This window comes from Gadus morhua, chromosome 3, assembly GCF_902167405.1.
Source record: "Gadus morhua chromosome 3, gadMor3.0, whole genome shotgun sequence".
Lineage (NCBI taxonomy): Eukaryota > Metazoa > Chordata > Actinopteri > Gadiformes > Gadidae > Gadus > Gadus morhua.
In genome coordinates, this window is record NC_044050.1 from 727,221 (window position 1) to 799,309 (window position 72,089).

At 43.1% G+C, this 72,089-nt stretch overlaps 1 protein-coding gene and 1 long non-coding RNA gene across 2 annotated transcripts; one reads left to right on the plus strand and one right to left on the minus strand.

Moving 5' to 3' along the window:
• Nucleotides 1–7,700: 7,700 nt before the first annotated feature.
• On the minus strand, nt 7,701–57,027 carry LOC115540844 (voltage-dependent calcium channel gamma-1 subunit). Its single transcript, XM_030352431.1, has 4 exons — nt 56,445–57,027; nt 10,989–11,063; nt 8,672–8,821; nt 7,701–8,449 (listed from the first exon to the last, which is right to left on the minus strand). The coding sequence occupies exons 1-4, from the start codon at nt 56,680–56,682 to the stop codon at nt 8,217–8,219; spliced, it is 696 nt and encodes a 231-aa protein (XP_030208291.1). The 5' UTR covers nt 56,683–57,027; the 3' UTR covers nt 7,701–8,216.
• Nucleotides 29,915–31,028, plus strand: LOC115540845 (uncharacterized). The gene is made up of 3 exons (XR_003976227.1): nt 29,915–30,249; nt 30,358–30,460; nt 30,579–31,028. It is a non-coding gene; the product is annotated as an uncharacterized LOC115540845 (long non-coding RNA).
• Nucleotides 57,028–72,089: the final 15,062 nt, after the last annotated feature.

Consider the following 72,089-nt stretch of genomic DNA (forward strand, 5'->3'; position numbering starts at 1 on the left):
CTACAGGGCGGTAGTCATTCAAGCAGGTTACTGATGTTTTCTTTGGTATGGGGATGATGGTGGCCTGCTTGAAGCAGGTGGGGACTTCAGGCAGATGCAGTGATAAGTTGAATATGGAGGTGAATACCTCCGCAAGCTGGTCAGCGCACCCCCTGAGGACGCGGCCTGGGACTCCATCGGGCCCCGATGACTTCCGGGGGTTCACCCTTTGGAGCTCTCGCCTCACGTCAGCCACGGTCAGGGACAGAGTGTAGTCGTCCTGGTCCTCGGCTAGTCTTGCTGAAGGAAGGGGGTTGGTTGCCTCAAACCTTCCGCAAAGGTGTTGAGGTCGTCAGGGAGAGAGGCGGCAGGCTGATCATCACTGCTATTTCTCCCTTTATAGCCAGTGATGTGTCGCAGGACACCCCACAGGCGTCGGGGGTCAGCTGAGGTAGGTGGACTCCAGCTTGTCCCTGTATTCTCTCTTTGCATCTCTGATGGCCGTCCGCAGGTCACATCTGGACTTCCCCACAGCCTCCTGGTCACCAGAGTTAAAGGCAGAGGACCGTGCTTTGAGCTTAGCACGGACATTACCATTTACCCAGGGCTTTTGGTTTGGGAAGGTCTTAACACTGACCCTAGGTACGACATTATCAATGCATTTGGAGATGTATGAGGAGACAGAGTCTGTGTATTCATTGATGTCCCCATCAGCTGCAACAAAGAACATCTGCCAGTCTGTTGTGTCAAAGCAGTCCTGCAGAGTGCTAATGGCTTCAGCACTCCAGCGTTGAACTGCCCTAGAAACCGTTTTTCCCTGTTTTAGGCGCTGTCTGTAGGTAGGGATAAGCATAATGGAGGTGTGATCCGATTTTCCGAAAGCGGGGCGGGGGAGGGCTTTGTAACACTTTCGAATCTGTGAGTAGCAATGGTCAAGAATCTGATCACCCCGGGTAGGAAAGTTTATGTGTTGATAGTACTTCGGTAAAACTTTCTTCATATTGGTCCTATTGAAGTCTCCAACAACAATAGAAACCGCCTCAGGGTGAGCATCCTCAAGTCCATTAATTACTCCGTAAAGTTCCTCTAACGCGCACGTTTTGTCCGCCTGCGGTGGAATGTACACTGCTGTGACAATAACGGAGCTGAATTCCCGTGGGAGGTAGAAGGGGCAAACTTTAATCGATAACAGCTCCAGGTCTGGTGAGCAGTGTGCTGAAAGTGCAGCAACATCCGAGCCCCAGCGAGAGTTAACCATCAAGCATACCCCTCCTCCCCTTCTTTTACCTGACTCGGAAGTCCTGTCCTGCCGGTAGATGGAGAAGCCGGTCGGAGTGACGGCAGAGTCAGGCACCATAGGATCCAGCCAGGTATCGGTAAACGCCAGTACACAACAGTTTGCAATGTCCCGCTGGGAGTCAATCCGTGCGTGTAGCTCGTCCAGTTTATTGTCCCAAGATTGCACATTCGCTAGTAGAATGCTTGGAAGCGGTGGGTTGCAGTATCTCGTCCGAGATCTGCACAGGATGCCGGCTCGCTTGCCTCTCTTCTTTCTCTTCCGTCGGCGTATTGGTAGGCATACCGGCGGTAAGACAAGGGAGTCACAGCAAGCACTCGGGTAAGTTGAGAAAAACTCTGTTTTAAGTGCCAGTCGATCATACTGAATGAGCGACAGTGCAGTACGTACAAAAAAACTAACAATAAAAACAACTATAAACATAAAGCTGCGTAGTGCATGCGGAGCCATTGTCAGTGCGACCATCCTCTCGGCGCACCACATACGGGTTGAAAAGTTGTATCTGCGAGTTGCGCGCGCAGGCACGCGAGCGCCCCGCAGGCCGCTGGTAGGTGCAAATGCCAGGGCCTCCTTGACAGCGGTCATTGTTTGCACACACAGCCATGATCACCGGTGTTATACATTATCCCTTACATATTAACTTGAGCATCTATAGTTTTTTGGTTTTTTTAGAGACAGAGATGGAGTCATAACTCGAACCCTGCCATAAATTGACTCATTTTATAATGTCATAAAATGCTCACACATTAGCTTCTTTCAGAAACATGTTTAAGTCCTGATATTCTCATGCTATTCTCCTGATGGGCCGTTTGTGTGAACAACATATCCTATCATTTTTTACCCTGAAAATCTCCTTGGTAGTATTTTCTCCGTAGGAAATCTAAATGACCTTATATGTGAATGAGGTGTAGAAAGTTGGTATTTCTCACAACTTGAATGGGCGTATTGATGACGCTTCTGCATGTCATTGAGAGGCCCCCTAAATGATGATCAGCCTGTTGCTTTTTGTTCGCCGAATGGTTAAAAAATATTTAAATGTTGGTACTGTTGTTAAGAGTCATTCGTGATGAACGCTAAAAGATAGGTCTTATCATAACACTAAAAGAACACATCATTCAATAAATTACAATGCATGAGTTCACAGCTGCATAACTATATAGAAAATGTTTTTTAATTATTGTCACGTGAAATCAAGCAAAAAACAATGCTTTCTTTCTCCGGTAACGTCGTTGTTTCTTCTATTTGTCTCTAACTCATGCTCCAATCTTTCATCGATCAATGTCCGGATTTTGTGGATGCCACGGAATATATGATGCATAATTTTAGCAACATTTAAGATGATCGCGATGAGTTGTGCCTGTTCTGCCTCCATTTTGTCTGTGTGCAAATGTAAATGTAAATGGACTGCATTTTTATAGCGCTTTTTCTAACCATTGGCCACCCAAAGCGCTATACAATATTGCCTCACATTCACCATTCACGCACACATTCACACACCGACGGCGGAGTCAACCATGCAAGGCGACAGCCAGCTTGTCGGGAGCTAACAGTCAGGGTTAGCTGCCTTGCTCAAGGACACCTCGACACTCGCTAGGAGGAGCCGGGGATCGAACCAACAACCACCAGCCAACCCGGACATGTGCGTTTCCATCTAAAAGGTGATGCAAATCTTAAGAAAGTTCGCTAAAGAGTTATTCGAATTAGGTGCGTTTCCATCAAGTGGTTGGAGCGGGTAACTACCCTAGTTCTGCCTGGAGGTGGCGATGCAGGCAAAAAAGATATGCCGATACATGGCTGTAATAAATGGTTGAAGTAGAAAAGCTGTATCGTTGTTTGAGAGCTTTCCACTTACTCCTCAACACATTCCAGGGCTTGTCGTATACTTTTAGTAACATCATCTCTCTTAGGTCCTGATAAATAGTGGAATTACGTTGTGGTTTTCCATCTAAAATAGCTGTTAGGTTCTTTTCTTGGATGAGAGCAAGGAATAGCTTAATCTCTTCGTCGGTCCACACATATCTAGTATTTACATTGGCCATCTGTTCGATGTACGTAATTAAAGGATATATTTAAAGGACATACAAACGGTTAAAAATACGTAGTTTCTCGAACTCGTATCGTTGTTTGAGAGCACGATAGGGTGACGACGTTACACGTTGATGTCGGCAGGGTTGCTATGGCCGGTCGTTATGCGGAAATCGGAAAGACTGATATATATATTAACTAGATACCTCGTCCGCGCTGCTGGCCAATGGAGTCGAACGTCACCACTGGTGGCCATCTTACCACAGTAAGCTGCTCAGCCATAACATTAGGCTGCATCCGAATACTCATACTTGCATACTATATAGTATGCATTTTGTAGTATGCGAAAAATATAGCGCGTCCGAATACTCAGTACGCATTCTGTAGTACGGAAGACGTTTCCGAATGCGTACTACCGCCAAAGTAAACCACGGACCTCACTACGCTATCCCACAATGCAACGGGGGAGTCTGGTAACAAACGAAGAAGAGATGGCTGACCCGACACCACCAACAGCGGCTTTTTATTTGTGTGTGTGTGTTCAATAAAAAAGGAAAAATTTACTTCAATCGTCTTTTTCACGGAGTAACAAATAACTAAATGTATTTTTCCAAAAAAATGACTTACCAAATGTCCACATATATACATCATAACCTGCCGGTAAGTCGCTCTACGAGATGACCGACGACGACGCCTTCTAGCAGCGATATCCATTTCAAGAGCCATTCGCGTAGAAAGAGAATTTTTTTATTTAATAGCAACGATAACAAGACGGAAAATAGGTACATTTTGCCGCCATCTGGGGGGAGATACGTCATCTCCAAACATCCGGTGGAGTTTCGGCGGTGTTCGGAAGCGTTCGGAGGCGTTCTACGCATAGCTGTAGACCGTACTACACAGTCAAGTGTAGTATGGTCAAGTAGTAGACACTGGACAGAAATAGTATGTACTAAGTATTCGGATGCAGCCATTGTGTTGGTAGTGGTACATGTACTTTTTTAATAACCATAACTTGCTCAATTTTCAAACGGTTTGGTTTGTTATAATCGTCAGATTAATATCATAACCACGTTAATAACGTTTGTAATAAACCAAACCGTTTGTAAATCGTTTGAAAATTGAGCAAGTTATGGTTATTTAAAAAGTACATGTACCACTACCAACACAATGTTATGGGTGAGTAGCTTACTGTGGTAAGATGGCCGCCTATGGTGACGTTCTAGACGCCGCCGTAGGGCATCTAGTTAATATATATATCTATGGTCAGTCCTGTGTGTTCAAAGTTCGCTCCGTCACAGCTGTTTCGAAAAGTGTGTTTCCATCTCCCATTTTCTGAATTGACTCTTTCCCATTCCTCAAAAACCCCGTCAAGTGGGCGGATAACCTTTCTTGCGAATTAGAGGAATTTAATGCAAATTTTTGGTATTTTTGGTGTTTCCATCACTGTTTACTGATTCGATACTTCAAAGTTCGCATAAAATCAGGGGGATGGAAACGCACCTAGTGACAGCAGCCGCACTTATACAGCCTCTTGCGAATTTAGACCCTACGTCATATCCCGCTCCCTGCAAGCCCACCCCCCTAAGGTGCCATGCCGTAATTCCGACGCCTCATTGTTCCGACGTCTCAATGGTCCGAAATATTTCCCATTAGATCGACATGCCACTATGCCGACGGTTCAATGTTCCGAAAACGGATCCCATTGGTCCGAAGGTCCATTTGTCAGACTTTTCAAAAAGGAGGCGCATTAGGCAGACGTTTCAATTCATATTATCTTTAGTAGCTTTAGGGCCTATATGTGTTGTTTACTGTGTTTGCAGTGGGCTTTTAGCCTAAATAATTTCGCTGGTATTGATTTAGTCAAACTTATACCTCATACCGTGTACATAGTAAAGTGTGTGTGTGTGTGTGTGTGTGTGTGTGTGTGTGTGTGTGTGTGTGTGTGTGTGTGTGTGTGTGTGTGTGTGTGTGTGTGTGTGTGTGTGTGTGTGTGTGTTCGTGCCCGTGTTGAGAATTAGACCTACGCTCTCTGTCCATGGGGCTGAAACACCGTGTCGAAATGAAGTGAAGCGTTGTCACTTTGCTCTCCAATATTCATCGTGAACGTGATATGTAGGAGACTGAGTGGCAGAGAGAGAGCGAGAGCGCGAGCGAGGTATAAAACTCTTTATATGTAGGCCTATTCGGCATATTGAACCGTCGGCCTAATGCGCCTCCTTTTTGAAAAGTCGGACAAACGGACCTTCGGACCAATGGGTTCCGTTTTCGGAACATTGAACCGTCGGCATAGTGGCATGTCGATCTAATGGGAAATATTTCGGACCATTGAGACGTCGGAAAAATGATGTGTCGGAATTACGGGCAGGCCCCCCCCCCCCCTAAATCCTCCGTTGATTCTACTGATGTCTAAACGATGTCCGCATATCAATTATTAAGTGTGAATCACCCTCAGGGTCGAATCTCCTGATATACAAATATGGCAAAAATGTGGACATGTGTGAAAACATTAGAAAATGAATATGAATATGAATAATATAATATTGCTTAATAAAGTAAGCAGAAAATTATTATGCTTGCTACATTACTCAATAGGTGAACCAAAATGTCATTATATTATGCGCTCAGAAATGTTTTACATTATCGAATGGGGTTTCCATATTATAGCTATGGGTTTAATTACAACTAGAAGTTGAGCGGGTGCAATGCGCACGGGGAAACTATAGTTATGATAATAATATGGTGGTTCCAATGGGACTGTGCTGTAATGATTCAGCCTCCCAAGTCATCCATCCAGCAGAACCGTCACATTGAACCGTTCAAAGCCAAGGGATCACAACCAATCCTCACTTCATGTCAGCTAAGAGGGTGATGAGCAGGTTTTAACAACTATTTGGTGTTTATAGGCCGAGAGTTAACAGGAGTAGCCTCTGAATGAAAGACATTAATGTATTGTCTCAAACTCACCTTGTGTCACTCACTGTTTCACTTTTAGTTTATATCTCACATTGTGTCACACTCGCTATTCCCTTTAAGTTTCTAACTCACCTTGTATAACTCACGTTTTCACTTTTAGTTTCTCACTCACCTTGTATCACTCACTTTTTCCATTTTAGTTTCTACCTCGGTCTGGTCGTTATTTTATTTTTTGTCATTGTGTAGCAGCCAATGGCGGGTGAGCCCCCCTCCACACACATGAACCAAAACACCTACACAACAAATTATTCACATTTAATATTTCATGTAAGATATTTTATAAGAAATGCATGATGTGATAGTTGTAAATGTTATGTGGTCATTGAAGTCACCAAAATCTTTAATTGTCATTAAAGGCAAACATTTCAAGAGAAATAAGTGTGTTTCAAATAAGATACTGAACACAATTGATGTGTTGTGATACAAAAGCAACCAAATTAACTGTAGTAGAAGAAAACGACTTATGTACAAAGATATGATACAAAACGCTGTACATAAAAATATGACATTAAGTCTGTCGCTATTATCATCAAATCTCTGAGTATGTTTTTAGTTTATATTAAACGTTGAGCAAGATGCTCAGCATTGCGTGATCTGTTGTGCCAGCATTTAACTGACGGTAGTTTCTTAGACGTGACTTTTAATCCATATCTCACTTTGTTTCTGATAAAGCAAATCTCATGAGGAGATAAAAATACTTTTAAGGTTGCTACATTTATGTGTGTGTGTATATACATATATACACACAAAAAAAATCCCTCACATTTCAAACCTTAAAAAAAACAACACTATAGCCAAGGCCAAGGCTTAAGATAGGCCCCTGGGAGACTTAGGCCTTGAGACCAGTTATCTAGCCAAGCGGCGAGCTGGAATCCCGATCTTATTATACATTCCACACCGATGGACCTGCAGTCGGTTGCACCAGCAGAACGTAAAGCCGATCATAAGTTCGGGTGTAAAGTCCGCCTTAACCCTACGCTCGACGTAGCTAGTGTCAAACTAAAGGTGTTCTAAATGTTGGTTGCACCACCATAACTTAAGTTGTAACGTTACTAGTAGTGCATAAATTGTACCAGTGTCGCTTTTAATGACGTTTAGATAATTTCAAGCCAATCATTGACAGCTAACAATGTAAACAGGAAATACCGGCAAGTTTCCACCTTATCTGAGTGAAGACGCGTTAGCACCCAAATGAGAGGGCAAACAAATGAGGTTTCAGTCATTTATTCTCTAAAATTTGCTTGGACGGTATAGGCGTGAGGTTAAGCTATTTGATGGCGGATTTTATAATAAATAAATAAATATAATATTCCGCCCGGCAAAACCGAAATCGTGCATATAATTCAACATCATCATAATAAAGAAATGGATCGATACGGTCACGGACAATCCGTTCCCGGCGCAAACCGCGTTGAAACTCCTCTTCCCATTGCTCAAAACGAATAGCCATCTTTACCCTGCCTTAGTGTTGAAATCTTTTTACGTTTTTTTCTTTTAACGGTTCTATATCGTTAGTATGGAACTTACACCAGCTAGAGGGGAGGTGTAAAAGATAAGTTATAACTTAGTGTTACGTTGAAACTATCTGCTTGGTGCAACTGATATTTTTTTAGTAGAGTGTAAAGTCGAACGTTTGGGTGATTTACGTTCAACGTAGCCTAAGTGGGACCTTACGTTCTGCTGGTGCAACCAGCTGCAGGTCTCTGGAGGAACAGCTTTACAAACACAGGACAAGATGAGGGTACACATGACATCACCGCACCCTTTTCACCAACCAATCGGGTTGGTTTATGCTTTTAAAAAATTACTGACTGGGTGTCATTCATATCCATTCCCCTCTAGTCCATGTCCTGCTGAGACAGGGGCTTTGTGGTGCAAGGAGCTCTGCAGCCGTCAGGCCGTCTCATCACCGCCCCCCCTCGGCTTATCCTCTCCCCCAGCCTCACTCCATCTGCTCGGGCTCGGCGTCCATGCAGGTCTCCCAGGGGTTGCGGGGCATCTGGGGCATGGAGAGGAGTAGGAGGGCCAGGCCGGAGAGGAAGAGGAGGACGAAGGCGGAGCAGGCACAGGCGAAGGACCAGGCGTAGCTGTACTCGATCCAGATGGTGTCCTCGCTCTCGATCATGCGCTTCACTGACTGGCGCATCACCTCCACGGAGATGAACGCACACAGGCCTGCATGACAGGGAGGAGCTTCTTAAGGACCACGGAACAATAGCAGGCCTCACGGACACACACGTTAGCGATGCTTTTTTGGTAACGTATTCAGGGCAAAGACCCTGGAGGCCTCCCAGCGAGCTCTGAGCCACGGAGGCATCAATAGGTGAGGACCATCCCCTCGGCGGTCAGCGCACCCCAGACATTTTGGCCTCAAACGTCACTTTGCACTTTTCCTACCTGCAAATGCGTAGAACATGCCAGCAGGTTTGAGGAGGTAGTCGCGTCCCTTCCCGCCTTTTCCGGTGCAGGAGGTGATCAAACATAAGGTGCCCAGGATCATGAAGGCCAGGCTGAAGATGGAGATGGCCGCTGCTGAGATGTTGTATTCTGTCAAAAAGGAAGAGGTAGAAGAAGGGAGAGATCCAGAGGGAAACAGGCATGAGAATGAGGCAGGGACCTGTAACCCACCAAGCTGTGGAAGTGGAACATTCATGCTGTTAAAATATGGACTTAATGTGAACTGTGTTGGATCAAAGTCTGATGTATGAACATGCATCTTTAATCAAATTATCTGAGAGTTCCGCAACATCATCCAAACCTCAGATTCCACTAAAGGGTCGGCCTATAAGACACAGTAAGAGAGGGAGATAAAGCATGTGTCCGAATAGAGTTGCCTCATCACATGGTTTACAAATGGTTACCAGGGCTATGAAGGAGTGTGTCAGATAGGGAGCTAGGCCTGTGATCTGCCTCTTGTTTGCCGATGGATCCATGCTCAGGGGAGAGCCTTTCTTCTGGGGAAGCCTTCATCTATCGCTGGCAGGGGAGCAATGGGATGAAACCACCTGCCGCCACTGCGTGTCGGAGCATCTGTGCGTGTGTGTGTGTGACAGGGCATGGGCTCCTAATCAAAATGCTCTTCCTCTCCTATCGGGGGTAGGCGTACTGTGATAGAACCCTACAACCCTAAAGGCTTCATTCACCATCTACAGGTATACAATATAAATAATTAAGTATAGACGATGAACTCCTTGGATCATGTGGACATCCACACAACCTGTCCTCCACCTAAATGACAGAATAGGTTACAGAGGTCAGGGGTCAGAGACCCCTCCTCTCCTTTGCAGTGGCTATTTTTTTCTATATATATTTTTTATTTTGGAGTTAAAGGTGATGCCGTGACACTAGAATAAAAAAGTGTTTTAGCAAAATAAACGTCACCTCCTACAACCTCAAATCCATCAATGCAACCAACTATAGGCTACTGGTTATTTTATATAGCCTACAGTATAGCTATATCTAACGCTTTTATCTTCATGTTAGCGGTCAATAGGTTTTGCGTTCCAGTTTGCGTAATCGAGAACCCCCCACACACGAGAACGCCCATTTCTATCTGCTGTGGGATGATATTGCCTATGGCCCAAAGCGCCCCTATGGCCCTTAGTGCCCTATGTCCCTATCGCCCTTAAATAGCACCCCTATGGCCCCCAATGCCTCTGTGGCCCCTAGCGCTCCTATTGCCTCTAGCGCCTGGTCCAATCAGCAGCGACATGTCTTGTGTCAAAGCAACATCTATGACATTAGTATTATTCTCAGTGGAAAATGCAACATTTTAAGATAGTTTCAGCATTAAAATGCGCTTTGATTAAATTCTGGGATAAATGTCAGTGAAGTTAAATTATATATTATACGGTTGATGTAGTGTTCAGTGCTGTTTTATGTAACTGATCCAAAACTAATAAATAATTTTGATTCGAGTGACGGACGAGGCCGACGAGTTTCCTTGTTGCACAACGGAAGTTTTTGTTAGCTTTGCTTCCACCAAAATATATAAATTCCAACGGTTCCTTTCATTCATCGATTTTGATGAACAAGATAACATGATCCATAAATAACGCTTTTAGACGTTATTCCTTCAGCAAAAGCTTTAGAGAAACGTTTTTTCTCTAGTCTAGATTTTTGTGATGCAACCCACAAAAGGTCATGGCCGCTTCACTTGCGCCCTAAAATCGTAAGCGATTTTCGGGCGTAAAACTTTCTTAAATCTAAGAGGCTAACGAGATGATGAACATGGACATGAAAAACACCATAGACATACAATAAGTGACACTAACTGTATGTGGAGGCACAGAATGACTTGGAGTGAGACACTGAGACACTATTATAATAATTTGGGGGCTTTAGCCCTACAAGACGTGATTCACAATGGGTCAGGCTTAACCCTGACCCCAGACTAAGACCTGCGACATCCAGTAAATAGGCCTAAAACATTGTCGGTTTCAAGTTCCCCATTTCCGTAGGGATAGAGAGAGAAACTTGTGCCTTAAGGTGCGTGAAGGCAGAAGGCCCGTGAACACGTTTTTAATGTGTTTTTTATCAGCGCTGTGCGGATGCACGTCTGCAGAGGCATCTTTTCTTTATTTGCTTCCATCTGTTCTGTTTGAAACCAAATGGCTCGGGTTCAATAGAGAGGAGCGGGCTGCTGTTTGGAGGTCTGTGTGAGCACTCCAGTTTGCATGTAATCAAACTGCCGTAGGTGAACCAGGTTACTCACCCTTTTGAGTCTTATATTCAAAGATTTCCGCATCTTCCCCTGGCGTGAAGTGTTTGAAGTACGTACAGTTTTCCTCTGTTACAAGAAAAAAGAGAATTAGTTCAAAGTAGATTGGTGAACGTCTGTTTAACATATCTTAGTATGCTAATGTAGGGGTAACAAGCAGAAGACCAGAAGACCATAACACAAACCACCAACGAACATTGAATGAAGAATGAAGGAGCATGCAGAAGGCTCTGCTTTCTGTCATAGTGCAGAGTGCTAACAGCTCACACCACATGTCTGTGCCAGTCGGTCCTCACCCACGCCCCCATCTTGAAATAGATGACTGAATAGTAGCAATGTAAGATTCACCTCATGTCCCTTGAAGATAGAATGGACCAAACATATTTTTTACAGTATCCATTGTCATTCTCTTGGTGCTGTAGTGCCATTACTTATAAAAGGATATTGCAGGTATCTTAAAGGTCCCATGACATGCTATTTTATGTATTCTTTAATGTAGGTATTAGTGGGCAACTAACACAGTATTCAAAGACGTTCCCGAAATTCAGCCGTGGTGCAGAGTTACAGCCACTCCGAGCCAGTCGCACATTGAGCTTCCCCCAAATGCGCTGTTTTGGTGTCTGTAGCTATAATGCAAATGAGGAGGAGCGAGGCGGGTCAAGGAGGAGGGTGGGGGTGTGGACCTGAGCAGCTTGCAGCCACGGTACCATGCGCTCTGTTTACAGTGGATGTATCGCAATGGCGAGGCGCACACAGCCTTTAGCCGTGTTCTGTAAATATTCTAGAACACACAGTCCTGGAGCTCTATATCTAAATATTATCATATAGCCTACATAGATATCTATATCATATAATATATATTATAACGGCCAAAAGCTGTGTGAGCCGATATTATGAATCTCAAACGACCGCGTTGGGTTCTCCGACGTTCCTGGTTCTTCAACGTCCTCGTGAAGTAGACTGAACCGCGACAAGGAGGAGAAAGGGATCGTTGCCGGGCAGCGCTTAGGCACCTCCGCCTCCGTTCTCAACCTTGGCTGAGATAACCCCCAATACGAGTCTCGTTGTAGAAATACCAGAGACGAGAGTCCGACAGAACGGTTATCCAAATAACAAGGAAGTGTACAACACTTGCGTTACAGTCCTGGAGCTCTATATCTAAATAATATCATAATACATAGAAATCTATATCATTTAATGCATATTATCACGGCCAAAAGCTGTGTGCGCCTCCAGACGATATTATGAATCACAAACGACTTTGTCGGGTTCTGCGACGTCTCTGGTTCTTCCACTTTCACATCAACCTGAAGTCGACTGAACCGCGCGCTGCCTGCTGCCGGCTGCCCGCTGCCGGGCGATGGTGCCTCGCGGCAACCGGCGGCATGACGCAGTTCATGTACTTCAGCCAGTCAAAGCCAAAGTTCCTTTCCCCCAATTCCTTCTCAACCATGGCTGAGATAACCCCCAATACGAGTCTCGTTGTAGAAATACCAGAGACGAGAGTCCGACGTGTTATGCGCCATAACGCCAAAAGCAGAACGGTTATCCAAATAATAACGAAGTGTACAACACTTGCGTTACAGTCCTGGAGCCCTATATCTAAATAATATCATATAATACATAGAAATCTATATCATTTAATACATATTATCACGGCCAAAAGCTGTGTGCGCCTTCAGACGATATTATGAATCACAAACGACTTTGTCGGGTTCTGCGACGTCTCTGGTTCTTCCACTTTCACATCAACCTGAAGTCGACTGAACCGCGCGCTGCCTGCTGCCGGCTGCCCGCTGCCGGGCGATGGTGCCTCGCGGCAACCGGCGGCATGACGCAGTTCATGTACTTCAGCCAGTCAAAGCCAAAGTTCCTTTCCCCCAATTCCTTCTCAACCATGGCTGAGATAACCCCCAATACGAGTCTCGTTGTAGAAATACCAGAGACGAGAGTCCGACGTGTTATGCGCCATAACGCCAAAAGCAGAACGGTTATCCAAATAATAAGGAAGTGTACAACACTTGCGTTACAGTCCTGGAGCCCTATATCTAAATAATATCATATGATACATAGAAATCTATATCATTTAATACATATTATCACGGCCAAAAGCTGTGTGCGCCTCCAGACGATATTATGAATCACAAACGACTTTGTCGGGTTCTGCGACGTCTCTGGTTCTTCCACTTTCGCATCAACCTGAAGTCGACTGAACCGCGCGCTGCCTGCTGCCGGCTGCCCGCTGCCGGGCGATGGTGCCTCGCGGCAACCGGCGGCATGACGCAGTTCATGTACTTCAGCCAGTCAAAGCCAAAGTTCCTTTCCCCCAATTCCTTCTCAACCATGGCTGAGATAACCCCCAATACGAGTCTCGTTGTAGAAATACCAGAGACGAGAGTCCGACGTGTTATGCGCCATAACGCCAAAAGCAGAACGGTTATCCAAATAATAAGGAAGTGTACAACACTTGCGTTAGTCCTGGAGCTCTATATCTAAATAATATCATATAATACATAGAAATCTATATCATTTAATACATATTATCACGGCCAAAAGCTGTGTGCGCCTCCAGTCGATATTATGAATCACAAACGACTTTGTCGGGTTCTGCGACGTCTCTGGTTCTTCCACTTTCGCATCAACCTGAAGTCGACTGAACCGGGCGCTGCCTGCTGCCGGCTGCCCGCTGCCGGGCGATGGTGCCTCGCGGCAACCGGCGGCATGTCGCAGTTCATGTACTTCAGCCAGTCAAAGCCAAAGTTCCTTTCCTCCAATTCCTTCTCAACCATGGCTCAGATAACCCCCACAACAGTCTCGTTGTGGAAATACAAGACACATCAAAGAACCGACAAGAAACACTTGCGTTACAGTGTGTGTATTCACACACACACACACACACACACACACACACACACACACACACACACACACACACACACACACACACACACACACACACACACACACAGACACACACACACACACACACACGTATGGAGGTAGATTTGTGTCTTTATAATGCAATCAAAAATAATAGGTTTGAGAGCAAAACTTTCCACACTGCAATCAAAAAATAGGTTTGAGAGCAAAACTTTCCACACTGAATCAAAAAATTGATTTGAGAGCAAAACTATCGACACTGCAATCAAAAAATGTTTTATTGCAAGATAAATGAATGTGATAAAAAAAATATTAATGGGAATCCAAAAGTTTTGTTTGCAAACCCAAAAGTTTTGTTTGCAAATCCAAAAGTTTTGTTTGCGAATCCAAAAGTTTTGTTTGAGAATTAAAAAGCTTTGTTTGCGAATCCTAAAGTTTTGCTTGCGAATCCAAAAGCTTTGCTTGGTGTTGAGCTGAATCTCGTGGGCGGGACCTACGCCGAAAGATGTAAGACACGTCTCTATTGGCCAGTCTCGATCAGAGTGACAGCTCATTGGCGGGCCAACGTCTCTGGGCGGGCCAGGCAGAGTAAGGGGAGGAGCTGAGATTCCTGATGACGTCATGAATACAGACATTCCAAATCAGCGCACTTGAGCCTCCGTTTTTTCAAAGGCGAGCAGAACAGCTGGTGCTCGTTTTACACCAAACGCAAGTTTTAGCCATGGGGGACCATAGGCAGGCTAGGGGAACTCATATTTATGTTAGAAAACCTCATAAAGTGAGATTTTCATGTCATGGGACCTTTAAAAGAACTGGCCGAATATAGGCCTACCCGCAAGACATTATCAGACAATACCTTCAAAACATCATTTAATTTTCTCATACCCATACGTGGTCTCATACCCCTTTGTCCTGGACTACTAACTAAAGCAAATGCTTAGGTGCTTAGGTGCCACCCTGGGAACCCTGTTGATCTCCCTTGCTCTGCATGTAACAGCGATAGCCGCAGCCACAGGCGCGTTGAACCATTTTTGTGACACACAATGATTAAGCGTCAAGTTAGGCGCGTTATGCACGTTTTTTAACCCGAGTAACGCGTGCAGTGTGGCCGTAGCATGAAACTTATTTTTTCTCATGTTGACATGCAAAGAGGCAACCAAAGTTTTCCAAAATCTCCACTCTGGCCGGAGTTTTAAGAAAGAATCGTTTTCAGAGGCGAATCCTCAGTTCGCGTGTAAAAGAAGGGCACAAACCATGGCAAATGTCTCCGTTTTTTTTTACAAAATAAGCATGTACGTGTAAACAGGGTCTGAGTGCTACATACGTCACTCCTAGAGTTGCACACGGACAGATTTGGCAGTGATAGAGCCGATAACCTATTTGTGAAAGCAATTCAAAAGCTCATTGATTTAACAAGGCAGGTTCATTTTAAACCATCCATTAATTTGTCATGTGTGAGAGGCAGTGACGGAGTGAGGGAACGGGGGTTGGATTAGACCGTCGTGAGACAGGTTAGTTTTACCCTACTGATGATGTGTTGTTGCAATAGTAATCCTGCTCAGTACGAGAGGAACAGCAGGCATTCGGGCAGATGCCAGAGGGGCCGCGGCCTCTCGTGGGCCGTTTAGGCCGGCCAATCACGGGGCGGCATGCTTGTCGGGTTTGCACGGCCGCTTCGTCGCAACGCGGCCCCACATTATCTCTTGGCCCACTATCAAGCATCTATACTGTTAAAAGCTTCAAATTAGCCAGTTGCCTCGAAATCCCTATTCATGCTTTATACCAGGGAACGAATCAGTATTTATACCAGATATGAGTATCTATATACTACAGTAGCCTTATTCAATCAGATGTTTAAAAAGTGCATGGTTTGAAATTGAAATACAACAAATCTGCCTGTATTTTTAATTGTATTATTGGTTTACTAAAGTTATATGAAGCAATGACTTCTGGGAATTTCAAAACCGAATCAGACCGCGAGAGCGAAATCCAGGAAATTACTGTTGGCTGACAGTAAAAAATGCACGAAACTGACCGATTTGTTTTTTAAGCCGCCAAGTGCAGCTTCAGCTAGTAGCACCAGCGCTAGCACTAATGTTCAAGACACTGAACAAACAGACCAGGGGCAGGGAGTAAGATAGGAGGACAGTGAGGAACAGTGAGAACAGTCAGTCTTTATGCATATTAAAGTTAGAAACTTTTGATGTGAGTAAGTGATTCTCTTTTGTGCCCAAGTTTGATCCTGACAATTGTGAGCTGTTCTTCGAGATGTTTTAAAAAATTGCTCTGCCGCAACAGTGGCCAAAGGAAGAGTGGGTGACCCTTATTCAGGGCTCTCCTATAGGTAAGGCCCAGGCAGCATATGTTTCTCTCGATCTCAGTCAGATCGGTGACTATGATCTGGTCCGAATTGTCGGACCAGACTCAGGCTCATCAGACTTTCTGAAGTGTGTAGGGGACAGAAATTATGTCATTAGCACTCCTGAGGAAAGGAGGAAGACAAGGTTGTGCCATTTGAACCTATTGAAGAAATATCAGGACCAGGGCACTAATAGCAACCCCCCCCCCCCCCCCCCCCCCCCGCAAACACCAGGGTTTTTTCAGTAATAAAAAAAAAATCGGTAAAAATGAATGATAGAATTATAATTAAGAAAATAAAAATGTGTAAAATAGGCCACAGTTCTGCTCTGTGCGGAAGAGATTGGCTCTCCGAGAATTGGCGCACTTCCTTACAAGACCGGTAACCATAGCAACGCCGGTAAACAAAAGCACTCCGGATGGCCGTAGTGCTCCCCGAACTACAGCCATCCTGAGGCGCACAGAGCTTTTGGCCGTGATATTATCTATAAAATTATTTTATACTATTATATACAGAACATTATAAGACGCTGTCACAGAGTGTGAGAGGAGAGTTGACGAGAAGATGGCGGTTGACCTAGTTTCAAAGTTTATACCGTTTATACTCGGTAATACCGGTGTAAATTGTTGACACGACTACTACTACATGTTCCAAATCTGTTAACATATTCTCCATCCATTAAAAAAGAGAGATCAGTTAAGTCATTCATTCGTCTGAAATACACCAGCCAGCACATACACATTTGACTAGCAGCTTGTGCTAGCTCCCGCCTAGCAATAACGTCAATGGTGGAGCTCTGGCTAACTGTTTTTCTGTCAATTCACCTGCACAACTCATTAATGCCTGACTTCGGAATAAATCTGTTACCTTTGAGCACTTAGATGCATCCCCCTCCAGCATCCGCTTCTTCATTATTCTGGCCTTTTCAGCCCCTCCTTTCTCTTTTCTCTTCTTGCCTTCCATGAGTGCCACAACAAGCAAAAGCAAGCAACCACGAACTTGCTCGCCTTCTCTGTCTGACGTGTCTTTAGGGTCATGCCATTAGACGTGGGGCCGCTCATATATCCCCCTACATTTCCGAAAATGGACTTGACCTGCAAGCTGTTTATTGGATAAACGCATTTCCCAATCCAAGGAGTCTTTGCTCCATTCTACGTCAATTCAAGAACAAACAAATTAAAGTAAACTGTAGTTCGTATAATTTATTTATTGCCATGAAAATTATGTAATGCCTGAATAATGAAGAATTAAATGAAGTAAAAAAAAATTATATAAAAAAAAAACATGAATGAGACATAGAGAGTAAGCAAGTGGTATAAAAATTGGTTGGATGTTCTCGAGACATATATTGTTTATTTCGGGGATTTTCACGGCGTCTTGATGGGGAATAAAATATGCCCAGGGGCGGCTTACAGACGTCTCGCGGCCGCTCACAACTTTGGTTCGGTCCAACTGACTTCGCAGGCCGCTACACAATTGCGGGCCGGTCCACCTGACCTCGCTGGCCGGCCCGCCGACCGGGAAATCTCCCGATCGTCCCGACCAGGACCGACGTCCCTGACCAGGACCGACCATGCGTGTCGGCTGTTGCCTGTGCAGCTATGGGTCAGAGATCCGGGGAGGATGACCGTGAGGAAGGTGAAACTGTTGGATTCCGCTTAAGGAACTCTGAGGCTTTGAAGGATAGAGAATCAGCTGGGGCATTTACCTTTGGAGTGGAAGTGGGAGTTTAGTGATCTCAAGAGGGAGTTTTCCCACTTGTTCCAGGATGTCCCTGGTCACATACTTCTAGCTATCCGTGATGTTGAGGTTGGCGATTCACCCCCGTACAGGCTGGCACCCTCTAAAGTGCAGGGAAAGGTGATGCCCTGTCGGGCGAAAGTGGAGGCCATCCTATATCTTCACCAACCAAAGAACCAAAGAGAAATAATGAGAGTATCGGGCATGTGTGGTTCTATCGGAGATTCGTGCCTAACTTTGCTGTGGTTACTGAACAATTGACTAACCTCCTTAAGAAAGCTGCCAAGTTTTTCTGGACAGAGGCAGGTGAGAGTTCATTTAGAGGGATGAAAGCCATGTTTGCATTGGGAGCATGCAACCAATTATGAAGTGCCGTTTAAGCTGGCCGTTGATGCTTGCGATACTGGTGTGGGTGCGGCACTCTTGCAAGAAGACGAAGCTTAGTTGGATAGAGCCGTAGCCTATTTCTTGAAGAAGCTAAATCTGCAGCAAAAAGCTTATTCAACAATTAAAAGGAGGCTTTAGGTATAGTCTTGGCAGTCAAGCATTTTGAGGTGTATGTGCCTCACTCAGGTCGACCGGTTGTGGTCTACATAGACCACAACCCACTGTCCTTCCTGGCCAAGTTCAAAACATCAAACACTGGAGTGTTCAGGGGGTCACTGGTTCTGCAGCCTTATAGTTTGAAGGAGCAGCAGGTATCAGGGAAAAACAACATCCTGGCAGATGCACTGTCCCGGGAGCTGACTTGATCACACTAGAACAGGTTATTAGTGGTTAGCTTGTACTAAAGTGGTCATTGGGACTGACGGTTCACCCAACCAGGACAAGGAACCGGTGCGGAGCGTGAGAGACAGAGCTGTTTGCCTATGGTGGTTGTGGACCTGTGGTGAGTACCTCGCACCTACGCCCCTAGAAAGGTTAGATTGCATTCACCCAGGGAAAGATTAGGAACAATACTCAAGTTCAGCACACCAAGTATAGACAGACACAGGTTACGGGCTGTCTACCCGGGTAATAACGAGCGCGGGAGGTCAGCATGTAACAGTCATAGCCTCAGCGACCCTCTGGGAGGCGCTGTTCTGTCTGACACTGAGCACCTTAGATGTTGTCTCTTCCCCGAGCTAGCGAAACCTATCTTGTGTCTGAAATCGCGCACTTCTATACTTACACTTACTTTTTTGAGTGCACTTTGCCAAAAACGGAGAGTGTGCCAAAGCGCAGTGGACTGGAAGTACCTCGGTGGCGCACTCAAAACAATCAAAAACTTGAGTATGGACCGATGGACACTTTTCACCCTCAATGGCCAGCATCTTGTCTACGTAGCGGAGGGGGCGGGAATTTCTAATCGGAAAATGGAGGACATTGTAACATTTCAACCCGGTCTCACGAAAAGACGTGACACTGTCACGTTATTTAATCTATTGAAACGTGATCAGGATCACGTATTTTCAAATTTTTCGTGTTTACAAGCACAAATTTCAAACCCATGTATTTCAATTGGAAGTATTTGTCGTGTCACCAGCACGACTTCCAAACTAAGGTTATGTGCGGGAGCGTTCACCCTAATGTCCCTTAAGGAGCTCCGTACAGTACATTTATTGTTAAAAATTGTGAACAATATGACAGCTTTAGGCCACCCGTTTCTACTTTCACCTTTGATTCTGAGAAATTGTGACAATTCACGGATATAGGCTATTAAATGCAGGTGCGCTGCTCAGGCAAACCGCGAAAGAAAAAAGGGTAGCTGCTTAATCTGATCTTTTTAGAATTGTATGTCTTGATGTTTTGATCTAACCATAGATCTATTGTCTTGTTTTTGGCTATGTGAATGGAAGTCCGCGTCGATGCCTCGCAAGTCCAGTGTCGCGAGCGGACGTGACATCTAGAAGTCATACCGTATAATAATGGGTTATCATTAATATTGATGCGTAGGGGTTGATTATAACTCTTGTTTATTGTTTATACCACAGTCTGGGGGAATACTCCTATTCTGATTGGCTGCAGGGTGTGTATTATCTCCTGATATAGGCCTACCAGACCCCTGCTAAGTAGTTCCAGTCAGTGTTTAGATTCTCTGCCCGAGCCCGAGCCCGAGCCTGACCCGACCCGACCCGCGGGCCGTGTCAGGTCGATATTTCCCATCACTATCCTCGGGCCGGGCCTTTGATTGAGCGTTTTTACTTTTATTTTATCATTATCATAAATTAGCCTAATCTGAGGAGAAATCTATGCCATAAACAGAAATATTATGGGTCTTTATTACACGGGTCTTCTCAATGCCGTGGAACGCTCCGTTCACTTGCATGGGTCCGGGGATATCTCGGGATTGGTTTCTTTATTAATCGAATGGGAAATGCAATAGGCCTATTTTAGGACCGAATCACCGTTGAACTTGTTTCTAATAACATTTCTAGCGAGAAATATACTTTTTACTTGCATAATCTTTAGTCAGTGATTACGTATGATCGTTCGTTTTATAGTTATTAGGAAGATTTTATCGGCTCGCTCGCATGTTTCAATGACGTCAGGTTGCTAAGGACGCTGCTTTCGCTAAACTAGCACACACACACACACACACACACACACACACACACACACACACACACACACACACACACACACACACACACACACACACACACACACACACACACACACACACACACAATGCATTTCGCTGCAGATATTCCCTCAATTATTATTACTTTCAAAACGTTGGCCAAGGTGGAATATCCTTTTTATTTGGGCTGCTTCTAGGACATTTTGGGTGGATTTTGAACGGTATGTGGGCGGGACGTTTTTTGCAGGAGCTGGCAACCCATGGACATAATAAAGGATGGACCACGGACTGGAAAATGGCCGCCCATTCATTCCTATGCAAACTGCTCAGTGGCGCATGGCAACATACAGGAGCGATTTGCTTCCGCGTTATGGGGCCAAGACACGTGACCTATTCCGTGACGTACCGGATGCAGAGATCTTCTTCTTCTTCTAGTTTAGTGGTGGATCATAGTTTTTCCCCATATACCGCCACCTACTTGACTACTACACAGTTTGTGACAAGGACGTTGGCAAATGATACTTTAAATCGTAAAAAAAAAAAAAAAAAAACTAACGAAACAAAATAAAACAAACTAACAAAGAAATGAATAAATAAAAAATAAAATAAAAAAATATATATACTTAAGGTTAAATTCTTCTAATTAGGTTAGTATCTTTTAGCTAATTTATCAGCAATTTCATTGCCATATATTCCATGGTGGGCTGGAATCCAACAGAACTGAATAACTAAACCAAGGCTTATAATATTTAAAAGAAGATGCTTTACCTCTGTCACCAAATCTTCACGTATTGAATTATCTGTTATAAAACTTAGTATCTACAACCCATCTAAGAGCGGTTATTATTGTGGCCATCTCGATTGAGTATACTGATAAAGTCACCCACTCTATATCCATATCCTTTTTCAAATTCTGGCATATATATGCCAATACCACATTGTCACAAACTTAGTATCTACAACCCATCTAAGAGCGGTTATTATTGTGGCCATCTCGATTGAGTATACTGATAAAGTCACCCACTCTATATCCATATCCTTTTTCAAATTCTGGAATATATATGCCAATACCACATTGACACCATTCTATGATAGCTGATAACCAAGGTACACACTGTAATACAATAATCAAGAGGACATACAGGCAGTTCAAATAAAAAGAGATAGAACTTTATTGATCTGGGCCCTGTACCACGAAGCTCGCTTAGAGGGTTAGCGAGGTATGTTGAGCTCCAAGCCTGGCTTAGTTGTACCACGAAAGTCGATCTCTTTTAGCGTCGTTGTATCACCATGGTGACTTATGCTCGCAACCAAACCTGGTCGGGAGCAGTTTTTCGGCTTAGTCTAGCCGGAGATCGGCTACTTAAATCGGCGTGCGCAGCTTCCTAGCCCCTCCTCTGACAATGGCGTCACCATTTGTGGGTGTTCCCGTGGACCCCGGCGCATTTCTCGTACAGGCGTCTCTCCGGAGACAAGGGTTTTACGGGACAGAACCGATCCCTTGGCATTGTCTGACGATATTCAGATTTCAGACTTTATTGTCATTGTGCAAACAACGAAATTGGGGTTCTTCATGAGAGATACAGATTCTCATCAGAGGGTGTTCGTTATTTGATCGTCCTTTTGGACCTTATGTAGACAATGATTACTGTTGCGCATTGTGTCTCAGTGACAGAGTGCTAGAGTGGAGGTAGCGCGTCAGTCTTGAATTTCTGCGCGGGGGGTTCGACTCCCAAGTGACGCGAATTTATGTGAAGCTTAAAAAAGTCCTAATTCTCATGCATATGGAATACTTATTCACTAAAGCTTATGGAATTATATTTTTGTGCTTATTTCGAACTTGAACCCATATTTTCAAGGCCGGGCTGGCATCACATCTATGGGGGTAAAATGCATGATGATAGACCGGCGAATTTGAACCCCGGTCGCTGGCGTTCGGGTCTTATACTAATCCACTACGCTACAGCCGCTACCTCTCAGCAGTCGAAAACATGCTATACATTTCTTAAATAGGGTGTATTTAAAGTGAATTCCCTAAATGATAGAATAAGGCAGGATGGAAGTTGCTTATGCATTTTTAAATCATCATCATTCTATTTGGATTAATGGCGAACAATTCTGCATTTGGCATAGTTATTTTACAGACAATATGCAGAATCTTTTCACTTATACGCATATAGACTGCTTGATCTATCGTAAAGGTGAGAAAAATGACGCAAAAAACGCCCCTTTCACTTGAACGCGCACTGAACCTAAAGCGGAAAACCTGGTTCAACTAATTGAATCTAAAGTGAGCTTCGTGGTACCATTTAACTCTGATTGCGAGTTGCGGCTCTGTCGAGCCAGGTTTTCCCAAGAAAGCCTGGGTATGTTCAGCGAGCTTCGTGGTATAGGGCACTGGAAACTTCATAAATATGTAAGATTGCTCCATATAATACCATAGTAACATAGTAAACGTATGTAGGCCTAAAAAATTCAGTTCAATGTTATTGCTTAAGAAACAGATTCCTTCCAACTAACTATTTTACGAAGAATGCAATCAATAATTTATATAAAAGTAAATGTTTACATATCGACCAGCAACAAAGTTGGAGTAGCCTACCCAAATATTGAATTGTAATACACCAACATTGTCAATTGTCATACATAGCTAACCATAACCCTGTCATACATAGCTAAACAAGCAAATGAAAATGAAATACCTACCAACGCAACTGAAATGTTAATATTAGACAATTAACAATATTATGAAAATACGTAGGTCTCCCATAATCATTCAGGTAATCAATACGTCCGTGCCTGTTACAGCTATTTCAATGATGTGTGTTATATATCCGTGTTCAACGCCATTCATGTTAAGTAAAAGGACAAATCTCAGACTTTGGAAGTTAATGGAGTTAATTCAGAATTTAATTTAATTCGGAAGTTAATGGAGCCGTGCACTTCAAAATAGGTCCATAGCAAGGAGCCGTTTGTTTCAGTACGGCTCCTTTCAGCTGCCCACCCAACATCAACTGCTAATAAAACGCTTGAGGAGGCGTTTTGAAAAGAAAAAACTTACATTTTTTTAGAACAGGGTAAGCAAACTCAGGAGAAGGAATGACCTCTCATAAATATTTATTCAATAAATTGTTTCAAATAACCCTGCCTCGTTAAATCAATGAGCTTGGTGTTTTGCTTTCAAAAATAGGTTATAGAAGAAGTCTAAACTGCACAAAATAAAAACATCCAAGCTGCCTTTTAAGGATACCTTGGAATATCTGTCTATTTTTTAACCATCTGACCCTAGTTTACGACAAAAACAACACAATGGACGGCAGCTCCTTTGCCGCGTGGTTTTTAGAACCATGTAAGGATTAGAGGGGGCGGTCGATAGCAACCACCATAGCAACCATGACGGTCAAGTGACTGGATGCAGCCCCGTTGAAAAAAATAGAATACCACTCGACACACTCAGGAGATTAATGATATTTAAATGATTATGAACATGAAGTCTTTATTTGCATGGTTTACATTTCGTTCTGTGTAGCATGGAAAAATCGGAGAAACACTCCCATTCATCACCCAAGTGGGTGCTACTCATTGGTGGTGGTTAGTGAGGTCCCCCCTTCACTGTAGGCGTCTTTGAGTGTTATTAATTATTATTATTCTTCATGTTTAACCTCTGTTTTTCTTTTATTCCTAGTCTGTTTTACATAGTTTTGAATGATGACCATATGCTCTGTAAAGTGACCTTGGGTGTCTTGAAAGGCGCCTCTAAATTAAATGTATTATTATTATTATTATTATTATTATTATTATTATTATTATTATTCAGAATGCATTGGTTTACATTTCGTTCTTTGGAGCACAGATATTTTTATTTATTTATTTATTTTCAGTTTTTGAGGAGGTGCTTCAAAGATGCTAATTTTTCTGCAATAATCCAAAATCCAATGGAAAAACCCGTTGGCTTTTTGTCAAGTGAAACCAGGGCGACGCTCACTTCCGGGTTGGGCAACATACGTCAGCCCTCCACCACGCTATACTGTAAAAACACATGTTCAAGTTGAATGATAATGCATGAATTTATTCTTTATTCTGCATAAATAAATAAAAAAAGAATTTATTTAAGGGAGGGGGGGGGGGGCATACAAGTCTTTTGGCCATAGTGGATCCAGATCTGTTCCGGAGCATTTCAGCACCCCGGGCAACAGCGCAGGGTTGCCAGGTCCTGCAAAAAACGTCCCGCCCACATACCGTTCAAAATCCACCCAAAATGTCCTAGAAGCAGCCCAAATAAAAAGGATATTCCACCTTGAAAGTAATAATAATTGAGGGAATATCTGCAGCGAAATGCATTGTGTTTGTGTGTGTGTGTGTGTGTGTGTGTGTGTGTGTGTGTGTGTGTGTGTGTGTGTGTGTGTGTGTGTGTGTGTGTGTGTGTGTGTGTGTGTGCTAGTTTAGCGAAAGCAGCGTCCTTAGCAACCTGACGTCATTGAAACATGCGAGCGAGCCGATAAAATCTTCCTAATAACTATAAAACTAAAGATCAGACGTAATCACTGACTAAAGATTATGCAAGTAAAAAGTATATTTCTCGCTAGAAATGTTATTAGAAACAAGTTCAACGGTGATTCGGTCCTAAAATAGGCCTATTGCATTTCCCATTCGATTAATAAAGAAACCAATCCCGAGATATCCCCGGACCCATGCAAGTGAACGGAGCGTTCCACGGCATTGAGAAGACCCGTGTAATAAAGACCCATAATATTTCTGTTTATGGCATAGATTTCTCCTCAGATTAGGCTAATTTATGATAATGATAAAATAAAAGTAAAAACGCTCGATCAAAGGCCCGGCCCGAGGATAGTGATGGGAAATATCGACCCGACCCGGCCCGCGGGTCGGGTCGGGTCGGGTCGGGCTCGGGCTCGGGCAGAGAATCTAAACACTGACTGGAACTACTTAGCAGGGGTCTGGTAGGCCTATATCAGGGGATAATACACACCCTGCAGCCAATCAAAATACAAGTATTCCCCCAGACTGTGGTATAAACAATAAACAAGATTTATAATAGACCCCTACGCATCAATATTAATGATAACCCATTATTATACGGTATGACTTCTAGATGTCACGTCCGCTCGCGACACTGGACTTGCGAGGCATCGACGCGGACTTCCATTCACATAGCCAAAAACAAGACAATAGATCTATGGTTAGATCAAAACATCAAGACATACAATTCTAAAAAGATCAGATTAAGCAGCTACCCTTTTTTCTTTCGCGGTTTGCCTGAGCAGCGCACCTGCATTCAATAGCCTATATCCGTGAATTGTCACAATTTCTCAGAATCAAAGGTGAAAGTAGAAACGGTTGGCCTAAAGCTGTCATATTGTTCACAATTTTTAACAATAAATGTACTGTACGGAGCTCCTTAAGGGACATTAGGGAGAACGCTCCCGCACAGAACCTTAGTTTGGAAGTCGTGCTGGTGACACGACAAATACTTCCAATTGAAATACATGGGTTTTAAATTTGTGCTTGTAAACACGAAAATTTTGAAAATACGTGATCCTGATCACGTTTCAATAGATTAAATAACGTGACAGTGTCACGTCTTTTCGTGAGACCGGGTTGAACATTTGGGACCGATGTGCCCTGCAAATGTAAGTAAAATTACACATATTTGGTTTGTTTTTCAGTACAACTACAATGTTTTATGCTGTATCGGACCAGTGTTTTTATGATGTTAATTATGTAATCAGTTGGAATCAAGAACGATAACGTGAATACTGCTAGATCGCTAATACAGGCGACTAACGGAAATGATCAAGCAGAAAAAAAAATACCTCTGAAGAAGAACCGTCAAACTGCAAACTCATTTCCAGTAGGTGCGCGAAGGCTGTTTTGACAGTGCTCTGTAGAAATGAGAGCACTGAGTCTATAATTAAGTGTACTGTAGGGATAATGAAATGCATTCAATGTAAGTGCACTTACGTAAGTGCGCGATTTCAGACACAGCACTAGTTTACGCTCAAAATGAAACAATTTGCGGCAGCTCAGTAGTGATGCGATGTTCTTATACTTTTTCGGAATCTGATCATTGGATCTCATTCAAATAAACAAAATCTTTTCGAGTCATTCATATGCACACGCGCAAATTGAAGAACGATTCATGAGCAGATCCAGATCATACGCAACATAAATAATAAAAATAAATAAATAATTCATTTCTTATACAGTAGTTTAGTTTGCTTCTGCAGATACTGTTGATATACGATATCACAGTGTAGGGTCTACGTTAGAAATAGCAGACAAGTAGACAAACAGTATACGATATAGCCACCATTTTCATTTTCCTAATCAACATACTTAAAGGCCTACGTGCAGGTTAACCGGAAGTTTTGATTATTGGGCACATAAAGCACTCAGAATATGTATATAATTTACAAAATGTTTCAAATAGTGTTTAAGTCCAGTTTTTGGCGTTTTTGGCAGTAACGGGTGTTTTCTAACGCCATTCTGCGATGTCGTCACGTTGGGGAGACGTGGTGGAAGGTAGCCTCAAACTAGTACTATGGCGTCTAGGAGGTGGCAAGAACCACCAATAACATGTATGATGGCCCACAGCCGTATAATTTTAAACCTGTCAGACGTGAGAGGTCAAAGGAGAAAGAGTGGAGAGTTGCTATCATTTAGCATCGCAGCAACGAGCGCTGGAGCTAGTCAATGAACAGCAGTGCATACAATAACAACACTTTTATTTATTTTTACTGTCAGTGAATAGCACCGAGTGAAAGTCAACGTTTTCTTTATATCTAGTGACAGCGATTATGTCGTTCAGATAAGTACCGGTAAACTTAGTCAGAAGATCTAGAAATAGAAGGCATAATGGGCTACCTTGCCAGTCCCACCTGTGAAATCTAGGGCTGGCCCGAATGCCATTTTTCAGGCTTCGAATACTCGTTGGTTTTTCCGAGCGAATATTCGAATACTCGTTCCAGAAAAAAACACCATCAAAAACAACATTAATAATCCCTATATACTCCCTGGAACCGATTTTGACAGTATCTGCATATTTTGTTGAAGATTTAATAGCTTTTGAACGTTAATTAGTAGGCCTAATTAGGTTCAAGTTCAAGTTCAAGTTCAAGTGTTTTTATTTGTCACATACAATAAATTGAAGTGAGATGTTAAAGGGTCAATGCTCCACACTGTGCAAAAATAAATAAAAATATAAAATAAAATAAATTAGTTAATTTACATAGATAAAATAAAAAATATAAATAAAATCAAATTTAAAAATAAGGTGTTGAATTAAACATTTTAATTCAAGTGTCTCACTGCCTGTGGATAAAAACTTCTCTTAAGTCTCTCAGTCCTTGAGTTAAGGCTTCGTATGCGTCTACCCGACGGCAGCAGGGTGAAGAGGCTGGCATTGGGGTGTGTGTCATCCCTCCTGATGTTTTTTGCCCTCGACTCCACCCTCTTGTGGTAGATGTCCTTCACGTTGGGTAGGGACGCTCTGATAGTCCGCTCAGCTGAGCACACCACCCTCTGTAGGTTGGCCTGGTCTTCAGCGGTACAGCTTCCGTACCAGACGGAGATGCATCCTGTGAGGACGCTCTCTACGGCTGAGGAGTAGAAGGTCTTCAGGATGGAAGGGGAGACCTTGAATTTCCTCAGCCTCCGGAGGAAGTACAGTCGCTGCCTAGATGACTTTGTCACATGTTGTGTGTGGAGGGTCCAGGTTAGGTCTTCAGTGATGTGCACACCCAGGTACTTAAAACTAGGAACCCTCTCCACAGGCTCCCCGTTGATGATGAGGGGGGTGAACCCGCTGTCCTGCTTCCGCCGGAAGTCCACCACCATTTCCTTTGTCTTTTTTATATTTAGGGCCAAATTGTTGGACTGACACCACAGTGCCAGGTCTGCCACTTGGTTCTGGTAGGGCTGCTCGTTGTTATCAGAGATAAGACCCAGCACCACAGTGTCGTCTGCAAATTTAATGATGGAGGTTGAACTTCCGGAGGCTGTGCAGTCGTTGTACAGCATGTTGTAGTGTAGATGTTGTACAGCAGCGGGCTCAGAACACAGCCCTGGGGGGAACCGATGTTGAGGGTCAGCGGCCCAGAGGTTACACCACCCTCCACTTTCACCACCTGGGGGCGGTCAGTAAGGAAGCTGAGCACCCAGTTGCACATTTGGGTGTTGATCCCCAGCGACCTCATCTTGTCGATCAGGCGGAGGGGGACTATGGTATTGAAAGCTGAACTGTAATCAATGAACAGCATCCTCACATAGTTCCCCCCCCCACCATCCAGATGAGTAAGAGTGGTGTTTAGCAGGTTGGAGATGGCATCGTCTCTGCTTCTGTTTGCTTTGTATGCAAACTGGAGGGGGTCGAACGAGTTTGGCAGGGAGGTGCAGATGTAATTTTTCACCAGCCTTTCGAAACATTTCATCACTGCAGAGGTCAGGGCCACTGGACGGTAATCGTTCAAACATGATGGTTTACTATTTTTGGGCACCGGTCCAATGATAGACTTTTTAAAGCAAGATGGGACGACAGCTTGGGCCAGGGATGTATTAAAGATCATGGTGTACACTGGAGCTAGCTGGTCAGCACAGGATTTAAGGACCCTTTCAGGGATCTGGTCAGGCCCGGCAGCCTTTTTCCCATTTACCCCTTTGAACACCCTCCTCACATCACTCTCACTTACTATGAAGGGGGGTTTGGTGTTATTCCCAAACATGTCGGCCATGACTGCCATTGAGTTATGATCTTCACTCTCCATCTCAAACCGTGCAAAGAAAGTGTTGAGTTCATCAGCAAGGGAGGGGTTGAAGGTTGAAGGTTGAAGTTCCTTAGTTTTTCCCCGTGAAAGCGAACAGCTGTTGCTCCGTTCCAAATCAGCTGTTCTCTGCCATCTCAGCCCTAACGGGAGCTTTTCAATTCATCCTGGAACGTGTATCTTTTCAGGGAATTTGTACAATAAATCCATAACAAATACCGAATATTGATTGTCTTAAGGTACGGCCACACCAAACGCGTTACCCGCGTACCTCGCGTATAACATCGTCAATTTTTCCATAGGGAACCATTGGTTTACGCGCGTATGAGACGCGTACACGCGTTACATGCGCTAAAGCAACATTTTACCCGCGTTAGCCGCGTATGAGGCGCGTCTATTTACGCGCGTCTATTTACGCGCGTCTGTATACGCGCGTCTGTATACGCGCGTCTGTATACGCGCGTACATTTCAAGAGTTCAAAAAATTGAACTTTTTACGCTCATACGCATGACGATTAGCCGCGTTGCCCAATCAGCGTTGCTTGACCCGACGTCACTGGCAGAGAGTAGTGAGCTTGGACAGAAGCATACGGCCGACATCTTTATTTATTCTGTGTGGAAATAGTAACATAGTTACGCCATTAAATGCTTTTATGTGTAGCAGGTAGGACGGTAGTGATGGGTAATGCACCTTGGCCCCTCCCACTGGCAATAATCTAGATCAGGTGGCACATGTGACACGTCTTAAAAGAGGTGCGAACTCAGTATTGGTGAAAAGACGGTGGAAGTAAAAGCCCCCGTAGCAGCTGCGTAAACGGAACCTTCAGCCTGGTGTCTGCATGTAACCCTGGCTTGGTGTCTTTTTCTATGGTGACCAGTAAATGGTGCACACAACCACGAGTCTACTGACACCTGAGCGCATAACAGCGATTGGTGAGTCACACGGGGTAGCAGCAAGTAAGTGTGCTGGCTCCCGTTCTAATACAAATGTATGGAGTAGTGTTTTTAGCATTGATCATTTCATGTTCGCTATTTGTGTAGGGACAGAAAGCTCACGTCAGGTGAGAGTGCACTGCTTCGCGTCATCCACACAAGCATTGGTACAGGAGTTGTAGGTCTAGTTCATCAAGGCTGGCCCAAACACGTAAGTTAGCCTCTTTAGTTAGTCTTTTATTCCACCTAATCATGGCTATACTAACACTAGGATTCTTATGACAGGAGGTAGCGCCAACTCTAGTGTCAACTGTGACTCTTAATTACAGGAGGATTGCCGTCGTCTGTTCGACCAGCCACTGTTTTTCCCAGGACCGAATTTGTTTACTTGTATCTATTTGAATGTAACCTTGCTACGAGTGCTATAACTATTTGAATGTAACCTTGCTACGAGTGCTATAACTATTTGAATGTAACCTTGCTACGAGTGCTATAACTATTTGAATGTAACCTTGCTACGAGTGCTATAAACATCTGCCACTCGTATCGTGGGTTAATTGGGAGACTAGGGGGAAGGCCGGCTAGTGGTAGCCCTTTAACCCAAATTGTTTTGTCTTTTGTTTGTTTTGTTTATTATATCTTTCTTGTGTGGCCCATGGGCATTTTTACATCATCTCTTGTGGGAACAGTATTTGTTTTCAGTGTTTTAGTGTTTGATTTTCATTTGCTGCTAACTGCATGTTCATTGATTATTGTATAATAAATGTTTATTGATTGCATCAGTCCCATTTCTGTGCCTTCATTGGACACACCTGGATATAGTTTGATAGTATAGTTTAATCATTCTCCAAACTATAGGAACAAGTACCCCTAGGGGTCACATTTGGAAACACTTTTAGCGAGAAATGTGCATTTTACTTTCATAATGTTCGCTCGGTGAATGTGAAGGATGTTTGGTTTGATAGTTATGACGAAGAGGGAACGCTCCGTTCACTTGCATGGACAGAGTCTCTGGTTACTAAGCAACCTCAACGTCTTGGCGGACTATATATCTGCTGATCAACACTACGAATGCTGGAAACACACCAGACACACCATGTGAAGTTATTTAACCCGATTATTGTTATTTATATCCGAGATTATTTAATCTAACCCGATCTAAACTCTATCACCCAAACACGGCGGCGTTTGGGTTTCCTACCTCGGACTCCAGCGCAGCCATGTCCATGGCAGCCACGGCCGGCAACTTTCTTTATTCTGGGTGGAAATAGTAACATAGTTACGCCATTAAATGCGTTTATGGAAACATTTCTAGCGAGAAATGTGCATTTTACTTTCATAATGTTCGCTCGGTGAATGTGAAGGATGTTTGGTTTGATAGTTATGACGAAGAGTGAACGCTCCGTTCACTTGCATGGACAGAGTCTCTGATTGCTAAGCAACCTCAACGTCTTGGCGGACTATTTCTCTGCTGATCAACACTACGAATGCTGGAAACACACCAGACACACCATGTGAAGTTATTTAACCCGATCATTGTTATTTATATCCGAGATTATTTAATCTAACCCGATCCAAGCTCTATCATCCACCCAAACACGGCGGCGTTTGGGTTTCCTTCCTCGGACTCCTAAATCCAGCGCAGCCACAGGCTGGGGGGGGGGGGGGAGTTTTGGGCGGTCTCATCTACGCGCGTATGCGTACGCGCGTATGCGTACGCGCGTATCTGACCATTTTTGACACAAAATGGTCAAGCAACATTTTAGCTGCGTTACGCGCGTACATGGTACGCGAGGTACGCGCTTGGTGTGTTCGCACCTTATGTGTCCATATTATATCCATTATATTGACCGGGTATTCCCAAGAAGCTGACTGGCTGAAGCAAGCCAGTCACAGTTGATTGGCGCGGCGCTGTACAGCGAACGCAAACAAACAACTAAGTTTTAAGTATTACTTTTCCTCCAGAGATCCCGCTAATGTTGTGTTATAAAGTAAAGGGAAACGAGATATCTATTCTTCCTCCACCTCTCTCGCTTCTCTGCAAGGTGTCGCTGACGCTTATAGTTTGCCTCCCTCGCTCTGGTAACGTCACGTACGTGAAAAAAAAATGAATGAAGCTCCGAATACTGATTTAAGCTTCGAATACAAATTTTCCGAACGAGTATTCGAATATTCGAATAATTCGGGCCAGCCCTAGTGAAATCCCGCCCAGATAATCCCTTATTAAATCGTACCCCCGACGTTATAATCAGATTTCCGATTAGTTATCCCACCTTTTGATGGTAGCCTACTTGCTCCAGTAACAACATATTTGCCTAGTGTTTATTTTTAAGCTTTATTTTACCCAGTGTGCCAAATACCCGTCCATATTCGAGGGTCCCCATCTCCCGATTGTTGCGCAATACCGATATACATTTTGCAGTAGGCCTATAACATTACAATATTTCATAGATGCAAGACACAGTCGCACACACTCATCTGATGCAAAACAATCAGTTTTATCATCAACATTCAGTCACTACAAAGATTTAAAGACTAGCCTCTAACCATAAGTTAGAATGGACCCAAAGTGTTTGATTGATACAGTCTGGTTTAGCTTTCGCTTGCTATCCGTTTTTAGTATGACTCGAGTCGTTCTCAACATTATGTCTTTCTTCTGTTGCGCACATGGCTCATTTGCATACGTGCACAGGACTGGCTGGCTCCGCAAGGCAAATAATATAACATATTTAATCATCTTTCTATCTGTCTATCTATCTATATCTATTAACGCATGTGTTTAGTTTTAATGTGATGTATTTTGTGTATGTCCAGTCAGACTTGTTGTTTCCCTTGTTGGTCTTGTAGGCTATACTGTCCTGTGTGAGCCGAATAACCTAAATTAATTCCTGTCGTTTGGTATTAATAAAGACTTGACTAGGCTATCTTTCTATCTAGGCTATTAATTAATAGTATATACTACACGTGAACACTCCAAAAATAAACAAGATAACACTTTTTGCCGGCATTTATTGCATTTTATTAGCGGTTTATTTGTTATTAGCGGACATTTTGCGATGAAAACAATATCGAGTTTGAGATGTCAATCATGGGATATTGCCCAATATCCCGAGATAGTGAACTAATCAAAATGCAGCATTTTAGGAGGTTCACGTGTACCATACTAACTATAGATAATATCTATATGCTTATCTATGTATCTGTATAATCTGCTGAACACTCTCTTACTAGTCTCTATTCTCAAGTGTCTCAATGCGGCTTTCGTCCGTGGCACCCCAATGTGACGTCATGCGATGCATTCTGGGGGAAATGAGAATTAATAGCAAACCGCTAAAATAGTACCAACTTTTTCGTATTACATTCGGTTTTGTGATACCTAACAACATTAAATACAGGTTAAATCTTTATTACCAACAAGCAAATTGCACAAATTTGTTAGAAAATAAACCCTGCAACACAGCCTTTACGTTTATTTTGGCTCATGAAGAAACAATGTGTCTCAGCATCTATTTTAGCACAAACATTTAAACAACACATAGAAAAGTGAGGAGCATATGAAAAACCAAGAATGGAATGAATGATCCACTCGCCAATACCGATAGTACGAACCGGATCAAACAAAAGATTTGTTATTTTTGAGCGAATCGTTCATGAATCACACATCACTACAGCTCAGTTGCAAAAAAAAAATGTAAAGGTGATAGGTTTTTGTAAATTAAACTTTTCGTAGAACTCATAAAGTCGTTTGCATTGTGTACATTAATGTGGCTCATCACAGCGCCCCGCTCCTATCACATGAACCTAAGATCAATATGTTCGGGGGTTGTTCAGAATATTGTGTTCATATAGCATGTGCATGCATCAAATACAGGATATATGCGTGCATGTTGCAGAATATGAAATATCATCCATGGGTCGTAAACAAGTGCATATAGATATATAAAAAACTGGGGCGCTGTGGGGATTCCAAACAAACATGTAGCTCATTGTTCCCCATGTCTGAAATACGTGTTGTGTAAGAAAATATATTATTTAGATTACTTCTCAAACAGAATACAGCCTCCCGCCGAATCTATTCCCTTAAAACACCAAATGAGCATAATTTGCACACATACATTACATCTTCCTTATTTTATTTTATTTTAGCTGTGTCAGGCACAAGAACACATCTTCAATAAACATATTACTAACATATTACTAACATAATAAGGTCAGTGTCTAACACATATTGAACATACTGAATACTCACATATTCCATAACATTGTGTCTTAAACATCATTTAATTTAGCATTCATGACATTGTAAAGAATGGCAAATGTACCAACTAGATTCTGATACAATTTCAAACAAGTGTCCGTAGTCAGTCAGTCCATATATCTCATTGGAACTTTGACCTGTGTACCAGACCTAGCTGAGGTCCAGTTTGAGGTAGTTTGTTGTTGATTGTCATGCATCTGAGTCTTAGCTACAGGTGTGAAGTGCTGTTCAGTCTGCCTTTCAGGAGGTTGCACTTCTGAAACTGACTCTGTGATGTCTGTTATGACACCATTCTCCTTCTTGCTTATCTTCCTGAGATGTCTCGGATAGCGTCGGTACAGCCCTCCTTCTGGTGTGCAAACAGAGCATCTGAGTTGTTTGTCTCTCCTTCAGCTTGTCACACACTTGAGAAGCTTTCTTAGTGCTCAGCAATGTTGAGGAAGGCAGTCTTGACTTTAAACCTCGTCCCATTAATAGCTGTGCTGGTAACAGCCATTTGCCACCCAGTGTTGTGTTCCTATACTCGATATGACAGATAGTTGCTGTGCGATTGGATGTACTAACCGCCGAGGAGTGAAACCGGGGTTATGTTTTTACCCCATCCGAAAAGGAAAAAAACTGTATTATTGTCTATTTGATCAGAATTTGCCGTAAGTAGTATATATATTGCTTAATTATGTTTAATAATTTGAAACGATCCCAAGCAGTTTTATTTCAGAGGGCAGCAATAAGCTCCGCTGCGCTCGAACTTAAAGGTCCCATGACATGCTATTTTATGTATTCTTTAATGTAGGTATTAGTGGGCAACTAACACAGTATTCAAAGACGTTCCTGAAATTCAGCCGTGGTGCAGAGTTACAGCCACTCCGAGCCAGTCGCACATTGAGCTTCCCCCAAATGCGCTGTTTCGGTGGGCGTGTCAAGGAGGAGGGTGGGGGTGTGGCCCTGAGCAGCTTGCAGCCAGGGACGGTACCATGCGCTCTGTTTACAGTGGATGTATCGCAATGGCGAGGCGCACACAGCCTTTAGCCGTGTTCTGTAAATATTCTAGAACACACGGGAGTCCTGGAGCTCTATATCTAAATATTATCATATAGCCTACACAGATATCTATATCATATAATACATATTATCACGGCCAAAAGCTGTGTGAGCCGATATTCCGACGTTCCTGGTTCTTCAACGTCCACATCAATGTGAATACACACACTGTAACGCAAGTGTTTCTTGTCGGTTCTTTGACGTGTCTTGTATTTCCACAACGAGACTGTCGTGGGGGTTATCTGAGCCATGGTTGAGAAGGAATTGGGGGAAAGGAACTTTGGTTTGACTCGCTGAAGTAGGCTACATGAACTGCGACATGCCGCGAGGCACCATCGCCCGGCAGCGGGCAGCCGGCAGCAGGCAGCGCGCAGTTCAGTCGACTTCAGGTTGATGTGAAAGTGGAAGAACCAGAGACGTCGCAGAACCCGTCAAAGTCGTTTGTGATTCATAATATCGTCTGGAGGCGCACACAATATGTTATATGATATAGATATCTATTTATTATATGATATTATTTAGATATAGAGCTCCAGGACTGTAACGCAAGTGTTGTACAATTCCTTGTTATTTGGATGACCGTTCTGCTGTTGGTGTGATGGCGCATAACGCGTCGGACTCTCGTCTCTGGTATTTCTACAACGAGACTCGTATTGGGGGTTATCTCAGCCAAAGTTGAGAATGAATTGGGGGGAAGGAACTTTGGCTTTGACTCCCTCAAGAACATGAACCACGACATGGAGGAGAAAGGGATTGTTGGCGGCGAATGTCTCCCGCTTGAGCCCCGCTGAGGGACCACCGCCGGAGGCGGAGGTGCCTAAGCGCTGCCCGGCAAAGATCCCTTTCTCCTCCTTGTCGTGGTTCATGTTCTTGACTTGAGGGAGTCGAAGCCAAAGTTCTTTCCCCCCAATTCATTCTCAACCTTGGCTGAGATAACCCCCACTACGAGTCTCGTTGTAGAAATACCAGAGACGAGAGTCCGACGCGTTATGCGCCAAATAACAAGGAAGTGTACAACACTTGGGTTACAGTCCTGGAGCTCTATATCTAAATAATATCATATGATACATAGATATCTATATCATATAATATATTGTGTGCGCCTCCAGACGATATTATGAATCACAAACGACTTTGTCGGGTTCTGCGAGGTCTCTGGTTCTTCCACTTTCACATCAACCTGAAGTCGACTGAACCGCGCGCTGCCTGCTGCCAGCTGCCCGCTGCCGGGCGATGGTGCCTCGCGGCATGTCGCAGTTCATGTACTTCAGCGAGTCAAACCAAAGTTCCTTTCCCCCAATTCCTTCTCAAACATGGTCAGATAACCCCCACGACAGTCTCGTTGTGGAAATACAAGACACGTCAAAGAACCGACAAGAAACACTTGCGTTACAGTGTGTGTATTCACACACACACACACACACACACATGTGGCGCTCGCACGGTCGAGTCTCATTGGCGGGCCAACGTCTCTGGGCGGGCCAGGCAGAGTAAGGGGAGGAGCCGAGATTCCTCATGACGTCATGAGCACAGACATTCCAAATCAGCGCGCTTGAGCCTCCGTTTTTTCAAAGGCGAGCAGAACAGCTAGTGCTCGTTTTACACCAAACGCAAGTTTTAGCCACTGGGGGACCATAGGCAGGCTAGGGGAACTCATATTTATGTTAGAAAACCTCACAAAGTGAGATTTTCATGTCATGGGACCTTTAAGAAATGCTTGAGAAAATGTAACTTGTGTGGACGCTACCTCATTACTTGGCCAATAAAAGAGCTACTTAAAAGTTATTTGATTCAGAGAAAAGCTATTTGTTGATCGTTTTGCGGAAGCTAGATATCACCTTTGCTTTGATTATGAAGATATTCCTGTTTTTCACCTCCCATATGACAACGTTGTTAACCCATCCACTCTTGAAAAAAAGTTTGTTATCCGTACTTTTGTAGGCTTTCATTTTTTGTGCGGTATAAGGTGATTGATTCTCTATAAGATGAATGTAAATATCTCCAAACTCCAAGTCTGGTCGAGACGTTGCCAACTTCAAAGCAATGAACACATCAGCGGGTGCTGTGTATGGATCACAAGTTCAGAGTATGTTTATTTATTTTTAATATTTGAATATTATGGTCTAAATAGTTGATTGATTGTAGTAGGACTATTGGAAATCTGCAAGGCTGCAATTCCCCTTGCTTGCCGCTGTTTGTCGCCATTTTGTCTGCGTTTGTTGCCCTCCAGGTAGCCATAGTAGTCGTGTGACTGCAAAGTATGAATATAGAAAGTCTCTCGCACAGGACTTAACAATACAAACGTTCCTTTGTATGTACTGCCATTAACATGCTGAATTTGCACAAGTAATTTCACTATTGCACTTTATGCTTCTTTTGCACACTGTTATCCTGGACGACTGCCTCTCCCAATGTAGCGATCTTGCACTGTATCTTATGTATTTTTATGTACTGGTCTCTGTTATTTGTGTTTTGATGGGGATCCATCACTAATTGTTACCTTAAACTGTAGCTTGTTGATTGTGTTGATTGTTGCTGCATCCTAATCTCCAGTATGATAATTAAATTTGACTTTGACTTGTTGCTCTGGTGTTCTTTAGCGTTTGCATTTCCAGATCATCTGCTGAGGCTCTTTTAAACTTTTACTGCTTTTCCTCTGTCATGGGCAGCTGACGTGTGATGCAGTTTACGACCAGATCTTCTAGCAGTTCTTAATCTGTTTCATCAAGATACGCACGGCTTAAAGCATCAGCAATATGGAGTTCTTTGTTTGGCTTGCATGTGACTCTGAGACTGTACTTCTGTAGCCTTAGCAGCATTCTTTGAAGTCTCATCGGTGACTGGTGGAGAGGTTTCTTGAGATACTCTTCAGTGGCTTGTGATCACTTTCAACGTCCATCACCTTGCCATAGACATATTGGGCCCTATTTTAACGGTCTGAAACGCAAGTGGGAAGCGCAAAGCGCAAGTAGCTTTGTGGGCGGTTCTACGGCGCTATCGCTATTTTACAGGCGGATAAATGACACTTGCATCGCGGCGCAAGTGTCAAAAGGGTTGGTCTGAAGCAGCCTAGTTACCCGTAGGTGTGGTTTGGGCGTAACGTCCAACAAACCAATGAGAGTGCCAGCTCCCATCCCCTTTAAGAGCCATGAGCGCATTTGAATCGGACGAGTTGATATTTTGACAGCGCGTCTGCAGTCACCGATGAGACAGATGCACATGAATTTCAAACTGCAAATGGCTCAGTTTATTGCCAAATAATATGGCCTAATTCACACATGGAATAAGGGGTTTTCTTCCACAACTTCAGAAATACTGAGTCCTCAAATAAATTTCGGCAAAGAAAACGTATATGATATAACATATGATATGCGGTAACTATTTAATGATATACGCAATACATTATAACATTGTTTCTTATCAGTATTGTATGCTATCCTAATATGCATGTGTCCCCGCGGTAATAGACATTGCCATTGATTGTAGCCTATTATGCGTTACGTGTTTAGTTTGCGTGTGTTTAAACAGAGCACACACGCGCGCCCGCCTTCATTCATTCTTTTTAACACTCACTCGCGGTAAAACAATGTTTTTCACGATCAAATACTCATCAATCCTAAAAGTTATGGGCATGTAGGCCTACACGATGTCTCTGTCAAGAAAATATGTGTTGGCTGTACGGTGTTTGCAGATGCATTGATTTAAAAGAACAACTTATTACCGCTGCATCAGCTGTTCTTTCCCAAATAATTTACCAAGAATGTGCGGCTAGGTAGATGGGAGAAGCAAAGTGTATGCGCGAGGTGCACAAGCAATCCGTAGGCCTATCCATCGCATGCGCATGTATGCATGCGCCCTTAAAATAGCATCTGAACAACGCGCCACTGACTTTAAACCAGGTATTTCCTGGTCAGTAGCGCAATGGTGTTCAGAAACGGCAAAATACCGTTTGCGCCAGAAGAACACGCCTCCTCCTTCCGCCGAACCGCCCCTTGGGGCGCATGATCAATCCCTAATTTACCGGCGAGTGGCGGTGGTGGGAAAAGAACGCTCTGCGCCAGTTGTAAACTAGCAATGACACATGCGCCAGTGACTAAGTCACTTGCGCCGGATGCAAGATAGGGCCCATTGATTTATTTCTCACAGCCATATACCATGGGGAGTATTCTTTTTTCGATTTGCATTTACCTGAGCTGACATTCAGTGAGTGCACGAGAGGGGTACGCCCCGGGTTTGCCTTGCTGCAGTATGACTGCGCATAAACCTTCTGAGCATGTGTCCACTGATAACATATCAGGCTTGTTGTTGTCATCGAAAAATTTCAAGGTAGGTCCATTTATGACGAGTCTTTTCAGTGGCTCTTATTCCAAATGCCCTTCTGTGTCTTTCTCAAACAACTTCAGTTTTTGATGAACTTTCTAGATACTGAATCATTCCCATGAATCGTTCTTGCTTGTCAGTAGGTACATTGAGAATGTTGCCTATGTATTTGATTTCCGTCATTCAGATTTTGCATTTGTTTTTGTTCAACTTGAGATCGTAATCTCTGGCACACTCCAGCAGCTTCACTAACCTGCCGTTATGTTGCTCTAGTGTGTCTCCCCATGCCAGCATATCATCGATGATGTTGACCCCCACTTAGGCCCCTCTATCATCTGAGCAACAGACCTCTTGAACACTTCTGAGGCTGAAGACATTCCAAATGGTAACTGTATGACGCGATAGCGCCCTATTGTTTTTTGCACAGCTTGGAACTTTCAGGATCAACTTCAATTTGCCAAAATCCTTGATTGGCATCCAGTACTGAAAATACGGCTCAATACTTCTTCAACGGTCAAAAGTGGATAATATTCTCTTTTCATGGCTCTGTTTAGGTCTTTCGGATCAATGAAGATGCAAAATTTCTCTGGTGTGACCACCGTCACCCATTCTGTCGGTTCTGTTTGTCTTGCGGTAACACCCATTTGTTCCATTCTGAGAGTTTTCCTTTGATGTCCAGTGAGCTGATTGTTTTTTCTGACATTATGTTGCATTCAGCACCTTTGTCCAGCTTGAATGTCCCATTCCTCCTGTTTAATTGCACATTTTCAGTCCACAATTCCTCATAGTCTTTGTTGATAGTTTGAATGCATTCCTCATAATTTACTTCAAGTGTGCCAATAAACATGTCTATGCTACAATCATCCTGATTCCTGCTCGACAATGTGCATTATCTTTACATTTTTCGGAAAATGTTATTTCTTTTTTTAACATGAGTTACACGTTTGCCATATGCTGGATAATTGTTTGCTTCATGGCTGTAGCCACATCTGATGCATGCATTCTTCTGATCATCCTTTTCAATCTTTGCATTGCCTCTTTAGCTTTGCACTGTTTTAACAGTCCGGATTTTATGTACTTCAACTTCATCATTAAATGCCTTGACTTGGCTTGACGTAATCTGACTCGCTCAACAATTGTCTTTTGCAATGTTATGTCCACCTCTCTCAGTAGTCTTCCTCTAGCTTGGTCGTTATTTATGCCACATACAATTCTGTCGCAAACTAATGAGGCATGCAAATTTCGGAACTCAGTCTTTTGCTTTACTTACTTTACTTAAATTCTTTCACCTACAGGATGCATCGATTTTCTCAGAGGATCCTTGTGCCCGCGTGAAGAATAAATGGCACGTGCATGGCAAATTCTTTCTCGCAATAGTTCGAGACTTCCGGATGTGCTTTTCCGTGTGAAGACGTGCGTGCGGAGGCTCCGTGTAAAAGTTGTCAAAAAATATTAATATCGCCATACTGTTATCAGTTTGGGGGAGTGAACGAATACTGTTTTGTTCGGGTACTAGCAAGTGCGCTTTCAGTACATTTTTAGACCGAAAAATGACGACTCGAACGAATCGAATGGGTGGAGAGAAGCAGCAGGTGGCTAGCGGCGTGGCCTCCTTAGCTAGCAGGGTCAGTGTTAGCCCATCACAAGCCGACGGCATACCTCAGTGGGCTCAGGACATGATGTCCGAGATTAAAAAAGCCAACGTTGCGGTTACGAAATACAGAGAGGAGACAAAGACTGAGATCGCAAAGTGTAAGGAAGAGATAGAAAAAGGAAGAAAAGAGATGACAACCGAGTTGGAAAAATGGACCAAAAGTTTGGAAGAGAGCACGAGAGCCCAATCTGAGTTGCTACGCGGGGAGGTGAAGCTGGTTGCTGATAAAATTAGAAGTCTGGCTGATAGGATGGACAAACGGAAAAATGAGGTAGATGAAACGTTAAATGATCAGTCCGACACCATAACCGACATGGGGACAAGACTGAAAGAAATGGAGAAGGAGATACTGAAGCTGAGGGGACGCAGTGAGGATCTCGAGGCGCGATCACGGCGCAACAACATACGTGTCGTGGGGGTAAAAGAAGGGGCCGAGGCAGGCAAAAAGCCGTCGGAGTTTATGGCGGGCTTACTGAAAGAAAAGTTGGGTCTAGCGGCGGCACCGACGCTGGGCCGTGCACACCGGGCACTCGGCGCGAGACGAGACGGGAACGGAGGCCCACCGAGAGCATTTGTAGTGAGATGTCATTACTACACAGAGAGAGAGGAGATACTGAAGAGGGCGAGGGAAATGGAGAGAACACCCGAGGGTCGGAGCGGGGGGATTCACATCTTCCCGGACTTCACCCAGGACGTAAACAGTAAGAGAGCAGCCTTCAGAGAAGCAAGAAGCCTCCTGCGGACCTGCACGGGGGTCAGATACGGGTTACGTTACCCGGCAACACTGGTGATTACGCCAGAAGGAGGACAAACGAAAAGCTTCGAGAGCCCAAAAGACGCTGTGGACTACATCAAGAAGAAATTGAGCCCCGGGTGAGACCTATAGACGGATCTGATTCTGGCTGAGTAGATACTATACATGCTTACACTGTTGAATTGGTTGGGGGATTAATGTAGGCAGGATATTGTTCACCAGTCCTGACAACATTGACAAAATATTTGGCTTCAGTGTATATTTAAAAATAAGTTATGTATACATATTTATAATCCTCATCTTTCTGCAAGCTACTGTTGTCCTCCCTCATACTACTGTTTTACTCTATTCAAGGTTTGAGGGTTGAATGTTCCCCCTTGACTATTGTTGCCTACCCTTTATGGCATTGTTTTTTGTTTTTATTTCACGGCTTTACCCTATTCAGGGCCTCATTGTGGAGAGCTCCCCCCTTTTTGTTTTTCCCATTAGGTGAATAAGTTAAAAGGGTGATGTTATACTTTTCAGACTAAGAGCGATATGCACGGAGCTACACACGGTAGGCTTGGTGTGCAGGAGATGGTGGACCGGTTGGCCACGAGAGAGCTCGCTAAAGAGCATTATATTTGAGTTAGTGTTTATATATGTTATGTGTTATGTATTGGCTGTGTCTGCGTGTGTGATGCCCCCCCCTTCCTTTCCAGACCCCCTCCTTTTAACTTTTTTGCTTTTGTTGCCAAAGGCCACAGTCTTCTGACATGGCACCAAACATGGATCCGAGCAGAATGGCCACAAAACTGATGAGCTGGAATGTAAGGGCGATCAATAATCCAGCTAAACGGAGTAAGGTATTTTCACATTTGAGAGACCAGGGAGTAGAGATAGTATATCTACAGGAGACACATTTGTTGAACAGGGACCACCTCAAGCTCTGTAGGGGGGGATTTTATCAGGTTTATCACTCGGATTTCAATAGTAAGGGTCGGGGAGTGGCCATCCTCATACACAGGAATGTACAATTTGTAGAAACAACCACTATAAAAGATAAACATGGTCGGTATGTTATTGTAGTTGGAAAATTATTCAATATGCCAGTGGTTCTGGCAAGCATATATGCACCCAATTGGGATAATGTTCAATTTTTTAAGGACCTATTCTCATTATTATCAAATTTGGATACTCATAATCTGATCCTAGGGGGAGACTTGAATTGTGTCCTAGATTCAACTCTGGACCGCTCTAGTCCAACACCCAGTATACTGAGCAAATCAGCGCAATGCATTAACTCCTTCTGTAAGGTATATGGTATATTTGATCCATGGAGATACGTAAACCCAACCTCCAGGCAGTACTCTTTTTATTCCCCACCACATCGGACGTATACTAGGATTGACTACTTCTTATTAGACAATAAACTGACCCCTATAGTAACAGGTATAGAATACTCTCAGGGATGGACTGGCCCAAAAATTTGGCCCGGGACTTTGGGATGGAGAGGCCTTTTATGATACCGCGGGAATAGCGCGCGTAGAATTTTGCCACGGTGTAAAATAATAAAAACTAGTCCTTATCCGTGGATATGCGCATTGCAACGGCATGTCAATGTTGGGATGTGCATGTGTTTAGAATATTGTGAAGATCACTGGGATATATTTTATAAGCAATCTTGTCCATGTACAAAATATTAGAAATTGCATGTGCCTAGAAAGGTAAATCAAGGCTGAAAATGATCTAAATAGTGCAAGATACAATTATTTTAGTGGAAAAAAATTGTCATACACATACACAGGGTTTGGGAGATGGGGGCGGGCCGGGGTTTGTTGTGCGTTGCTGTGGTTACTGGTGTTGAAGTGTTCCAATGGTTTATTAGCGGTGGTATCTAATAAATCGCTCTCTAATCAATACTTCATTCACTGCCTCTTCCGTGGGCATTACAATATTATGAATTGTCCTCCGACGTCTCTGGTACTTCCATAATTAGTTTAAGTCATTATTATATTGCCAAACATGCTCGCTAGTGCACCTGTCATAGCTATGCTGCTGTGTCCTGTTCCCGCCTAACCATTGGTTTCGCTGACAGGGGCGTCGCCGTCAACCTTGGCTTTTCCACGGAAAAGGTCGGTTAATTTAGCACATTTGGCTGCTTCTTGCTCTAACATTTTTTTCCTTTTCAACCTCATCTTCTGAGCGCCACCCAATTATTTTTCCTCTCCACCACGTTTTTTCCTTTTTGACATTTTCGTATTTCTGTGTAACTTCAGTGAGATCAACGAGAAGTAAGTGACACGGCCGTGTGTCAGGCTGAGCCAATCAGAAATGACAGACCGCGGAGCAGTCCAAGTTGGGAGGGGCCGTTCGGCCGCTCGCTTTGGCCGCTCGCTTTGCCCCCATACACTGTGGGGGTGCTCCCCCCTCTAAATTGACAGTAATACATCGGCCCCGTTTCACCGTCAGGCAAGAGCTCCGTTTCGCGCTGTAAGTAAATATCCGGCAGCAGGCCACCCCAAATCACAGCTTACTTAACTTTTTCATTTTTTTTTACATCTTTTACAACAAAGAAATATATATAAATATATATTAATAAAAAAAATGATAATAATCTAAAAGAATTACGGCCGGACGGCTCGGCCTGAAATCGTCCGGCCGTTCGGGAAATCTCCCGAACCTCCCGATGGCCAGTCCGCCCCTGAATACTCTGGTATAGTAATATCTGATCACAGCCCAGTCATATTGAAACTTCACTTTCCAGAAAACACGCCACCTCAGAGAATGTGGCGCCTTAATAACAGGCTATTGGCAGATGATAATTTTACCAAATTTATAAACTCGCAAATAGTTTTTTTCTTAGAGCTTAATGACAACCCCGACGTAAGCAGTGCCATTTTGTGGGAATCCTTAAAAGCTTATATTCGAGGACAAATAATTTCATACAATGCTGGTGAGAGGAAAAGAAAGATGAAACGTACCACAGAATTAACAAAGGCAATAAAAGAAGTTGACCTGGCAAATTCTAGGGCTCCCTCTGAGGAGCTACACAAAAAACGTATTTTGTTCCAAACTGAGTATGATATCTTTATAAATCAGCGTGAGGAGGATCTATATCTTAGGTCGAGACAGGATTTCTATGAACATGGTGAGCGTGCAGGTAAGCTCCTCAGCCACCAGCTGAAGCAGTCAGCAGCCGCTGGTATGATAGTGGAGATAGGGGATAACCTGGGGAATAAGATTATAGATCAGAAAGGTATTAACAACCAATTTAAGTCTTTTTATAAGGATCTTTATACTTCGGAAGTGAATGACAGGGGGCGAGTGAAAGATTTTTTTGAAAATCTGGAAATGCCATCCTTAGAGAGGGCAGATAGGGATAGATTAGAGGGTCCCCTGACTGCAAGGTAGATAGAGAATGCGATTCGAAACATGAAGACAGGCAAAGCGCCGGGCCCTGATGGGTTCCCGAGTGAATTTTATAAAACATTTGCCTCTAAACTGATACCCCTGCTCTGCAGAGTATATGAGGAGGTCATTGACAGAAAAACTTTACCTCAAACAATGTCACAGGCTATGATCTCTGTGCTCCTTAAGAAAAATAAAGATCCACTTAAGTGTGGATCATACCGCCCGGTGAGTCTACTTGGATGTGATTATAAGATATTGACCAAGGTACTGGCAGCTAGGATTGGGCCTGTTATAAGTAAGATAATACATCCTGACCAGACAGGGTTTGTTGCTGGCAGACAACTTTCCAGTAATCTTCGTCGCCTTTTTAATGTGATATACACGGCCGAGGATAACATTGAGCCCGAGATTGTGATATCCTTAGATGCCCACAAAGCCTTTGATAGAATAGAGTATCTCTATTTGTTCACGGCCCTTGAGAGATTCGGATTTGGTCCTAATTTTCGTTTGTGGATTGAGATAATATGTGCGAACCCCCAGGCTATGGTAAGAACAAATAGTATAATATCTGATCCTTTTCCTCTGTTTCGGGGAACAAGACAGGGGTGCCCCTTGTCACCCCTGCTCTTTGATGTGGCAATTGAGCCCCTTGCAATAATGCTGATGAATGCTGCTGGACTGGGGGGAATACGCAGGGGGATGCAAAACCATAAACTTTCTCTATACGCTGACGACCTCCTCCTTTTCCTGTCGAACCCTGTCACAAGCATCCCGGTGGCTCTGGATATTATCGAAAACTTTGGGAGGGTTTCGGGTTATAAAATTAACCTAGAAAAAAGTGTTATTTTCCCAATTAATAAACAGGCGAGGGGACTATCATTCCAGGCCTATCCTTTTACAACAAACAAAGATAAATTCACCTATTTAGGTGTTACTGTAACAAGTAAATACAAAGACTTATTTAATCATAACTTTAAAGTAACATTGGACAAGGCAAAATTAGATATGGAAAGGTGGTCATCTCTCCCAATATCATTAGCAGGGAAGATAAATTCTGTTAAAATGACTGTAATGCCACGGTTCCTGTTTTTATTCCAGGCAATACCAATTTTCATTCCTAAATCTTTTTTTAAAGAACTGAATAAATGTACATCTACCTTTATTTGGAAAAAAACAGTCCCCCTGATAAGAAGAGAGTTCCTAGAGAGGCAGAGAGAAGAGGGCGGCCTGGCCCTACCAAATTATATGCATTATTATTGGGCTGCTAACCTACATAAGCTGTTGTTTTGGGTCTCACAGTTAAATGATGATGAAACCCCAGTGTGGGTACATATGGAAAGATATGCATCTAGCCCGGTATCCCTACGCTCCCTGGTCTGTGCTCCTCTGCCCTTAAGCAAACACCTTTACACAAACAACCCTGTTGTGCGTGACTCTATCAAAATCTGGGTCCAATTCAGAACTCATTTTAAAAACAGAAACGCCCTCCTGTCTGCTCCCGTTTATGGCAATCACTTGTTTTCTCCGGCCCTTGGGGGAGCAGCGTTTAGGGAATGTTATAGAGCTGGGCTGGAATGTGTTAAAAATCTGTTTAAAGATTGTGTATTTATGTCTGCTGCTCAGCTGGAGAAGGAATATGGAATCCCCTTAAGGACTAACTACTTCAGATACTTTCAGATTCGAGATTTTGTGAGAAAGACATTCTCCTCATCCCTTGAATTACCACAGAGTGGGTTGATAGATGGGCTATTGGACATGGACCCGACTCTTAAAGGGACAGTTTCTATGCTTTATGTGAATATCCAGAGGGTGGCTTCCCCATCCCTTGATTACATAAAAAGGAAATGGGAGGAAGAATTAGAATTGGACATATCGGACGATGAATGGAGATGGGCAGTAAGAACTAATACATTCTTCTTCTATTTGTGTTAGACATGGATTAATACAGTTTAAGGTGTTACACAGACTTCATTTCACGAGGGACAAACTGGCAAGAATTTACCAGGGAGCTGATCCGACTTGCCCTAGATGTAAACAGGTGCCAGCCAACATATGCCATATGTTCTGGTCTTGTCCCAGGCTCAAAGAGTTTTGGACCAAAATTTTTGAAACCTTCTCATCCATCTATGACAAAAATATAGAGCCCGGTCCTCTGGCAGCCATTTTTGGTGTGGCACCAGGGGAAACTCAATTAACTATTGCTCATAGGAAAGCAATAGCATTCTCTTCATTGTTGGCCAGGAGACTGATCTTATTTAACTGGATAAAGGCAGCACCGCCAACACACAAACGGTGGGTAGAGGAGGTGATGGCACACCTAAAATTAGAACATCTTAGATTTACTTTGCAGGGCAACACTAAGAGATATTCTAAGGTCTGGCAGCCTTTTATTTCCTATTTTGAACGTGAGTTTTCATCTGCTCCAACATAATTGGCAGCTTCTGAACCCCCCCCCCCCCCTCCCCCTTTTTATTTTTATTTTTATTTTTAATTATTATTATTATTGTTGTCATTTCTACTTATGTATTTATTTTTAACCCGAGAGTGTCTGGACTACACGGGTGGTGGGTATGTCTGATGTCTAGTAGTAGGATCTGTCTTGTTATTGTTCTGTCTGTGTACTGTACTGTACTTGTGATGTATGTTTTGAGTCCTACTATTTTGTTTTGTATGAGATGTCTGATGTTTGAATATGAAAATCAATAAAAACACTTTGATTATTATTTCTCGCAATAGTTCTGGAACTTTTTCTTTAACGGCGCAAATTTATCTTCCTCTTCTTCTTCCTTTTACTGCTTCTTCGCCAGCAACATGCAAGAATACAGCACACTGAAAAGGCTCTGTCTTCTCATCTATCCTGCTATCTACACAGTAATGTTCGAAGCGTTGAATCCAACTTTTCAAGTTTTCAGAGTATGGTATGCATTCTACTGAAAGGCTCGCTCTCTTTCTTCCCTTATGCAGTCACGCTCTCACTGTCTCTCTCTCCCGTCTTTCATGTGGAACGGTGGTTTGCTAAGTGCATCTCCTGCCTGTGCAGGGATGTATAGAGGGCTTGATAGACCATATCTCCCCATGGAAGCACGACCACACGTCACAGTCAGTTGTCAGGACTCAGAACTGGGCAGATTTCTCTGTCGTGAATGCACTTCAGCGGTTTCAGGAGTATTTCCGGGTCTTTTTGGTCTACTAGTTTCCTATTTCTACATTCACACTGTGAAAGATTCTTCAGAACGACAATGACGATTATTTCATCACTATATTATGTATAGATTATATATTCTATATAGAATATATAATCTTTATATAATATATAGGCCTATATTATATTATTATTTTGTATTATTATTGTGTATTACTGTGGGGTATTCCACAAAGCCGGTTTTATCACATAACCGGGTAAGTTAACCCAGGGTTTGCGGTAACCCTAGGTTTTCCATTCCAAAATGAACACGGTATGTTAGTTACTATACTCTGAATCAAACCTGGTCGGAGCAGGTTTTGCGCAGGTTAGGTTTGAAACATAACCCGGATTTGGGTATTTAAACCCGCGTTCACCGCAGATTTCATGTGTTCACAATGGCATGACCTTTTGATGAGAGGCCTGCTGATATCGGAGCGCAAATTATAGGCTACGTGCAATCCACCGGGAGCGATTAATAAAAACAAGGCTCGACATCTTGGCATATCAGATGACTTTTTGCTGGAGAGATATAGATTCTCGGGCAAATCTTTAATATATTTAAATAGCCTTCTCCAGCCTTACATAGCCAACACTACCAATCAAGGACCTGGCCTCAGTTCACTCCATACTATTTGCGTAGCCCTCCGTTTTTTGCAAATGGTAGTTTTATCTATAATGTTGGAGATGCTGAGCAAATCTCAATCCTTTCAGATGACCCATCCACGTCCGGACCAAGATTTTCATCTGCCTCCTATCATACAAAGAGCACTATTGGCTGAGTACAATGCCGAGAGGCGCTTACAACAGAAAGTATAAAATAGTCCTAACGGACTTCCACTGGAGAATGTTCGATCGTAGCCGGCAGCTTCATTACAAGCACTAATCCATCTTGATCTGTGAAGTTGATGAATTGTCACTTTTAGGTTTTCTACCCAGTTACCAAAAAAAAAACATTTGGAACATATGCACTGTGGCACGCACACGGTTTGCATGTGTTACTTCGAAGGAAAACAAAATCTAAAATACAAGAAAACACACAAACCTAAATTCAACCAGTGGGGTACCCTCACATGGCCCCTGACTCTCTGAGGATACCTCCAGGTACCCCCCCTCCATGCCAGGGCGCCCTGAATTTATGTTTATTAACAGCTCCTCCACCGGGGTCATGAAAATTTGAGGGCCCGATCCAGTCTGCCGACTGTCGGCCTTTTCACGATTGGCTTAAAAAAATGGCTTATTTAAATTTATACCAATACGATGGTGGGAAAAGCTTAACAGTTTGTATGTTTTTATACTTCATTTTTACTTGATCCGCTGACCGCTTGGGAGCCATCGGAATACATATTTTTTTAGAAGAAAAGGGTTATGTGGTAGGAACGTTAAGAATGCTTAACTGGGATATTTATAGATTCATGGCTCAAATATTAAGGATCATGCTTTTGACGTGTAACTAACGCATTTACGCGGTCAGCGATCCGCTGCCTTGCTTTGGTTCTCCGGGTTGCAGAGGCTTTAGCGTTCCCTTTTCTTGTGATAATGTCCTTCTCCTCGCCACAGCTCTCCAGGTGAACCTGGAGTTCCATTTCATTGAAATAAGCGGCCCGTTTCGCCATTTCGATCAGGGTTTCCATGATCCATACATCACGTCTTTATAGGTTTGGCGTGGACGCGCACAACCCTGTGTTAACCAATCCCGAGTTGATTGAACTAACCCGTGCGGTGGAACCGCACGGGTTAGTTCCACAGCTCTGGTTTAGTTGGCATGTGTTTGTGCTTATGTGTTTGTTGGATTACATAGGATCACAAATTGTACTGGTGTCCTTCTGTCCATTTGCGAGCGGTAGTCTGCCCTTACCACAGCTCCCTATTGGGCACTCAGAGATCTCATGAGAAACAAATTTAATTGTGAATAAGGGCCTTGCCAGCTTAAATTGATATTGTGATGTTGTTTAATGTCAACACATGGCATGTCCTAACCAGGGCACGGTGATTTCCACGGTAACTTATAGACGTGTGAAATCCCTGCTGGTTTCACAGAGCTGCCCATCCCTGAGGGGGCATGCTGTAATCTTGTCGAATATCTAGCCAACACTGCACTTTAACCAATAACCATGTAGGCCAAGACTGAGACCAGTTAAATAAGGCCATTTGCCTTATTTAACTGGCATCTTTATTAACAGCCAGCTGTCCATCAAGATGTGTAGAGTTACCGGGACTGGAAGCCTGCTTGGTTATACCCATGCTGGAATTTTGACAAACACAATAAGTCTTACAACCAATATGTCGCTTTTGGGATAATACTTAAAACCCCTAAACCCATTGGACTAAGTACCAGCAGTCTGAGTTCCTGCCCCCAGAGGACCGCTGGGGACGGCATGGGACGTAGGGAGCTATGCCCGCATGTACAGGTGCTGCTGTCAATCACTGAGTGCTCAGACTACTGCCAGCACTTGACCCGGGCAGCTGAAACCAGACAGCTGGGTATTTCAACAGCCTATATATAACCTTGGGGCCTTAGCTGCACTGCACACACAGAAGAAGAAGAAGAAGAAGAAGAAGAGGAAGAGGAAGAAGAAGAAAAAAATAAAGGCCCTGCATTTTTTTTTATGGTAGATCTGGGTACTGGTTGTGATACATAGCTATGTTTTTAGGATATTTATATAGTTCTGGGAGGTTCCTGCAATGTATACAAACTCATTAAGCCGGAGTTACGTCAAACAAAAGTAGCACATGTTAAACTCCAGTAAGACATGTTAAACCAGAGACATGCTCAACTACAGTAGGACATGTCTAACCAGAGACATCCTAAACTGGAGTAGGACATTGAACCAGAGAAATGCTAAACTACAGTAGGACATGTCTAACCAGAGACATAATAAATTGGAGTAGGACATCGAACCAGAGAAATGCTAAACTACAGTAGGACATGTTAAACCAAAGATATACTTAACTACAGTAGGACATGTTAAACCAGAGACATGTTAAACTAGAGTAGGACATGTTAAACCAGTGTTTTGTAAGGACATGTTAAACCAGAGACATCCTAAACTGGAGTAGGACATTAAACCAGAGACATGCTAAACTGCAGTAGGACATGTTAAACCAGAGAAATGTTAAACTAGAGTAGGACATGTTAAACCACAAATATAGCAAACCAGAGTAGGACATGTTTTACTAAAGGGGGACGTGTTAAACCAGAGACATAGTAAATCATAGTAGGGCATGTTAAGTTAAGTTATCCTTTATTGTCCCTTTTTTGGGGAAATCCCTTTTTTGAGGAGTGACCTTCTCAGAGGTCCACACACATGGGGGCACACCGGAGCAGATGGGGGTTTCAGATGCCTTGCTCAAGGGCACCTCATCCGTGGATGAAGATGTAGGAGAGTGCTCCACAACTACTCTCCCATCCACATTTTTGCCTACCGTTTGGGTTTGACATTTGACATTTGAACCGGCCACCATCCGGTTACCAGTTGGACTCCCAACCAGTAGGCCACGGATGGACATGTTAAACTGGAGACATAGTAAATCATTGAAGGACATGTTGAACTACAGTGGGACATGTTAAACCAGAGACATAGTACATCAGGAGCCGTATTCACAAAGCATTTTATCTTACCACTAGCAGTGCTCCTAACTCGTGCTAAAACATTTTACGTAGGAGCTTTTTCTTAAAAGTTATTCACAAAGCCGCTGAGACCTGCTCTTACTAAGGATGAATCACTAAGAGGGACGCGCCGTTGCTATGGATTACGTCGATTCTCGTGCACGAGTTTAGAAGCGGTCAGTGAGGTGATTGGTTGTTCAGACGAGCCCACTAAATCACTGAAAAACAAGAAAATAGCCTAGGCTAGAAATGAATTCCTATTAAGTAGTTATAGTGCAGTTAGCAGAATACACGTATGATGACAAGTTTGTGCAGACGACGATAATGGCGTTGTAGCCTGCACGTTCAAGAGCGAGAGGGAGAAAGCAAACAATAAAAGTACGTAAAATTGAAAAATTGAAAGAAAATAAATGTTATGAACTACACAAATGTGTGTTGACTGATTTGTGCCAAGGTGTTTACCTAAAATGTGTATTCACAAAGTGATCCCTAAATGCCAGTCCACTCGGTTCCACACAGCCAAATTCATTGTCATGTTGATCGCCATCATCATCATCATCATCATCATCGTGGTCATCGTCCTCTTCATCGTCATCATCATCGTCTGGCTGTGGAATGTTCCTCCGCTTGCAGAGGTTGTGTAGAATGGCACATACAGTGATGACTATGCCTGCCCTCTCTGGGGTGAGCCATATTTCGCCGTGGAGGACATGAAACCGACGTTTCATCTGCCCAATTCCTCTCTCCACAACATTTTGTGTATGTTTGTGTGCTCTAACATATATGGAGGTAAACAATAATAAATGTGGATTCAACAAATAAAAGGCTACAAAGAGCCAATACGATGTGTTTTACGCATAGGACTAAGCGTAATCTGCGTAATCACTTACATGTTATACTTTAACGCTTCTCCCGGTTGTGGATTGAGGTAGGGTGTCAAGAGCCACATCTTGCAGGGATAGCCACTGTTACCCAGCAAGTGACACCCAACAGGTACATGGTGCCTCTCAAAAAGCTGCCTCAGGCCGCTCTCCATTAAAATGCACAAATCATTGGTAGCTCCAGGCCACTTTGCAACAACATCCAGTAGGCTATGTTAAAATTTGCATCAAAAACAACCTGCGTGTTGATGGAATGCACTTTCTTCCTATTGACGAACATGTCCTCATCTTTTGATGGCGCAATTATTTTTATGTGCGTCCCGTCAATAGCACCGACCACACCGGGGTTACCTGCAATTGCCATGAAGTTGGCTTTGATCCTGTGTAATTGTTCAATGTCCTAAGGAAACCGGATAAACTGTTGGATGATATGTGGTCTAGAGAGCGCGTTGATAGTTTGGTTTAAGGCACGGCTGACTGATAGTTGCGATATTCCTAAGTCGTCGGCATTGCAAAGTTGCATTTTCCCTGTTGCTAAATAACGTAATGTTGCCAAACATTTTATTTCGGGACTAATCTGATTATTCCTGTTAGTCGGGGATGTTATTGCATCCCGCACTAACTCCACAACAAGTTTAATACCCTCACGATTTAGCCTATATCTCTTCATTAACTCAGTCTTCCATTGTCTCCAAAACATTTCGTCTCGCAGCCATTTTACGATTCTTTGTGAATAGGTCTTACTGAGTTAGGAGTCCTCTTGAGGACTTTTAAGCTCTCCTAGACTTAGGTGCTACTTTTAGGCCTAAAATACTTTGTGAATTGCTTTTGGTGAAAAAAGTTAGGAGTCCTAAATTTAAGAGCGACACGCCCATTATTTTTAGGAGTTACTCCTAAATTCGCTAGTTAGGACCTACTTTTAGCCCTAAGATCCTTTGTGAATACGACCCCAGAGCAGGAAATGTAAAACTAGAGTGACATGCATTGACGAAGGCAGAATAACCTCAATGAGGGACAAGGGAATAAGTAATTGCTGCAGTCCTTACGGCCTCTAGGTTCTGTCAGGAGTAAAATGGTTGAAGACACAAATGTGAAGTGAGGCAATTTCTTCCAGATGATGGTCTCCTTACTGGAAGTAGGCCCTGTGTTGGATCATATCCTGACACAGCTCTTAAGACCTGGGAGTATAATATACATCACTTGTTCCTCACCAAATACAGATATCCAGACAGGAAACCCCCCCCATGGCTAAATGAAATGACTCATCCAATTGATGACCTACATCGAAATAAAAACTGAAAGGGACATAATCGATTTTTAAAGGGAAGCTTACTTTATCCTACTTGTTTGAGTTAGTGGTTGCAGCACACTGTGAAACTGGGAGCCTAGGCCACTTATATTGGCAAATAATCTTAATTGAATTGAAACCATTAACAAAGTCTCAGTATAACCAATGAAACAATTCTCGCTCCGATGCCAATGCGGAAAAATTTAGAACACACTAAACCAATAGAAGCTGAGCAAGCTGATAATGAATGCCAATTTAATTAAGTTAGGTCTCATCTCAGTGATATAAATAGATGATGATTAGAACAAATTAGCTAATCCTTTATTAATCCCACAGTGGGGAAATATGTAGTATTGTATGTGTTTGTTACACATACTGTGTGTGTTACAATATGTGTTTGTGTTTTTTTGGCAGGTTATTCGTAGCAGTGTTCACAGCAATGGCCCGACCACTTATTCACATTCTATTTGGTATAAACTAATGGTCTTCTATGCAAATCTTTAATAAGATGGATGGTTTTCCACAGGCTCCACGACAGGCGTCTAGACTGGAATCAAATAAGGCTGTTAAAGAGCTCCACCTGTTTGAGCACATGAGCCCCATGTGAGAACCACTCTCAATCCTACGCCTCATACTGGAGGGCTTAATGAGATCATCCCATGCATTCAGCAAATGCATGCCATGCCTGCGAGACGGAACCCCCTTTTATGGCTGTCTATCTGTTTGAGGAATGGCCTTACCATCAACAATGGCATCTTTTGGAGTCTTCAGACTCCACAGAAGGCTTGGCCAGACCGACAATGAGCCCATGAGCTTTACGTTGCTGTTTAGCTTTCTGAAACAGCTTTTCAGGTGAATTTTTTCATTGGTACACAAGGGGCACAACTGGGGTAATCCGAACATGGTTGTACTGTAATGTTCAGAAGCAAGTTTCACTAGCAGTCAGTTGTGTGATTATATCAATGGATCCGTTACATCTTAACTTTTGTTAGAAGAACAAAGGCCAGAGGAAATGAATTGAAGACCTCCCCCACTGTGGTATTTGACCCTTGCCCCCCCCCCCCCCCCCTTCACTTCACTGGGCTCCCCAACGACGAGGGAACAGGCCGATTTTCATTTTTTCTTGAACAAGAATTTCAAAGCCTTGCAGGTGGTGAAGGCTGACAGAGCTTTCCTTGAGTGCAATTATGGGGATGGCTGGTCTAACCAACCTCCAATAGTCCAGGCACCACACCCAGCCAGAGTAGAATCAGTTTGCTGCTTAAACCAGCCATCGTCCACACACACTCCACAAAAACAACAACAACAAAACAATAGTTAAAAGTGTGGAAGGGAAGCCACTTTAGTGAACCTTGAACCCTGCATGTATGGATACAGCCAACAGAAACTAAGGAAGCTCATGGCTCAATGGCAGTAGTCCCAGTTTTCATTGAATACACTTTCTTTATTAGGGAGGGGAACTGGAACCCCAGGGCAGTGCCATTCAGAGCAGGACGCTCCTCAGCACAGTCATCAATACAAGTCAAAACATGCAGATTATGGCTTTGAATGATTTTCAAGCCTATTCGAGTTCTAAACGTGAGCACTCTGAAAGCAAACCTGTTTCCTGTTTGGTTTTCAGACTTGATTACACACTAATGTGTCTTCTTCTAAGACACTGACACGGTCATATGACCTGATGCTAGACCATTCGCTCTATTCTTAGATGCTGGCTTCCTAATGCACAAAGAACGGCCATCTTTCCAAAGACACAGTCCGTCCTGTGCTCGATGTTTCCCAACCGCCGTATGCATGCGTCCAAGCATTCCTCCTTACCTCCCGGCAGGCTTATGGGGCCACAGCCATGGCCCTCGATGTAGTTCTCGGGGCCGATGTAGATGTTCTTCTTGCACAGCCGCCACAGGCCAAAGTGGGCGGCCTCGCACGTCTCGTTTACCTTCTCCATGCGGGGGCTCAGCACAGCCCAGTGGTCGGTCACCACCGCCACAAACATGCAGGCCATGCCAACCATCAGCACCCCGATGGCCACCTTGATCTTGGTGCGCTTGTGCATGGTTCCGTAACGTATTGACCGCCTTTGCTTTGGCTCCTTGTTCTCCCAAGTGGGAACAAAGATGGCGGTAGGCACAGTTCAAGAGTCGTGTCTTTGTGGAGGGGTTAAATAGTGTCCCGGAGTCCTCTTCTGTCCTGAGTGGGTGTGGCTGACCTCAACACCCACAGAGTCTGAAACTCTTTCTTCCTATTACTTACACTGTCCTCTCTGCCTGCACTGCAACTCTGATGGGTGTGTTTGTGTGTTTGGTTTGAGAGGAGAGGTGTCCAGAGCGAGCTGCCTATTCACTGCTGCTGTAGGGCCCAGGGGCCCCCGTTCTACCCTCCCAGCTGCTGGATTCAATCAGGAGATCCGATCTGACCACACAGCCAACTGACTGGAGGGTTGGGAGGTGGGGGTCTGGCGTTGGCTTGGGTGGTAGCAGGTGTGTGTGTGTGTGTGTGTGTGTGTGTGTGTGTGTGTGTGTGTGTGTGTGTGTGTGTGTGTGTGTGTGTGTGTGTGTGTGTGCGTGTGAGAAAAACTCTCATAAAGCATGGATGGATGTATCATTCCCCAAATTCAATTCCGGTGGCTAATTCCTCACTCAAACGTGTTTCTTTATGGGTTCGACTTTCTGAAAGTGGGAATCTCCAACTTCATTGGAACTGAGCCACACATATTTCGGCTAATGCTGCCCGGTCTGTATTTCCTCTGTAAACTATTTATAAGGAGCTTGGTTTTATAAAGAGCTGCAGGACGCTCCTGGCCCGGCTCTCACCATTTCTCACCGCTGAGTCTGTCTTTGGCCAAGTCCCGCATGTGTTCCCCCCGCTGCTGCCGAGAACAATGGAGCCACATACCACTCTGCAGAAAGCTGAAGAAAGCCTGGAAGTCAGACAGATGGAGGCGCTAGGTCAGTTGAGCACACAAGTTTCCCATTGTGGATTTTGGAGTGATGTGATGATGATTTAAACATTACTCAATGTGAGCCCTCTTAATCACTTGTAGTAGAGTACTTAGCACACTTGGCAAACATTCAGCACTCCCCTCCCTAACTACCGACCTTCCTGCTACCCCCAACTGACCAACCTATACCCTAACTACCTTTCCACTCCCCTAACTACCTACCTGCCACCCTAACTACCTACCTACACTGAAAAAAATAACTCATAAGAATTACTTAAGTATTTGCAAGTACAATTTAATGCTGCAATATCAAGTAACACTAACTTGCCAGTATCAAGTAAATTTACTTACCATAAAACATAATAGTTGTGAAAATATTAAGTAACATTCACTCAATTACATCCAAGTTTTAAGTTATATTTATTTAACCAAATTAAGTAAAGTCTACTTGTTTTTCATAGTCAAGAACATCATTTTCCTCAAAACTTTAAGTAAATTTGATATATCTGTAGAATATGCTGTGATGACGTAATTTAGTAGATTTTAATTATTTTCTTGTGCTTTACATTTTAATTTACTTGGTTGAATTAGGTTACATTACTCACTAGGGATGGGCACGAGTATTAAATTTCAAACTCGAGTGATCGAAGGAATTCCTCGAGGATCAATCGAGTACTCGTTTAATCAAATCTATTTTTAGAATGCATCGCATATGCAGCAGGAATAGGCCTAATGATGAACGGCATTATTACCAACCAAACATGTAATGCTTATTCTCCATCAAAAAAGTCAGAGTTATCAGAGTATTCATTATTTATTTTTGCAAACGTTCAAAACACATTTTCCTTACAAAAAAAAATATGCGTCTCACAATTTAAATCACGTCGAACCAAGGCCTGTAACGGTTAAAAAAAAAACTAAACAAAACAAGTAGCCTAACCATTGCAAATAATTTAAAGCTACAAATAAAACGGCAGCAAATGAACTATGGAAATACTCAGCGTTGTGATCTTCTCTACGCGGCCGGGATTACAGCTGCGTCTTACGGCGGTGAAAATACCCGACACACTTGGTTGCTGCGGGTCTGCTTTCCCGAACTCACCGTTGTGTTTCAGGAGCATATTGCCGCATAGTAGGGATGGGCGATATTGCAAAAAATATTATCACGATTATTTTTTTGATATCGATATTAATCACGTTATAAAATATTTTAAAAAGAAAATATATTAAGAAAAAATATATATATCTTTTTTTATCTCTTATTTTCATTGTTGTTGATCGGCTGTGTGTTTGTGTGTGTGTGTGTGTGTGTGTGTGTGTGTGTGTGTGTGTGTGTGTGTGTGTGTGTGTGTGTGTGTGTGTGTGTAACGGAGGCTCAAACATGCACCAGGGAATGGGCGTGTACTTAGGCATTAACCGCAAAACTGCGATCTGACTATTTTGTTTATTTCTGCCGCATTGGCTGTCAGGTAAATCCATATCAGAATTTTTTATTTATTTTTTTACATTTTGATTTTATTTTATTAAAAAAAAAAGAAAAATCATATCGAGCATTTATGTCTGATGCTTATCGTCGTAATCGACGCGAGATTTATCGCGATTAATAATCGTAATCGAGTTATCGCCCAGCCCTACCGCATAGTACTTTCGCTAGTAATTTCGCTTGGCATATTTAACATTTCAACTTATGATCTCCTATTTCTTTAAAGTGCTTCAATTCTTCGCTGCGCTTTGCTTTAACCGCCATTTCTTAACTTTTTGAATTCTGGCGTGCCTGCACACGGCACGGCACGCGCCACACAGAAATTTGATACATTTCATTTGCTTTGTGCCCACGGCATGCGTTAGTGGCGCCGCACAGAAAATTGATACATTTGCTTCAGAAAACTTTGTGTGTGTATATGCAAACTCGAGTTTGCCTGTCCACCAACCGAGTTCATTTGTAACGAGGAGTACTCGAGTAATCGATTCCTCACGCCCATCCCTATTACTCACTAAAATTGGGTAATCATTGCGAGTTTTTAGGGGTCCAAGCCAACAGGTTGGATCCCTATTGTTTTTGTAAGGATTATTATTATTAGGGGTCCAAGCCAACAGGTTGGATCCCTATTGTTTTTGTAAGGATTTTTAGGGGTCCAAGCCAACAGGTTGGATCCCTATTGTTTTTGTAGCGATTCTTCTTATTAGGGGTCCAAGCCAACAGGTTGGATCCCTATTGTTTTGGTAAGGATTTTTTTTATTAGGGGTCCAAGCCAACAGGTTGGATCCCTATTGTTTTTGTAAGGATTCTTCTTCTTTTTATACTTCCCGAGCTAAAAGTGGGCCCACAGCCCAAACCGTAAATGGTGCGGACATGCCAATAGCATGACTAGATCCAGGTCCGGCACCGCTACTCAGATAACAAAATCCATACACGGCGGTCATTAGGTGACGCCCATTTGCGTCAATAATTTTTTTTCGCAAAATCGCGAAAACCGCTAAACTGCATTTTCGCTACTCCTCCCACATTTCTTGACCAATCGACACCAAACTTTGCACACGACATCTTCAGACGCACACAAAAAGAAAGCACGGAACACTTTTTTGATCCGACCTTCGACGACGAAACGGTAGCGTTTTAAATATTTGTTTATTAGCTACGTTTTAAGTCGAATATCTAAAATCCAGAAAAAAAACAAAATTAGACATCGGATCGAGTCCAAATTTTACACACATGTTGGTGCTAACCTTAACGGCGTTCGATAAGAAATTCGGAAAATTACGCCCTCAGGGGGTGCAATAAACGACGAAATTGTATATCTTCTAATTGGTCCAAGGAATGTTCTTCAAACTATAAGGAAACCATCAAGGGGCAAACCCGAGTCTATATAAAAAATATGGCCAAGAATTATTAATGTGGGCGGGAGTTATTTGGCAAAGGAAAATTGTCTTTGGAAAATTTCGCCAACAGGGCGGTGCCAAAAAACGACGAAATAATATATCTCCTAATTGGCCAATGGAATGTTCTGAAAACGCGTTTTAGGCTATAACTCCCACACCGAAGCTCCCACAGTCAAAACCTTTATATCCACATGTTGTTCACGGTAGCGTTTTGAATACTTGCTTCGCGTTGTGCCGGCGAAATGCACATTTCTTGTCGCGTTGTGCCGGAGAAATGCACACTTCTTGGACCCCTGCATAACTGCTTGCAGTTCTAGTTAGGGGTCCAAGCCAACAGGTTGGATCCCTATTGTTTTTGTAAGGATTTTTATTATTTACCCCGTAAAAGTGGGACTACAGCCCAAACCGTAAATGGTGCACACGCGCCAATTACATGACTACAACCAGGTCCGGCACTGCTACTCAGATAACCAAATCCAGACATGCCGGCCACTAGGTGGCGCTATACCAAGGAGAAACACATTTGGGGCTATAGCTCCCACACCGAACCTCCCACAGTCAAAAACCTGTACCCACATATTCATATTTATTGGAGTCTGCTGCATCTTTTGGCATAGGCCACGCCAATTTGCGTCCTTAATTTTTTTTCGCAAAATCGCGAAAACCGCAAAACTATTTTCGCTACTCCTCCCACATTTCTTGAGCAATCGACACCAAACTTTGCACACGGCATCTTCAGACACACGCGCAAAGAACTCATAGACACTTTTTTGATCCAACCTTCGACGACGAAACGGTAGCGTTTTGAATATTGGTTTATTAGCTAAATTAGACGTGGAAAATCAAAAATCCAAAGAAACCCAAAATTAGACATCGGATCGAGTCCAAATTGTACACACATGTTGGTGCTAACCTTAATGTCGTTCGATAAAAAATTCGAAAAATTTCGCCATTAGGGGGCGCCATAAACGAGGGAATTGTATATCTTCTACAGAATTTCGCCGCGAAAACGCTACACTGACTTCTCGCTACTCCTACCACAGTCAAATCCTTTGTATCCACAGGTTCAGGGTAGCGTTTTGAACACACGCTTCGCGTTGTGCCGGCGAAACGCACATTTCTTGTCGCGTTGTGCCGGCGAAATGCACACTTCTTGTTCTTATACTTCCTACCAAGAAAGTGGTACCACAGCCCAAACCGTAAATGGTGCAGACACGCCAATTGCATGACTAGATCCAAGTCAGTGAAGACTATGCAGACGACAAAATCCAGACACGCCGGCCACTAGGTGGCGCTATACCAAGGAAAACGCGTTTGGGGCTCTAACTCCCACACCAAACCTCTCACAGTCCAAAACGTTGTAGACACAGATTCCCTTGAGTCTGCTTTATCTTTTGGTATCGGCCACGCCCATTTGCGTCTATAATTTCTTTTCGCCAAATCGTGAAAACCGCTAAACTGTATTTTCGCTACTCCTCCCACATTTCTTGACTAATCAACACCAAACTTTGCACACGACATCTTCAGACGCACACAACAATTTAAATATTAACACTTTTTTGATCAGACCTTCGACGACGAAACGGTAGCGTTTTGAATATTGGTTTATTAGCTAAATTAGATGTGAAAAATCAAAAATCCAAAGAAATCTAAAATTATACATCGGATCAAGTCCAAGTTTTGCACACATGTTGTTGCTGCCCTTAATGTCGTTCAACAAAAAATATTTCGCCATTAGGGGGCGCAATAAACGAGGAAATTGTATATCTTCTAATTGGCCAAAGGAATGTTCTTCAAACTCTAAGGGAACCATCAAGGGGCAAACCCGAGTCTATACAAAAAATATGGCCAAGAATTATTAATGTGGGCGGGAGTTATTTGGCAAAGGAAAATTGTCTTTGGAAAATTTCGCCAGAAGGGGGCGCAAAAAAACGACGAAATAATATATCTCCTAACTGGCCAATGGAATGTTCTGAAAACGCGTTTTGGGCTATAACTCCCACAACGAACCTCCCACAGTCAAAACCTTTATATCCACAGATTCACTGGAGTCAGTTGCATCTTTTGGCATAGGCCAAGCCCATTTGCGTCAGTATTTTCTTTATGCAAAATCGCAAAAACAGCTAAACTGACTTTTCGCAACTCCACCCACATTTCTTGACCAATTGACGCCAAACTTTGCACATGACATCTTCAAACGCACACGACAAGAAATCCGCAAAACTATTTTGATCCGACCATCGTTGACGAAATGGTAGCGTTTTGAATATACGTTTCGCGTTGCAAATCAGTAAAAACTATTTTGATCCAACCGTCGACGACTAAACAGTAGCGGAAAATGCGTTTGGGGCCGAAACTCCCACACCGAACCTCTCACAGTCAAAACCTTTATATCCACAGGTTGTTCACGGTAGCGTTTTGAACACTTGCTTCGCGTTGAGCCGGCGAAATGCACATATCTTGGACCCCTGCATAACTGCTTGCAGTTCTAGTCTTTGATAGCTGTTACCAAATAAATGTAACCAATACTCGGCTGTCCCCCTGCATACAATGTACAACAATAAAGAAGAATGTTATTGAGAAACAAATAATAGAACTGCATGAATCATTCAAAGTGACTTCATTATCAGGGAAGAATGAACACAATCCTTTGTCTGCTTTACTCTTAAATCTAAACACCGGAAGTATAGGTTGGTTGTAGTCTTTTCGCTCATCAACAGTAGGGCTAGAACTGAGCGAAAAGACTACAAGGAAAGACTTTTCGTTTCCGGTTCCGGAATAAAACACGCAGAAACTGTATTTCACTACGATACTTGATAAGGAACATCAACGAACACCACTAACCACTCAATTTCTGAAAACTGTCACGGTTAGCGGGTGGCAGGCAGGCAGGTAGGACCCAAACGCAGACAGTTCGAGTAAAAGGATAATTTATTAACTCAAAAAGGCAAGGAACACGGGTGACGCAGGTAACACAGGGAACACCGGGAACACAGGTAACACACAGGACAGAACTCACCACAAACTAAAATGATCCGACAAGGAACAAAGGAAAGACAAGGGCTTAAATACCAAACACACACAGGGCACGCAACGAGTAACAGCTGAGACACATTAGGGAGGGAGCAGTAATCACACCGGAGGGAAACCTGACATGGGGAGAAACAAGACCGATACTAAAGTAAAACAGGTAACACACCAAAACAAGACAAGGAAACAAGACAGACCATGACAAAAACGAACATTAAGGGGTGTTTTTGTATGCCCAGATAGACAACCACTGTGAAGCAGGCAGGGGCGAATCGAATTTAGCCAAATACTCGAGACAGGACCAATATTCAAAATGTTGGTATTAACCACTCTATTTCATGCTAAAGAACCCAGAAAGGCGGCTCAATGTTCAAGATACCGTAATTCTCCTTCAACAATGGACACAAAATCGGCTAGCTCGCACGTGACTGATAAAACCAAAAGTTTTACACAGAACAAAACCATGTTCTACTATGCTGCCGTCAGTTGATTAACATTATACAGATACATTGGCGCTTTTTTACGGTGGCGCTGAGCATTCACCAAATAAATAAAAGTTTCACAGCTAATCTCCTGCTTATCTTGAGGAGAGAGAGGTCATGTTTCCCGAAGCTCCGCTGGGCATTGGAAAGAACTACTTAATTCATCGTTCAGATCTACTTTATCTTATTTTATTTACCTAACAGTATATAGCTTGTTTCCGTCGTCCTCAATCGCTCGATTCAACAATACATTTTGGCACTTTTTACTCCCGGATCAGACCGCAGAAAAAGCCTTGGACTTTCCTATCGCCAACATGCCTCTGTATTCGGATATCTCAGGCACGGAGACTGGGAAATGCACAGACTGCGCCAAACTGAAACAGACATTGGCTTTAATTGAAACGAGACTAGCAGCAGTAGAAAAACGCAAAGGACTATCACAGGATACAGTGCCGATGGGTGAGTTTGCTGAGCTCACTCAGATACAGCAAGATGATCAAAGCTACACTGTATCCTTCCCGAAGCTGGACATGAGAGAGACAGTTCCAGCTGCGTCTCACTGGAACAGAGTCGGCGCTAAGCCAAAGCAACATACCAAAGTAAATCAACAAGTTCACTCAACACCAAATGCTAAGCTACCCAAAGCTAAAGTTATCAGCCGGATTAGCCCGTCACTCAAATCAACCCTGCCACTGAAGAACCGGTTCCTGCCACTTCAAGAGTCCACGAACGCGCCTGCCACCGATGCACCCCTGAGCCCCGAGATGCGTCCGGACGGACAGTGCGGACAGAGACGGAACAACCAGTCGCCACGGAGGCGGGCTGCACATGTGTCTGCCACCGTCCAACAAGGGCCCATCTCAGAGAAAGCAGATGAACCAGACACTCTGATTATAGGAGACTCAACCATCAAGGATATAACCGGTAAGAAGATCAAAACATGCATCTTCCCATATGGAATGGTTGGTAATATCAACCATAAACTAGCCAAAATCATATTGGAAAACCCCAAAATCTCACAGATTGTTGTGCATGCAGGATTTAATGATATTCAAAGAGAACAGTCAGAACTTCTGAAGAGGGATTACACTGATCTATTGGATACACTGGACAAAATACACATCAAGTCTTCCATCAGTGGACCCATACCAACTGTTGACAGGGGAATAAACAGATTCAGTCGTCTACTTGCACTGAATACATGGCTTTCCAGAGTCTGCAATGAAAGAGGAAGGGACTTTATTGACAATTTCAACTTATTCTGGGGGCGCAAATATCTTTTCAGAGCAGATGGCCTACACCCAAACAGGTTAGGCTCAAAACTGCTGAGGGACAATCTACTCTTCTCGCTTTACGCACAGGCCACAATCTTGCCATGGTCTGACGCACAGGCCACAATCAGAGCACAGGTTGAGAAGAAGCGAGACTACAGCCTCCCCCACACAACTACTCTGCCACTATCTGACACACAGATAGCAGACAGCCCACAGACCTTGAAGAGAGACAACAGCCCGCCCGACGCCATCAACACTGTGCCCTCCCCCATCGCTGATGCTGGCTTGGCGAGGAACGGCCACCCCCCTCCTCTGCATTCCCCCATCGATGATGACCTCCAGCCTCATCTCTCCCATAGCCACAACAACAACTCCAGCTCCGATGTCTCCCTTTGCGATTTTCCAGCCGAATTTAAGAAACTGGAACATGCTGGCATCAAACTTGCATCTGTGTCAATGATAGCATCGCCACGTCATGGCCGCAGGCTGCTAACACTGCTAACACCCAGGAGGACGGCGCCCCACCCCCACCCCGATAGTAGTCCTGAGTATTACTGAGACAAAAAAGGGTTCAGCCGTAGACACAGTATAAAGGAAGTTTCTCATAATCTGCTGAACCCAAGGTTGCCTACGTCAAAGCAGGGCAACTTTCGCATTCATGCTGTAACCACTAAGAGAGTAAACAAAGGGAAACTTAGACACACTGCTAACCTCACAAATCTCATATCTATTGCCTCCAAACCAAAAACAACCTTAAAGCCTATCAACAGCACCATCAGGATGGCTCTACTTAATGTGAGGTCTCTTAATAACAAATCATTTTTAGTTAATGATTTTATTAACACTTCCAAACTGGATTTTATGTTTTTAACTGAAACATGGCTGGAACAAAATAACAGTGCAACCGTTCTGATAGAGACAGCTCCTCCCGACTATAACTTTTTTGATGCATGTAGATCTGGAAAAAGAGGTGGAGGGGTTGCTGCTATATTTAAAAATGTATTTCAGGGGAAACGGATGTTATTTGGTGATTTTCCATCGTTCGAATACCTTAGTGCTGTATTGAAATGCTCCCCCAGAGTTCTCCTATTAATTATTTACAGGCCACCCACATATTCTGCAAATTTTTTCGATGAATTCACAGAATTATTGTCTAGCATCTCCACAGAATTTGACTGTCTAGTTATAACTGGTGACTTCAATTTTCATACTGATGATTTGAATGACAAGTGTGCAAAAAAACTTTTTACCATTTTGGACACATTTGAACTGTCTCAACATGTGAAAGAGGCTACTCATTGCAAGGGGCACACTCTAGACCTGGTTATCACAAAGGGCCTCAATGTTTATGATCTCTCTGTGACTGATCCTTCCTTGTCTGACCACTTTTGTGTTTTCTTTAACATATCTTTTATTCCCGACATACAGACAAAATCAAACACTGTCAAAAAACGGTATATCAATGAAGATTCTAATGTACTTTTTAAAAAGGCCATCTCCTTGCTACCACCTCTAAACCCATGTTCTGCTGATGATCTTGTAGAAAACTTTAATTTGAAAATTTTGAAAGTCATAGATGTCATTGCACCTTATAAGGTTAAAACGATTTCTGGAAAGCAAAAGGCACCCTGGAGAAAAGCTGCTTCTGTAACAGCACAGAAAAAGGAATGCAGGAAGGTTGAACGCATCTGGCGTAAAACAAAACTTCATATTCACCATGATATCTATAAAGAGAGCCTCCGTGCCTACAATTTAGAGTTAAAAAATGCTAGAGAAACATTTTTCTCCAATATCATTAAAACCAACACTAATAATGCAAAAACCCTATTTGCAACTGTTGACAGACTGACCAACCCCCCAACAGAAATTCCACCTGATCTCCATTCCACGCAGAAATGCAATGAGTTTGCAGCTTTTTATATTGATAAAATTGAAGGTATCAGACGCGCCATCAATATCTCCACGTCAAACAAAAATGTTGGACTACCACCCTGTTCAGGCAAAAATTACGTGGCAAGGATGGCATGCTTTAATGTCATAGACTCTCAAAATCTTGTGGAAACTGTGACACAACTAAAGCCATCCACCTGTTGCCTTGATACTATACCTACCAACCTCTTTAAGAATGTTTTCGACTGCCTAGCAGTAGACATATTGCAGATAGTTAACAACTCTCTCCAGTCAGGCAAGTTCCCAAAAGCTTTGAAAACTGCAGTTATTAAACCCCTTTTAAAAAAGCGGAGCCTAGATGCCTCTATTATTAACAACTACAGACCAATATCAAATCTACCCTTCATAAGTAAAATCATTGAGAAAGTTGTCCTCCAGCAACTAAATCACTTCCTGGCATCAACTGGTTGCTATGACACCTTCCAATCAGGATTTCGACCCCTGCACAGCACTGAGACCGCCCTTATTAAAGTTGTAAATGACATCCGTCTTAACACAGACTCTGGCAAAACCTCAATACTAATGCTACTTGACCTCAGTGCTGCATTCGACACTGTAGACCATACATTACTTCTGGAAAGGTTAGAAAACTGGGTGGGGCTTTCAGGCACTGTCTTAAATTGGTTCAGGTCCTACCTTCAAAATAGGAACTACTTTGTTTCCATTGGCGACTTTGTATCAGAATCAACCAACGTGACATGTGGAGTCCCACAAGGTTCGATCTTAGGACCCTCTTTATTCAACATCTACATGCTCCCACTAGGGCAAATCATGCAAAATAACAATATTGACCATCATTGCTATGCTGATGACACGCAAATCTATGTATCGCTATCACCAAATGACTATCGGCCCATAGATCTGCTGTGCCACTGCATTGAGCAAGTGAAGGAATGGATGTGCCGAAATTTCCTTCAACTAAATGAGGACAAAACAGAGATAATTGTATTTGGTCCTAAAACGGAAAGGCTTAAAGTAACCCAACACCTTCACTCTCTGTCCCTGAAAACCTCAATCAAAGCCAGGAATCTAGGGGTTATCATGGATTCAGATTTACATTTTGACAGTCACATCAAATCAGTTACAAAATCGGCATATTATCACCTTAAAAATGTAGCAAGACTTAGAGGGCTCATGTCCACCGAAGACTTACAAAAACTTGTACATGCCTTTATCACTAGTAAGCTTGATTACTGCAATGGTCTCCTCACAGGTCTTCCAAAACAAACTCTGAGGAAGCTTCAGCTTGTTCAGAATGCTGCTGCTAGAGTTCTAACAAAGACCAAAAGATTTGATCATATTACACCAATTCTGAAATCGTTACATTGGCTTCCTGTAGGTCAGATTGATTTTAAGATTGAATTGATTTTAAAATCATGTTGCTAACCTATAAATCCCTACATGGTTTAGGCCCAAAATATTTAACTGATATGCTTCCACTACATCAGCCTTCTAGACCACTAAGATCCTCTGAGACCAATCTGTTAATTATCCCCAGAGTAAACACAAAACATGGGAAAGCAGGATTTAGTCACTATGCAACAAATAGCTGGAATAAACTCCCAGAGGATTTAAGACTTGCCCCAACTCTGAGCACCTTTAAAACAAGACTGAAGACTTTTATGTTTGCTATAGCTTTCTGCTAAAATCTTAAATACATTGCACTTTCTAAAAAGCTTTTTTAACTTTGCCTTTATTTTCTATTTTAATACTAAAATGCCTTTTTCTATATTAACCATTTCTTTGCATATGTTTTTCTTTTACTTATCTATTATTTTATTTTATTGTATGACAATGTTTATATGTGAAGCACTTTGAGTCTGCCTTCTGTATGAAAAGTGCTATATAAATAAAGTTGCCTTGCCTTGCCTTGCCTAATGTAGCCGTTAGCACACTCAGGATCTCGTAATTACGAGATAATATCTCGCATGAATGCTGCGTTTTAATATCCATCCGTCACGGAGGTCCGAGGACGTTGCCTAGCGACACGCACAAACACGCCCCTTTTCATCGGACGGCGAACTCGCCATCTCGCAGGGTTGCCAACTTTGGGACTTTGGCTGGAGTGAGACTCTAAAATATTAGTGTGAGCGGCTAATTTTTTGGACGACCCATAACCCTAAAAAAATGTTTTATACAAAATAGTCCTCGTTTAGTATAAACCCTCATCTATGAAAAAAAGTTAAAGAATGGAAACGCTTTTTCAAAATGTACAATCTGGGCCACCTTGAATCATTTGGGGAAATTAAAAGTGCCACTAGCCCGATTCTCAAGTATTCCAAGATATACCCTGGGCTAGGCTCTACCCCCCGTGAAAATCGACAAGATATACTATTTTGTATAGGCAAACGTCCCACCAATATTTATACCACTTACTTACTCTCTATAGGTCATTCATGGTTTTATATTTATAATTTTTATTTTACTTTACATTTAATTCTTCATAATTCAGGCATTACAGAACTTTCATGGTCATAAATAAAAAATACTCTTGAATTGACGTAGAATGGAGAAAAGGCTCATGGGATTGGGAAATGCGGTTATCCAATAAACAGATGGAGGTCAAGTCTATTTTCGGAAATGTAGGGGGATATATTAGTGGCCCTACGTCGAATGGTATGACCCAAGATACGTCAGACAGAGAAAGCGCGAAAATTCGACGGTACCACCTTGTTATTTGTTTACCCAGGTGCCATGGCAACACCATTGCTACCTCTCATTGGCTGAATCTTTGAGAACGTTGTAGACTTAATCGATATAAGGTGGCGGGGCGACGAAGCTCTGTTCGTTTGTATATTTTATTTACGTGACCATATTTTTGTTTTATGTCAAAAACCAGTTCTTCTTGTTTTTGGGAACAAGTTCTTGTCGTTCACGTTCGGGATTCGTTGGTTGTGAACGGATCGGTCGCGACCGACCTATCCCCAAACGCGCATCAGTGGGCTCCGACTCCGGCTCTGAACTCTCTCTGACCTTTTCAAACGCAACTTAGTATCAGGTGCGTGGTTTTCAGCGAATCAACGATCAGAGAATACTGCAGTGATCACGTTGTAGGTAGGCAGATGTTACAGCTGTTAGCCTGCTCCCGCAGAAAATGAACGGGAGGATTTTTTATTTTGGCGTGACATTTCTTGCGTGTGCGTGACAGCGTGAGATTGATGGTGAAAGCGTGAGAGTCACGCCAGGGGCGTGACTGTTGGCAACCCTGCATCTCGGGTGAACTCAGTGGTGACCGAGCAAAATTCCGAGACAGAATTCAAGATAGCTGTGCCCATTGTGACTTGAAGTATGAACTGTTTTCATTGTGCTTAGACCACAGGAGTGCCTCTGTAACAGGGGCACTCCTGTGCCTCTGTATACACTACATTAAAAATGTAGTGTATTATTATATATGATTCTCGCCAAAATAAAACTGCCGTGGTTAATAAGTGTGAATGGGAGCCACCCGTGGCCATTTGGTGTACTGCAGATCTGCCGCGTTTAGTCCTGTGCTGCGTTCCTACTCGATCAGAGAAGCCCTTGCTTTTGATCTGGTAGGTTCGCTACATAAAGCACTGTACCTAGTATATCAGTTTTCTTAAAGTGAATTCCTGTTTAAGTTGATAACTTCGATGTATCCCATGTGTTATATTATTTTCCATTCATTGTTACGATCGTACTGCAGTTTGCATGTTTTACAGAAAGTTTATTAATACTTTTCTCATGACCTTGGGTTTCTACATGCCAAGGCTAACATGGCTAGCCTTAAACTCCGCTAGCCACGTTCATGCATTGAAAGTAATATTACTCTCTTTCTACCATGTGTGTATGTTGAGCCTCAGTATATCTTTGGTATATGTTCCCTATATGTAATGCAAAGCATTCTTTATATTTTGCTTTTGCAGATGCTGTATATGTACACCAAATTCTGATGGCAATGTTTTGATTTATTTTCCAAAGGTATGTGGCTCCATAATGTAAATAGGTTTTAATAAAGTGATGTAACTGCACTTGGACTACAGTTATGCCCATTCTTGGGAAGTTAAATGGTTTGTATGCATTTTCTATTACTAGTAATCATCAGAGAAGCCCTTGCTTTTGATCTGATGCTGTATATGTACACCGAATTCTGATGGCAATGTTTTGATTAATTTTCCAAAGGAAGATAAAAGAAAGAAAATTCAACAGTTTCGCCTCCGTCTCCCTGATGCTTGACCATCGTTACACTTCCACGTAGTTGATTTCCCGGAAATGTGAACAAGTGAATCGCAAACGTTGTCCCGAGTGTTTAGCGCTCTGCACAGACACCCTAGACTGTCAGCATGGAATACGTCGAAATGCATGTACGTCATTATTTGACACTTTAGTATTGTTAAACATGACTATCAATCATTATAACAACGTTTATAGGTCATAAAAGTCGAAAAAGCCTAATAGGTCCCCTTTAGGATAGTAAGGGAAGAAATGTAGCGAAAAGACTTACCTAAAAAGACACCTGCTTAATTTCTATAAGTTCAAACCTTGTTCAAGCTTCAGCTGAGCTTTTTAATAGAAGCACATAATTCCTGTTATATCCAGTCAACATGGGATATTCGGGAAGATGTGTGAGCTAAATGTTAATCATTAAAACATTTTTTCAGCATCTGTGGAACTGCCACAGAATAGGCTACTTGCACAAGCACTTCCTGATTCGCCGTAATACAGCTTCACAGCTTCCGGTCAAATATGGCGACGTTCTACACCCTGTGTTTACAAGAGCTGCCGACAATAAGCATCACTGATGTACATCGATTATGTAGGGAAACGAAAACTCCGACCAACAAATTGGAGAAGTGGTTTAGGCTGTATGCTGTGACCTATATTCACAGCTACGAAGGTAGGAAAACTACGTCTAGCAGACGCTAGCTACTGTCAAAGTCTAGTCTGT

Coding starts and splice junctions, on each gene's coding strand:
- LOC115540844 (XM_030352431.1), bottom strand. CDS start 56,682: ATGCACAAGCGCACCAAGATCAAGGTGGCCATCGGGGTGCTGATGGTT. Junction 11,064..56,444: donor CCCCATAAGCCTGCCGGGAG/GTAAGGAGGAAT, acceptor TTCTTGTAACAG/AGGAAAACTGTACGTACTTC. Junction 8,450..8,671: donor CATGTTCTACGCATTTGCAG/GTAGGAAAAGTG, acceptor CCTGTCATGCAG/GCCTGTGTGCGTTCATCTCC.